Below are 62,339 nucleotides of genomic sequence, written 5' to 3'. Positions count from 1 at the left end.
TAGCTTCTTGACCAGGTGAGGACACAGCGAGAAAACTATCTATGACCCAGAATGTGAGCCATCACCAGACACCAAATCTGCCAGCGACTTGAGCCTGGAATCCACAGCTTCTTGAATTGTGAGATATATATATTTCTATTGTTTACAAGCTGCCCAGTAAATACAAGGTATTTTTGTTATAGCAGCCCAAACATGCTAAGAGAGTCACTTTTCCATACTTTCCCTATGAGCCTAATAAACAGACATCATCAATAACAGTTCATGCATAGCCCAGGGGTATGGATTTCATCTGACTAAGGCTGACGTGTTACTTGCACGTGTTAAGTGATTGACTCAGTGGGACATGAGAAAAGACATGACGGCTGATTCCATCAGAAAGGGGTTTATTATCATGGAATAGGAAGATTACAAATGGAGAGAAAAGCCACATGAGCAGGCTCTAGCAACACAAAGTTCTCATCCTTCAAACCCCTTAGTGTTTTCTGTTGGCAGAAAGGCTATTGCCATGGCAACAGCAATCTGGAGAATCAGAAAGCTGTGTCCACCAGAATGTGTTGCCAGACCAGGACCCATGCCAGCAAACTGAGCACCTGTGGTCATGCATGTCCCCTCCCCTCAGTCTGTTCTGACAACCACTCCTCAGGAATGCATCTGATGGGCAGAGTCTAAGTCACATCTCCGATCGATAGTGCCCAGGCACGTGGTTTAGCCTTTTCAGAACCTCCCACACAGAAAGACCTGAGGGAACACAGAGGATGAAAAGTACTAAGGAAGCTGCTTCACAATAATTGCTTGAGTCAGGAATACAATTATGTATGTATGTTAAATAATTTCCTTTTCTCTACTTTCCTTTCCTTTAAAATATATAAAGAAATGGCCGGGATATTCTTTTTTGTCACCTTTGTAATTCAGACAATAGTTTAAATGTGTTAGAAAATTAATAAAGAAGACATCAAGCAAGGTTGTAGTGACAGGGCCTGAAGGAGGAGTCTCATGCCTACATCCATCTCCAAGTCCCACAGGAAGATCTCTGGTTATAACCACCCTCCTAACGCCCTCTGTCCTTCTCTAAAGGAACTTCCTCTTCTTTTACACTTGTCTTCACCCTGGGTACATTGTCCAGATCGCAATTGTCTCCATTTCCCAAATAAACCATTTGGTCGAGAAATATCTAGCTGACTTTTTGTTTAAGGCCAACATCTTTGGTGGCCTGTACAAGGGTCCAGAGAAGACCCCTGAGAACACCAGGGATGGTGAGCAAACAGGTGTGGCACCCACAGAGCCTTTGAGTTTGCTGTTTTTCTCACTGGCCCAGGAGTTCCAAGGCTAAGTTTTCTCCTGGATTTGAACTTCTACTCTCTTTGTGTTTTGAAGCTCTAGTGACCTTATCCAATGTGTCAGAGGCTTTGTTCTTTTCTGCTAAAGGCCCTGTTTGTCTGCGAGTCCTGGATTTGACACAACGCCTGATTCCTTCAGGTTCAGGCTGTTTTGTAAGACTGGCTAGCCTGTGGCTGGACTCCTTGGAACCAGACTATTTCTATGAAATTGGCTAACCTTCGATTCAATTCTAGACTGGACTGTCTCACTGAAACACAGTTGTTCAGCTTTCGTCCTTTTTCTTCCATGAGCAGGTTGTCTACCAGAGCTGCACGGTTCAGTGTCTGGCCTGATGACGTCATGACTGGGTTGTTTCTCTGACACTGCTGCTTTTGCCTTCAGCTCAGCGCCATTGAAAACAAAATGTTCTACATAAGAATGACTGATTTAGCTTGCAAACTATTTGGGCTCTATAAGCTTTTAAGGTATTTGGGCTATTTAACCCACTGAAGCTGGTTAAGTTGTTTGAACTGTTTAGGCTCTTGGGACTTTGCATGGGGAAAAAAACCTCTAAAACTGGGATCTCAGTTATCTATATATATATATGTGCCCCCGTCCTGTTACACACAGAGACCCTCAACAAATTTGTGTTTAGAAAATGTGGTTGTTCTTCATGCTTATTTCTTACTAAGTGGACTGATTTACATAAATTAATACACAATACCCATGGCCATTATGAGGAAATTTTCAGATCTCCAATCTTACTTATCTTAAAACCAAACTGGTTATATACCACATAGCAGTGAAATCATATGGTTCTCTATTTTTTCTGTCTGACTTATTTCGCTTAGCATAGTAATCTCAAGATCCATCCATGTTGTCGCAAACGGCACTATTTCATCTTTATTATGGCAGAGTAGTATTCCATTGTGTATATATACCCCATCTTCTTTATCCAATCATCTATCGAAGGACACATTCGTTGTTTCTATGTCTTGACCACCATAAATAAAGCTGCAATGAACATCAGAGCACTTATATCTTTATGGGTAAATGTTTTCAGATTTTTTGGGTAGATACCCAAAAAAGGAATTGCTGGGTCACATGGTAATTCTATTCTTAATAATTTGAGCAACCTCCATGCTGCCTTCCATAGTGCCTGCACCAATCTGCATTCCCAACAACAGTGTATGTGTATGTAAAAACAACTAAGGAACCAGACAAATAAATGAAGAAACAAAAACTCATAGACATAGACAATAGTGTAGTGGTTACCAGAAGGTAAGTGGGAAGAGGGATGGTAGATGAGGGTAGAAGGGATCAAACATATCGTGAGGAAAGAACAACTGAGTCTGGATAGTAAACACACAATGTGATATACAGATGATGCAATACAGAATTGTAGACCTGAAGCCTATGTAACTTTATTAACATTGTCACCCCAAAAACTTTAAAAGGAAGAAAGAAAGGAAGGAAGAAAGAAAGAAAGGAAGGAAGGAAGGAAGGAAGGAAGGAAGGAAGGAAGGAAGGAAGGAAGGAAGGAAAGAAAGAAAGAAAGAAAGAAAGAAAGAAAGAAAGAAAGAAAGAAAGAAAGAAAGAAAGAAAGAAAGAAAGAAAAATGCCAGGAAATTGAAAAAAAAAATTGTCCCAATTTTAAGCACTTCACACACCGTCATTATTCTAACCAGTCTTTCCAATGCCCTTCTAATCCCAAATGACAGTGCTCTGAGGAATTACAGGGGCTCTTCCCAACCTTCCCTATTAATTGGCTTAGAAAAACTTTCTCCACATTGAGAAACAGTTTCTCTCTGTACTTACTGATACCGAAGCTACAGACTTGGTGCTCAACCCCAGTGCTATACAGCAGCCCCTGCCTCAGTGTACGAAAACAGTTCCAATAGCGGGGGTCTCAAATGGACCTCAACTGGTTCCCTTCTCTGAAACTGTTCTATTTGTTTAGGCTCCTTAAGAATTACTCACTTTTGTTTCTCTGTCCCTATTTGTTGATTAAGCTAAGGCTTCTTAGAACAGTATCATGCTGGAATTTCTTTCTACCAAAACGGGGGGATATTCTAGAATTTGACAGTAGCCATCAAAATAGCCAATCAGGTAAATTAAATGAACAACTACCGTATTTTATTTGCTCCATTTCTGATGACACTGTAGTTGAATCTGGAAGCATGGCTCATTTGTCCCTATTACATCACCTGTCATTCTCTTTCTGGGAAAAATTTTTAGCTGATATTGGCAGAATCCACAAGGTACCTCCTATCAAGATTCAAGAATTTTCCTAAAACCCATTGCCAGAATCAATATTCCATGAGAGGTCTTTCCAGTTATAAAGCCCACACTACAGACCAATTGAATAGAATTGAGAACCAGAATTAACCCACATAAATATGGACAGATAATTTTTGACAAAGAAGCCAAAAAATACAATGGAAAAAGACAGCCTCTTCAATAAATGGTGCTGGGAGAATTGAAAAACCAATGCAAAAAATGAAACTACACTGCTTTCTGTCATCGTGTACCAAAATTAACTCAAAATGGATCAAAGACCCAAACAAAAGACCTGCAACAAAAAACTGCATAGAAGAAAACATAGGTACTAAACTTATGGACCTTGGGTTCAAAGAGCATTTTATGAATTTGATTTCAAAGGCAAGGGAAGTACGAGTTAAAATAAATGAATGGGACTATATCAAACTAAAAGGCTTCTGCACAGCAAAAGAAACCATCGACAAAATAAAGAGTCAACCAACTGAATGGCAGAAGATTTTGCAAACAATGCTCCGATAAAGGGCTAATATTCAAAATATAAACGGAACTCATACAGCCCAAAAACAACAAAACAAACGATCCAATTAAAAAATGGGCAGATGAACTGAATAGACATTTCTCCAAAGAAGACATACAAATGTCCAATACACATATGAAAAAATGTTCAACATCACTAATCATCAGAGAAATGCAAATAAAAACCACAATGAGATATCACCTCACCCCAGTCAGAATGGCTATCACCAACAAGACAAAGAGTAACAAGTGTTGGAGATGCTGTGGAGAAAAAGGAACCCTTATACAATCTTGGTGGGAAAGCACGTTAGTGCAACTGCTATGGAAGGCAGTGTGGAGGTTCCTCAAAAAATTACAAATAGAATTACCATATGACCCAGCAATCCCTCTCCTGGGTATCTACCCATTATCCTTAATACTTTGAGTTATATGATCATCATCCCTCCTGAATGAAACCAGTCTCCCTCTGTTACAGCCAACTACAATCCCCTTGCATATAACTTCCCCCATACATCCACCCACATACCCTCTTTGGCTCTGATACACTTGTCAGGCCACTGCAAACTTTGCACTCCTACAAGGGTGCTCTCCTCTCCATGCCTGGGCTCCACACCTACAATGAGTGCCCAAGCCTAGGTGAATGTTTTCAACTTGGTCCAATAGTGCCATCACTGACACATGGGGACACCAGTACTCACCCCACTCTTGCTCCATGGTGGGTTCCCCCTCTATCACACATGGATGCCTTTTCCATACTGGGTGGCTCTAATACCCTGTGCATGACTCCCACCCTCACCTTCCTATGTGGTTTTCTCATCACCCTGCTTAGGCCCAAGGCTGTATTCCAACCACTGAGAACTATGCTCTCTTAAAAACTACAAAAGCTATGGTGATGGATAAGTATGCGGGTTAAGGGAACACAGTAGTATGAGGGTTATACATAAGCACTTAGTCTAGGGAAGCCTACAGCTTCTGAAGAGAATAGCTTGGGTTAGGAAGGAAGCGAGGCACAAGTAGTAACCCAAGGAGCTTGGGGAACATGTAGAATAGGCATGGGAAAGACCTGTAGAGAGGAAATGTGGCTGACACATTCCAGATGTGAAGGAGAAAAATCCATGATAGTGGCTGGCCTACATGCAAGTGGAGGATCAGAGACCTTGGAAATAGAAAGGGACAGAACACTAACCTAGAGATGACAGCTTAGCAGTGACAGATACTCAGTCACTGGGCACTTCCTTACAAATCTTTGCACTCAAAAAATTTTTAAATTGTTTATTCTTATACCTCATTGCATCTTTGGATATCAATAGTGTTAATTTACCATACCAAAGGTTTCAAAAATTCAACCCAAAAGCTAGTCTCCTTGTCCTCAACAGTGTGCACAGGAACCAATGCAAAGAGCTGGCAAAATTCCCTGCAAATACTAGGCTTGTGTCACACTCGAAACATTCTGTTTTAGATGAAGAAATAGCAAGAGAAGCTTGTTCTGAAATCTGACCAGAGCAAGAACACTGTACTCAAAGGTCAGTTGAAAGATTCCATGACTGCCGAGGAGAAACACATTCCTTGCAGGCAAATGTGTGCTGCCCTGTGGGGCTGGGGCACCTGGTAGACATGACTGCCCCGTGGTATTGAGACCAGTCAGCCCTGCAGCTGGGCGCAACCTGCCCCAACCCTGCTTATTTGCATGTTACTGGGGTGCAACCCACAGCCCTGGACACATTAATAGTGTGGTCACACCCTGTGCAGGAATCAGTCCGGGCAGGACGTAGCGTGGACATGAGGGTCCCGACTCAGCTCCTCAGCCTCCTGCTGCTGTGGCTCCCAGGTAAGGAAGGGAAACTGGGATTTACTCTGCCCGTGTGGTCAGTGCCACGTAGACTGCAGGGTAGTTATAAGGCTGCTAACATCATTAAGAGTACGGATGTTTGCTTTCATGTTTCCCTTCTCAGGAGCCAGATGTGATATCCAGATGACCCAGTCTCCATCCTCTGTGTCGGCGTCACTGGGAGACACAGTCACCATCACTTGCCGGGCCAGTCAGGGCATTAGCAGTTACTTAGCCTGGTATCAGCAGAAACCAGGGGCAGCTCCTAAGCTCCTGATCTATAACGCAAACAGTTTGCAAACCGGTGTCCCTTCGAGGTTCAGTGGCCAAGGATCTGGCAGAGATTTCACTCTCACCATCAGCAGCCTGCAGCCTGAAGATGTGGCAACTTATTACTGTCAACAGCATAGCAGTTACCCTCCCACAGTGTTAGCAGCCTGAACATAAACCACGAAGCAGACAGCTGGGAGCAGGTTATCTGAGCTCTCCTCTTGGGCCTCCATCGGCTGAGAGCATTTCTCAGAAGCATCCAGTCTTTGATGGTGACTGAAGGCTTTGGTAGAAATTGCCAGGGAGGCTCCTCTGTACCCTAACTCTCTGTCTCTCCTCAGCCTCGGTGGCACATACAACGCCTCTCCTGATTTCATAAAGACCTGAGATCATCACACATGAGATGTCTGGGCTACTGTATCAGTCAGAGTTCATAAAAGAGAAGCCACTCTATGTATTCCAAGCAGGACTTGCTCTAATGTGGGGAATTAATTTGTAACATACATTGTTTCAAAGGCCAAGAGAATTAATAACAGGAAGCAGACAGTGGAAATGTGGGATTTCCAGGTGCTTCCTCCGAAATCAGAGAACACAAGCTGTTGTAGACAGAGGCTGTCTAACCATGTGCTCCCTAGACCTGTGGGGGAGGCCCAGGAGTGGGGGTGCTGATGCTCTCAGCTCCCCAGTGATTCTCCAGTTCTCCTCTCTGCCTGCAGGACCTGATGGATAGTACTGAATCCTCCTCGTCTGACTTCCCAGTGTCAGGGAGGGCCTGTCACTGAGCAACTCTATGGGAAATCATAGAGGGCAAAGGGGTTCTGATAAATGTACTTCCACAAGGGAGAATTATGATGGGGAACAGATAGCAGACATCCTGCATGGTCATTCTTTTTACATCTCTCAGAATTTTACCAGTTACAATTCACTAAGATGTACTTTCATCCTTCGTCATCCATTCTGGATTCAGAACAAGAAATCTCTGTTAAATGTTTGAGAAAACAGAAAAAAAATGAGGGAAATGTTTTGCGTCTACTAAAATAATTTGACAAAGAATAAAAGCCTTTTTTGATTAAAAAATGAAAAGTTTAATATGGGTGGAATATTCTATTTCTCCTATATGAAAATATCTCGCTGTTCAAAATTTTCTTTGGAGCCAGAGCAACACTGACATCCCTGGAGCTTATTACAAATGCAAAACAGCAGGTTCTACTTTACATCCACTTTTGAGGGTCTTCATTTTAACAAGATATCAGGTGATATATATATATATATATATATATATATATATATATATATATATATATATAATGTTTAAGATCCTCTGTTTTAGATAACTTTTATCTCAGTGAAATGGCTCTTTTTTTTCCATTTCCATTTAAGAGTCTCTATTTAAATCCATGTGTTGAAAACACATCCAACTTTATTTTAAATTAACACAAAATTAACTTACTTGAAGATTGTAAGTATTGAAAAAATATAATTATTTGTAAATGGCAGGATGAAATATGTTAAAAATCAAATAGAGTAATGGCTTTTAGGAACTTGAAGAATTACAAAGACCTAAGAATAAATCAAAATTTTATGTAATTGTGTTAGAAACAATTGGACTTATACTTGCTTGTGCCATTTATTTTGGGGATATTGTTCTCCCCGCATTTTGCCCTGAGAATGATGTTCTTTGAGTTCACACCTTCAGTCTTAGTCCCAAAGGAAACAATTCATAGCAGAGACCAATTTATGTACCAGCAGAAGAACCACACAGCTGAGCACTGTCTGGATCATGCAACATGGTCAACATAAACCTTATTGAATATCGAAATGAATTTTTAGTATTTTAGCCACTAAGTTTTTGGGTGGTTCCTTACAAACCATTATTGTGTAAAATCTGACTAACACAATATTCATATATCTACACATATAGATAGACAGATTTCACTAAAACTTATGACATAAAATAATACTAAGGAATCCATTCATAAGTATACACAAAAACATAAAAGAAATGTTTTAATATTTGAAAAAAAGAATAAAAAAATACATCTGTAATGCAGGGAGTCATGCAGGGTCTCTGGTCCCGCTCCCCACATAAGAACGCAGGACACAGTGAGGCCAAAAAGGAACACCCACGGAGCCATAGATGGGGAGTCAAACCACTATATTCTTGCTGGCGGCATCCGCCTCTCTGCAATCCGCTCTTGCTAGGTCAGCCACCGTCTTCTTACTAGCCCCCATTTTCTGCTAGCGTAGCCATAGCAGTTATATTAGTGGCCAATGGCTCACTGGTTACAGCTGATGGCCAACTTGTCACAGGTGATGGCCATCTGATCAACATCATTTATGAGAACATCTAACGTTATCCAAATATAGCAGTACTTCCAGTAATAATAATGATAATTTTATACGTCATACAGACAATAAAAATGATTACATCCAAATTTCATAAATACAGTTATATATAGGAAGATGTGAGTACATATGCATGTATGCATGTGGGTATTATTTTTTTGATGAACAATGTAATTATTTTATGAACTAAATGGGTTAATCTGACTCCCGTTATTCCCCATCAAAATCTCGTGTCCAAGACCAGATATAGTACCTTATCTAGCTTGAGGCATTTTTACATAATTCTTGTTTTCTAAATCACCCACCAAATGCTGTGCTCACTTGAGAATGTTTTCTAAGTGGAGGTTCAAAGGGTATAAATGCAGATATTTTTCCTACTGCAAAAAATTAAATTCTTAGAGCCTATGGAAGTCCCATTATCTCTATATCCACCGTCATACTATGAGTTCCTGTATGGGATATTACTTATGTGGATTTTTTGTAAATAAAATTTATTGGGGCTACAATTATTAGTAAAGTTACATAGGTTTCAAGTGGACAATTCCACAATACATTGTCTATATATTATGTCGTGTGTGTTTTTAATTTAATGGTGAAATCTACTTGAGAACCTCATTACATAGGTCATAGGTCTTGTGATTTATAGAGAAAATAACAACTAAATTAAACTGCTAATAAACAAACACTGAATAGACTAAATGGCTAAGAAACATCTTCATGGTTTACACCACTGATCTTCAAATAGTGTATAATGGACACTATCAGCCTGATCTTAGAGGAAGTATACCATTATCTCATGGAGGGGCAATTATAAAACTTGGTCAGATTTATTTAATAGCATATATTAAAATCTCTCTAGCATTTGGTTATCAAGAGTTGCAATGTCTCTAAAATATTGACTGAGTAGTTACTTGGGCCTTTTTGGCAAATCAGAGAACAAAATTACAGTTTAGAAATGCATATTCAATATGTTCAAATTTTTAGACATTATTTAGGTAATCATTTCTCATGTTTTATAGATAATTGATGCTGAAGAAACTTAGAGAAAATGGGAACAATTTAACAGACTGTTATTTAACCAAAACTGACCAAGAGTGAAACAAGTCAACGTATGCCATAAAAACTTATAACATAGAGCCACATTCCATGAACCATTAGGGTACAGATTACTCCATTTCTTCATTTTGAAGGTAAAGAAGAGACATAGAAACATAGAAAAATTTTTACCAGTAATGAAATATTCACTAGTCACATGCCTGGGAATGAAAAAGACAATCAAACAAACAAACAAACAAAAAACGGCCCGAAAGCTCTAAAGTGCAGATTAATTCAGGTGTTTATGAATTAGTTCTGGAATTGTGAACAAATTTGTGCCTGTGGTTTGTCAAAGAAATACACTGGACCAATGTCATATCACTTATACACACAAGATGGCTTTGGAAGAAGGGGAATCATAACAGTATGTAAAATTCGAGGATTATATCTGATGATCACTTTGGAAAGAGAGATAGCTAATGCAATGAGATAGACTCCTGATTCTAACAAATACCACACTTTAGAAAAAACAAGGGTGAATGTCTGGAGACACAGTTAAAAGTATTTTGGGTAGCACTATGATTGGACTTTTCAAAATGTGCCAACATTGAAAACAATGGCCTTCCATGTGAATGTTAATTTAAGGGCCATTGCTGAGCAGAAGGTTATTAATAATTAGGTGTCAGTCATTTACTGTTAAGGTCTGATTGTTTGTCCCCCCCAAAGTTTCATATGTTCAAATCTTAAAAACCAATGTGATTGTATTACAAGGTAGGACGTTTTCTGGTGATTAGGTCCTGAGGGTGGAACACTGGTGAATGGGATCAGTGCCTTATAAAGAGACCCACAGAGCTCTCTGGCTGCTACTACCATGTGAGGACACAGTGAGAAAACTATCTATGACCCAGAATGTGAGCCATCACCACACACCAAATCTGCCAGCAACTTGAGCTTGGAATCCACAGCCTCTAGAATTGTGAGAAATGGATTTCTGTTCTTTACAAGATGCCCAGGATAAGATATTTTTGTTATAGCAGTCCAAACATGCTAGGAAGTCACGTTTCTAAGCTTTCCAAGTGAGCCTATGAAGAAACATCATGACCTAAGGAATGGCAGTTTATGCATAATCCAGGGGTATGGATTTCATCTGACTAAGGCTGACAAGTTACGTGCATGTGTTCTGTGATGAAATACTTGGATATGAGAACAGACATGATGGCTGATTTCAGCAGAAAGGTGTTTATTATCATGGAATAGGAATATTAAAAATGGAAAGTCCACATGAATAGGCTCTGGCGACTCAAAGTTCTAATCCCTCAAATCCCCTAGTGTTTTCTGTGAGCAGAAAGATATTACCATGGCAACAGCAATCTGGAGAATCAGAAAGCTGTGCTCACCAGAATGTGTTGCCAGGCCAGGACCCACACCAGCAAAATGAGTACCTGTGGTCATGCAGGTCCCCTCCCCTCAGTCTGTTCTGATAACCACTCCTCAGGAATGCATCTGAAGGGCAGAGTCTAAGTCACGTCTCCAATCAAGAGTGCCCAGGCATGTGGTTTAGCCTTTTCAGAACCTCCCACATAGAAAGACCTGAGGGAACACAGAGGATGAAAAATACTAAGGAAGCTGCTTCACAATAATTGCTTGAGTCAGGAATACATGTATGTATGTTAAATAATTTCCTTTTCTCTACTTTCTTTTTCCTTAAAATATGTAAAGAAACAGCTAGTCCTTTCTGCTACAAAGATGTTGAGATGGAGGAGAGATTTCTATGAAGTTCTGATGTCAAGAGTAGAAAGATTTTTTTTCAAATTATGGGTTGTGTGATGTGGTATAATTTGAGTTCATCTTAAAAGATGTGGCTGGACACAGGGACATGGACAACAACGTTCTGAGCAACTGCATAGGAACGTAGAGCATCTCATGAGACGGCCAGTGAGAGAGGAGACATATGAGAGTCTATGGATCTTCTATATAAGAAGAAAAATGATTAAAACAGGCACCTCCTTCCTCTCCCCCCCAAAACTCCCACAGATTTCACAATGTAAAACACAAATTAAAAATTACAAAGTTAGGTACTCAATGTTGAAGGCGGTTTATAATCAAGATGCTTCCCACATGGACTGCCTTCTAAGAAGAGCAGCTCTAGAGCCTTGTACATTTAACCATGGAGATGATAATACCCAGCTTCAGAATAAAACATTTTCAGTCATATTGATAGATGTGTAAGTGGAGCACAAAAGAGTCAGGAGGCTTTGGTTAGAAATAAACAGCAAAGATTTAGTCAAGGATCTTAGGGATTTGCAAACTGAAAAGACAACGAGGCAATACCTGCTGTGTTCTGAAAAAGAAAGAAAAGCTAAGAGTTCTCAGAGTAAAAACTACATTATTAAGGTAAACAATGAATTTTGCATTGTTAGCCCACAGATTGGCTCAGGATGACAATCTTCCAGAAGTCCAAGGGTCTGGATAATGAATGCCAGGTTATGTTTCTGGATAATGAAACATTCTTTTAAAATATGACAAGTGGTTGTCTGTAAGAGGTATATACGAGTCCATCTCCAGTACATGAACATTCTTTTTTAAGTCCTTCAGGGGTTTAGCTATAAAATTTCGGTATATTCAGATATGGGCACACAAGTGAAATTTAAAAAGTTTAAATTTTCAGGCAACTTAAAGCAAGAATAGAATAGTTTCCTCATAATTCAGCCTGCTTGGTTTTAATAATTTAGCAGCTTTACCATAATGACTCCATTTTATCTTTTCATTCTTTTCCTCAGATGATATAAAGATATATGATCAAATTTTACATACATGACTCATTTTTCAATGAAGAAATGTCTTTGTACACAAGGAATAGCATTAGAATATATGGTGACCATAGAACTTATCTCCCAAGCTGGGTCATTTGTGAGAATAAAAAGGTGATGCCATTAATGACAACACTGGAAATCTATCAGACAAAATAAAGGTAGAGTAACTCTCAGATATGACAACACAATGAGAGAAAAAGAGAGAAATGACAAAAAATTAATATTGAAAACGAGAAAAACTTAACATTTAAAATAATAAATGTCTAAAATAAAGAATAGAAGTGGCCATGGACCTTCTCTACTTGACATGGCCCAAATAAGCATTGCATACATTTGCTCTAAAGGCATTTGCTCTTTCCTCCCTGCCCATCACTCATAATCTATTCTAAGAAACATAGCAAGATGAAAGCAGTATCTTACACCTATGTCTAGGGCATGGTATTTCCTATAAATCACAGAGATGTATATATGTTTATATTAAATCTTAAGTCTTGGAGAGTCATCTGACTTCCTGTCTTTCCTTATTCTTAGAAGGGAGACCTCCCCTATTTTTATTACAAACTCTTGGGCCCTGAGGACAAAAAAGAAGCACAAATATAGAGGTAGTTTTATCATACAAACCCTGGGAAAATGTTCCTCTCAGATTGAATCTGAAGTTTGCGCCTGTTGTGAACACCTAGGAGGAACTGAGACCTACACGGGCACTGGCTCTATATCTGCAAGTCCAGACCTGCCCAACCGCTCACTAATTTGCATACTTTTCCTCAGAGTCCATTTCTGCTCTTCAGAATCCTCATGAAAAAGTCTTCTCACTGAATCTGGGTGAAAAAGAGCCTCAGGCACGGCCTGGATTGAACATGGGTGTCCTGACTCAACTCTTCTGCCTTCTGCTCCTTTGGCTCCCAGGTGAGGAGAGGAACACAAGGAATATCTCTCATATAATGGAAGTTCCCGCTTCCCAACTGTGAGGTCTTCCCAGGGTCTCAGTCGCCTCTGACTCATGTTCCTTTCAGAGACCCAAGTGCTCTCAGGCTAGGGAACCTGGCAGTTAGAATCACCTTGGAGGAAAATGGAATGAGATCTAGTTACCCATGGTGACTTTGTATTTTGCTTCCTTTTCAGCTGCCAGCGGGAACACTGTGTTGACTCAGGCTCCAGTCCTCCTCCCTGTGTCTCTAAGAGAGAGTGCATCCATCACTTGCAGGGCTAATCAGAACATTAATGATTACCTAAGCTGGTACCAACAAAAACCAGACCAGGCTCCTAAGCTTCTCATCTGTGATACTGATAACTGTTTTTCTGGTGTATCAGATTGGTTCACTGGAATTTAGTCAGGGACAGAAATTATTCTCACAATCAGCAAGGTAGAGGCTGATGATGCCACCAGTTATTACTGCCAGCAGGGTTATTCAGTTCCTCTCACAGTGTTACAGCACTGAACATAAACCATTGTCATGCGGGGCTGCATGCAGAGTCTCTGGTCCCGCTCCCCACATAAGAACGCAGGATATTGCTAGGCCAAAAAGGAACACCCACGGAGCCATAGATAAGGGAGTCATACTACTATATTCTCGCTGGCGGCACTATAGTCTCACTGGAGGCTAGATCCACACTGTCTGCAACCTGCCATCCTAACTGCAATCAGCGCTTGCCAGCCACCATCTTCTTGCTAGTCCCCATTTTTTTCTGCTAGCGTAGCCACAGCAGTTATATTAGTGGCCAATGGCTCACTAGTTACATCTGACGGCCAACTAGCCACAGCTGACGGCCATCCAATTACAGTTGATGGCCATTTACTACCTGAGCCAGCACCTTTCCACGTGAGGCTGAGAGCCTGGAAACTGCATTCCTGGCTCTGTCCCCACAACCATCCTGTCAGGCAGGACATGTGGTGAGGATAGATGGTTCCAGCAGCCACAGTCTCAGCGTGGTCTGTTCATCCATGCAGGGTCTATTAGGGGGAAAGATCTGCAAGGTTCCTGGGTAAAGGACTGCCTGAGACTTGAGTTCTTCAAAAGCTTCCCTTGTTGATGACAGAAAACTTCAAATCTTGTATGGGGAATATAATCAATAATGTTGTATGGATTATGTAGGGTGCAGGATGGGTACTGGACTTGTAAGGGGCATCACTATATAGATTGCAAATGCCTGACCACTGTGCTGTACACCTGAAGCTGATGAAGAATAATATTGAATGTCAACAACAATCATATATATATATGTATATATATATGTATGGTCACAGAATGTGGAGTACAGCATAGGGCATACAATCAATGGTATAGTAACACCTCTATATGATGTCAGAGGGGTAGCAGACTGGGAGGGGGGTCATCCCTGTGTAAGAGGTATAAATGTCTAATCATTATGTTGTTTTGTACTCCTGAAAATAATTTTTGAAAAATCTTAAATAAACCCAAACCTTAATTAATTCTAAAACTCCCCATTAACATCAAAGGACAGATCTTCCAGACAGAAAATCACAAGGAAATAGCAGCCTTAAATGACACACCAGACCACATGGATTTAATTGATACTTTTAGAGCATTTAACCCCAAAGTATCAGAATGTACATTCTTTCAAGTGCACATCGAACATTTTCAAAGTACGCCACATGTTAAGCCAAAAACAAGTGTCAATAAATTTAAGAAGATTCAAATCATATCAAAAGTCCTCTCTGATTACAATGGTATGAAACTAGAAATCAATTACAAAAAACAAATGAAAAACATATAAACACATGGAGGCTAAATAATAACATGCTACTAAATAATGAGTGGGTCAACAAGAAAAACAAAAAAGAAATCAAAAGATACCTGAGACAAATGAAATGAAAACACAATGTCCCCAAATCAATGGGACACAGCAAAAGCAGTCCTAAAGGGGAAATTCATAGCAATGCAAGCCTACCTGAAGAAACAAGAAAAACCACAAATCATCAATCCAATTCTATACTTAAAGGAACAATTCAAAGAACAACAAACAAAGCCCAAAGTGAGTAGAGGGAGGAAAGAATAAAAATCAAAGTGGAAATATTTAAATAGAGTCTTAAAAAAGTACAAACGATTGGCAAAATAAGAGCTGGTTCTTTGTTAAGGTAAACAAAATTGTTAAACCTTTAACCAGACTCATTATGAATAAAAGAGAGAGAACCAAAATGAATAAAATCACAAATGAATAGGCAAAGTGACAATTACACCACAGAAATACAAAACATTTTAAGAAAATGGTAGGAACAAGTGTATTCCAACATATTGAACAATCTGGAAGAAACGTATGAATGTCTAGAAACACTCTATCATTCAAGACTGAATTAAAGAAAAAATAGAAAATCTGAATAGACCAAAAAATACCAACAAACTTGAATTTAAAAAACTTCCAAAAAATAAAAATCCTGGACTGGAAGACTTCACAAGAAAATTTTACCAAATATTCAAAGAAGAATTAATACCTATCCATCTCCAACTATTACAAAAAAATTCAAGTAGAGGGAAGTTTCCCAAGATCAGTTTACGAAGCTAGGATTACCCTGATTCCAAAGCCAGACAAAGATATTACAAAAAAATAAAATTACAGGGCAACAATCCTGATAAATATAGATGCAAATATCCTCAACAAAATATTAGCAAATGGAATTCAGCGATATATTTAAAAGATCATACAACATGATCAAGTGAGATTCATTTCTGGGATACAAGGTTGGTTCAAAATCTGCAAACCAATTAATGTGATACAACACATAACCAAAATGAAACATAAAAACCCTATGATCATATCAGTAGATACACAAAGAGCATTTAATAAAATCCAGCATCCACATATGATAAAAACTCAGCAAAGTGGGAATAGAGGGAAAATATCTCAACTAAACAAAAGTCGTATATTACAAACCCACAGCTAACATCATACTCAACAGTAGGATTTTCCTTAAGATAAGGAGCAAGACATGTTTATTTTTATTCAACATTGTATAGAAGGTCCTGACTACAGTAATCAGACATGAAAAAGAAATAAAAGGCTTCCAAATGGGAAAGGAAGAAGTAAAACTTACGTTATTTGCAGATGACATGGTATTATATATAGAACAACTTGAACTTTCTACCAAAAAACTATTAGAACTGATAAACAAATTCAGTAAACTCTATTAGAACTGATAAACAAATTCAGTAAACTAGCAGGATACAAAATTAATATTCAGAAATCAGTTGCATTTTTATACGCCAATAACAAACCAGACACTTGATAGTTGCCCCTACACAAACACTATCTCAGAAAATGTGTCACCACATACTTAGGAATCACCTTAGTCACTACTCTTTTAGGCCATCAACTTATATATATCTCCAGTTCTCTTGTTTCCTCCTTCACTAACAGAGCTAAGATGTCACAGCGCCTCCTGGGGGTAAGAGGTAAAACAGCTTCAACACCCAGAGGTAGCTAGAGCACACCTTCATTGTTCCTACCCAGAATGAAAATATATGTATTTATAGAGTTACCAAAATCACAGCATCATGAACTCTGCTAGGCATAGAGCATTTTAAATGAGTCAAACAGAAACTCTGAACTCACAGAGTTTTAATTTTAATCAAAGGGACAGATAATAAGCAAATAACATGTCTGCGGCCACTCCCACCAGCTCTGCAGTATCTTAATCGAGATTCCAATTTAGGGTCATTCTCTTTAGTTGGAGGAGAAAAAAAAAACATTAAAAAAAACCCCAGCAATTTATGATGAAGTAATCAGGTCTAGCATCAACAGCCAGAACGTTCATGCTGTTGAAGTAAGGCCACAAGTCAAGAGAGGGGGTAGAATACGGAAAAGCCCAATTTAATAACAAGGTATTCCCTGTTTATTTTACTCTAAAATTGAGATCTATGTGTTTGGAAAATTATGTACTCATGACACACCTTTGAGGAAACATGATATTAATTATCCTGTGTGTCTGCAGTAAATCACTTGGCCCTATAATGACAATAAAAATGTTAGTAAAATGCTTTTTAATACCTTCAATACACTCTCGAGAACTGCTTTTTGTACTTTTATAAAATTTCAAAACAGCCTCACACTTACAGAAATGTTGTAGGCACAGCACATAGTACTTCCCCGCTACCCCTTAATCATTTGAGAGTAAGCTGATGACCTGGTAGCCCTAACCTCTAAGACTTTATTATGTATGTATTCCCTCAAAAAAAATACATTCTCATACATAACCCAATACAGCCGTGAAATAAGAAAATCAGCATCAATATATTAAACCATCTAGTCCTCAGGTACACTTCAACTTTTGACAAATGTCCCACCACTATCTTTGATAACAAAAGGATCCAATCCAGATTCCCATGTCGCCTTCATTTGTCTCTATCCCTTTAGTCTCCTTCAGCCTGGAACAGTTCATCATTCTTTCCTTGAACTTAATGACCTTATCACTTTTGAAGAGGAATGCCACTTATTTTGTAGGATGTCCCTCAATTTGGATTTATTTGATTTTCCCTCATGGGATTCAGACAATGCATCTTTGGCAGGGATATCTGAACGTGATTGTCTGCTCTCCTCACTGCATCCTATTAGGTGGTCCAATATTCCAATTCGCCCCATTACTGATGATCACTTCAATTCCAGGATCAAGGTGGTGTCAACAAGATTTCTGCTGCACAGCTGTTCTTTTGCCCTTTGAAATTAATCAGATTTTTTTTGAAAAGTCCTTAATGCTTTACGAGTATCCTATTATTCATCAAAACATCAGTATAAAATCATGGGTTCATATTTCCTTCAATGAGTTACCATCATTATTCATTTTGAAACTCAAAATTCCCCACATTTGGCAAATGATAGTCCCATTCCAAATGGCTTTTCTTCACCTCATCATTCCTTTTTTTAATGCTTTATTTCATTTTATTTTGTATTAGTTTCAGGTATACAAAACAATGCAATAGTTAGACGTTTCACCCCTCACAAAGTGATAACCTCCACTACCAATATATTGCTCCTCTGACATCATATACATCTATTACAATTCCATTTACTCTATTCCTTATGCTGTACTCCATGACTATGCTATACTCCCATGACTATATATATATATTAAATTACAGTCTTAAATGTAAGATCTGAAACCATTAAACTCATAGAAGAAAATACAGGGAGTAAATTTGTAGACATTACTCTGAGTAATATTTTTATTGATATATCCCCTTGGGCAAGGGAAGCAAAAGAAAAAAATGAACATATGGGATTACATCAAACTAGAAACACGTTTCACAGCAAAGGAAACCATCAATAAAGCAAAAAGGCATTTTATTGAATGGAAGAAGATAATTGTCAATGATACGTCTGATAAGGGGTTAACATCCAAAATTTACCAAACACTCATTCAGTTCAACCAAAAACACAAGCAATGCAATTAAAAAATGAGCAGAGGTCATGAAGACACATTTCTCTAAAGACAACATTCAGATGGCCAACAGACATACGAAAAAATGCTCAACCTCACTAATCATTACAGAAATGCAAATAAAACCCACAATGAGATACCAGTCAGAATGGTTATCACCAATAAATCAACAAACAAAAACTGCTGGCGAGGTTGTGGAGAAAAGGGATCACTCCTGCACTGCTGGTGGATTGCCGATTGGTGCAGCCACTATGGAAATCAGTATGGATGTGTCTCAAAAAACTGTAAATGGAACTACCTTACGACCCAGCAATTCCTTTCTTAAGTATTTATGCAGAGAAATCCAAAGTGCTAATTTGAAAAAATATATGCACCCCTATGTTTATTGCAGTGCTATTTACAATAGCCAAGACTTGGAAACAACCAAAATGCCCATCAGTAGACGACTGTTTTAAGAAACTGGTACAAACAATGGAATATTACTCAGCTATAAAGAAGAATGAAATCTAACAGTTTGCAATGATATAGATGGACCTAGAGAACATTAAGCCAAGTGAAATAAGTCATTCTTGAGCACGTCTTAATTTCTGGCCCAAGTTGTCCAGAGTTATTTTGTATTTTCTCTTTTCTAGGGATGTGATAATGCATTTCTCGAAGATCTACTGCTTAGTTTTAGTGGAAAATAGTATTTAGAAACCAAGATCTGGGCTCTGTGGGTGCTTCTTGGAACTTGGATGTCATTGGTACTAGGGTAGGGGAAATCTATCTATCTATCTATCCAGCATCTATTTATATATCAACACACACTTACATATCTAATCTATATGTAGCCCTCATATCTCCAATTTCAATCCCAAACCAGTTTATCATAGGAGTTTTGTTTTCTGTATCTGGAACTACCTTCTCCAACAGTGAGAATTTTTTCTCTACTGAACCTAAAATACTTTGACTTATATGATCATCAACTCTCCTGAACGAAACCAATCTCCTGCTGTAACAGCCAACTACATCCCCTTGCACATAACTTCCTCCATACATCCACCCACGTACCCTGTTCTGGCTCTGATACCCTTGTCAGGCCACTGCCAGCTTTGCACTCCTGCATGGGTGCCCTCCCCACCATGCGTGGGCTCTGACACCTACACTGAGAGCCCCTGCCTAGGTGAATGTCATTTTCTTATACCTCTGCTTGATTAACACATGTACCGATCAATAGTGCCTCTACTGTCTTGTGGGGACACCAGTGTCCGCCCCACTCTAGCTCCATGCTGGGTTCTTCCTCTACCACACATGGATGCCATTTCCATACTGTGTGGACTCTAATATGTTGTGCAAGCCTTCCAGCCTCACCTTCCTGTGTTTTTTTCTCATCACCCTGCTTGTCCCGAAGACCCTGCATCCAGCCACTGGGAACAATATTCTCTTAGAAATTAGAAGAGATTTGGTGATGGAGGAATATCCTGGTTTAGGGAACACAGCAGTATCAGGGTTATACATAAGCACTTAGTCCAGTGAAGCCTTCAGCTTCTGAAGAGAATGGCTTGGGTTAAGAAGGAAGCGAGGCACAAGGAGTAACCCAATGAGCTCAGGGACATGTAACATAAGCATGGGAAAGGCCTGCAGAGAGGAAAGGTGGCTACAACATGCTGTTTGTGGAGGAGAGAAATCCCTGACTGGGGCTGGCCTAGATGCAAGTGGTGTGTCAGAACACTCGGAAATGGAAAAGACAGATCACTAAGCTAGAGGTGACAGGTTAGCAATAACAGATATTCAGTCACTGGGCACTTCCTTACAAATCACGACATTCACATTTTTTTCAGTTGTTATTCTTAAACCTCATTGCATGTGTGGCTGCCAACAGTGTTAATTTACCATACCAAAGGTTTTAAGAATTCAACCCAAAAGAAGTCCCCCTGTCCTCAACAGAGTGCTCATGTGCCAATGTAAAGAACTGGCAAAATTATTTCCCCGTACTAGGTTAATGTTATACTTGACAGACCCCTGTTTTAGATGGAGAAATAGCAAGAGAAGCTTGTCCTGAAATGTGAACAGAGCAAGAACACTATACTCATAGGACAGCAGAATGATTCTGTGACTGCCGAGGAGAAACACATTCCTTGCAGGCAAATGTGTGCTGCCCTGGGGGCTGGGGCACCTGGTAGACATGACTGCCCCGTGGTATTGAGACCAGTCAGCCCTGCAGCTGGGCCCAACCTGCCCCAACCCTGCTGATTTGCATGTTACTGGGGTGCAACCCACAGCCCTGGACACATTAATAGTGTGGTCACACCCTGTGCAGGAAGCAGTCCGGGCAGGACGTAGCGTGGACATGAGGGTCCCGACTCAGCTCCTCAGCCTCCTGCTGCTGTGGCTCCCAGGTAAGGAAGGGAAACCGGGGATTTACTCTGCCCGTGTGGTCAGTGCCACTTGGACTGCAGGGCATTTATAAAACTGGTAACAGCATTAAGAGTACGGATGTTTGCTTTCATGTTTCCCTTCTCAGGAGCCAGATGTGATATCCAGATGACCCAGTCTCCATCCTCTGTGTCGGCATCACTGGGAGGCACAGTCACCATTACTTGCCGGGCCAGTCAGGGCATTAGCAGTTGGTTAGCCTGGTATCAGCAGAAACCAGGGGCAGCTCCTAAGCTCCTGATCTATAACGCAAACAGTTTGCAAACCGGTGTCCCTTCGAGGTTCAGTGGCCAAGGATCTGGGACAGATTACACTCTCACCATCAGCAGCCTGCAGCCTGAAGATGTGGCAACTTATTACTGTCAACAGTATCAGAGTTACCCTCTCACAGTGTTAGGAGCCTGAACATAAACCACGAAGCAGACAGCTGAGAGCAGGCCTCCCCATCTGCTCCTCTTGGGCCTCCATCAGTTCAGAGCATTTTTCAGAAGCAGCCACTCTTTGATGGTGACTGGAGGTTTTGGTAGAAGAATCCAGTGTGGCTCCTCTGCACCATAACTCTCTTTGTCTCTCCTCAGCCTCTGTAGCACATACAATGCCTCTCCTGATTTCAAAAAGAACTGAGATCATTCACAGATGAGCTGTCCATGCTACGGTATCAGTCAGAGTTCATAAAGTGAAAGAGAAGCCACGGTGGGTATTCCAAACAGGAATTGCTTAATATAGGGAATTAATTTTTAAAGTACATTGTTTCAATGGCTTTGGGAATTAATAACAGCGGAAGTAGATGTTGGGAACAGGGGATTTCCTGGTGCTCCCCCAGAAACCAGAGAACATATGCCTTGGGAGACAGAGGCCGTCTAACTATGTCGTCACCAGACCTGTTGGGAATCCCAGGAGTGGGGCTGCTGATGCTCTCAGCTCACCAGTGATTCTCCAGTCCTCCACTCTGCCTGCAGGACCTGATGGATAGTACTGAATCCTCCTCGTGTGACTTCCCAATCTTAGTGAGAGCCCCTCACTGAGCAAGTCTACGGGAAATCATAGAGGGCAAACGGGTTCAAATTAACATCAAATTAACTTACTTTAAGAGTATAAGTATAGAAAAAGTATAATTATTTGTAAATGGCAGGGTGAAATATATTAAATATTGAACAGAGTCATCATTTTTAGAGACTTGAAGAATTACAAAGACCTAAGAATAAATCAAAATGATATCTAATTGTATTAGAAATAATTGAACTTACACTTACTTGTGCAGTTTATTTGGGGGATTTTGTTCTTTCCTTCAATTTGCCCTGAGATTGATGTGCCTTGGGTTTGTACGTTCAGTTTTGCCTCAAAGGAAACCATCCATAGTGGAGACCAATCCATGTGCCTGCAGAGGAACCTCACAGTTGAGCACTGTCTGGATCGTCCAGCATTGTTAACATAAACATTCATGAATACAGAAATGAATTCTTGGTATTATAGGCTATGAAATATTTGAGTGGTTCCTTACAAACCATTATTGCATAAAAACTGACTAATACAATATTTATACATCTGCATATAAAGATAGATTTCACCAAAACTTATGGCACAAAACAATACTTAGGAATCCATTTATAAAAAGATGAGAAACCATAAAAGAAAGGTGTTAATATTTGAATAAAAAGAATAAAATTTACATCATTTATGTAAACCTCACATTATCCCTATATGGCAGTACTTACATTAATAACAATAATTTTATAGATCAGAAATTTATTGAAAATTCTTACACCATAGTTTCATTGCTAAAATTATACATCTGAATGTGTGTGTGTGTATATATATATATACACATATATATATATGATACCTACATGTGGATACATGTTTTTGATAACTAATGTAATCACTTTATGAGTTCACGGGTTAGTATAACTCCATCTACTCCCCATCAAAACCAGGTATCCAGGACCTGATATAGTACTTGTCTGGCTTGAGGCATTTTCTTTATAATCTTTGTTTCTAAATCATCCCCCAACTGCTGTGCTTATTGGAAAATGTGTTTTCTAAGTGGAGGTCCAAAGAGTATAAATGAAGATATTTTTCCTACTGCAAAAAAAATAAATTCTTAGAGCCTATGGAAGTTTCATCATCGCTAGGTCCACAATCATGCTATGAGGTCCAGATATGAGATGTTACTTACCTGATTTTGTTTTTAATTTTATGGTGAAATCTACTCGAGCTCTCATGACATAGGTCATACATATTTTGATTTATAGAGAAAATAACTAAATGAAACCTCTAATAATCAAGCACAAAATACACAGAATGGCTGAAAAATTAATTCATGAATAATACCACTTGTCTTCAAATAGTGTAGAAGGGACACCATCAGCCTAGAGTAAGTATATTAGAATCTCACAGAGGGGCAAGTATGAAGTTTGGTAAGATTTATTTAATAGTATATTTTAAAATCTCTCTGGCATCTGTTTATTAATAGTTGCAAATCTCTAAAATACTGACTGAGTGGCTACTCTGGCTGTTTGACAAATCAAAAGAGAAAATTACACTTTAGAAATGCATACTCAATATGTTAAAATGTTTAGACTCTCTTTAGGCAATCATTTCTCATATTTTATGGCTAATTGATACTGAAACATCTTGGAAAAAATGGGAACAATGTAACAGGTGTTATTTAACCAAAACTGACCAAGACTGAAACAAGTCAACCTGTGTCCTGATGAATTCAACACAAAGCCACACCGCATCAACCGTTAGGGTACAGATTATTCCATGTCTTTATTTTCCAGGTAGAAACTTAGAAAGTTAGAAAAATGTTAACCAAGGATAAAATATTCACTAGTCAGGTGCCTGGGAATGAAAAGAAAACAAATAAACTGAGAGCTATAAATTGCAGATTAATTGAGGTGTTTCCTTATGTTTATGAATTATTTGTGGAAGTGGGAACAAATGTATGCCTGAGATTTGCCAGAAAATGACACTATATTGATGTCACATCACTTATACCCAAGAGAGCTGTGGAAGAACAGGAGTCTAAACAGTAGGTAAAATTCAAAGGTTATAGCTGATGATCACTTTGAAATGAAAAATAGCGAATTCAATGATATAGACTCCTGGATTTAAGAAATTACCAGACTTTAGAAGAAACAAGGCTGAAAGTTTGGAGACATGGTTATTTAGGGAAACACTATGATCGGACCTTTGAAAATGGGCCAAGATTGAGGACAATGGCTTCCCAAGTGAAAGTTAAGCTAAGGGTCATTGCTGAGCAGAAGGTTCTCAGTAATTAGATGACACATCGATATCAGTCCGTTACTGCTATGGTCTGATTATTTGTCCCCCCAAAAATTTATATGTTGATGTCCTAAACCCGATTATGATTATATTGCAAGGAAAGATGTTTTGTTGGTGACTAGGTCATGAGGTTGGAGCACTAGGGATTGGGATCAATGCCTTATAAAAAGATCCCACAGAACTCCCTGAATACTTCTACCACCTGAGGACACAGTGAGAAAACTATCTATGACCAGAATGTGAGCCATCACCAGACACCAAATCTGCCAGCAACTTGAGCTTGGAATCCACAGCCTCTAGAATTGTGAGAAATATATTTCTGTTGTGCACATGTTGCCCAGGATAAGGTATTTTTGCGATAGCAGCCTAAACATGCTAAGAAGTCACTTTTCCATGCTTTCCCTACGAGCCTAATGAACAAATATCATGACATATGCAGTGGTGGTTCATGCATAGCCCAGGGGTATGGATTTCATCTAACTAAGGATGACGTGTTAATTTTTGCTCCAAAAGACGCATTAGAGTTGATGGTCCAGCTAGGTCTTATTTTCAGGGTACGTGGTAACTAAGGCTGACGTGTTACTTGCACGTGTTAAGTGATTGAGTCAGTTGGACATGAAACAAGACATGATGGCTGGTTTCAGCAGAAAGGTGTTTATTATCATGGATTAAGAAGATTACAAATGGAGAGAAAGGCCAAATGAACAGGCTCTGGCAACTCAAAGTTTTAATCCTTCAAATCCCCTAGTGTTTTAAGAAAAGCTATTGCCATGAAAACAGCAATCTGGAGAATCGGAAAGCTGTGTCCACCGGAATATGTTGTCTGGCCAGGACCCACACCAGCAAACTGAGCACCTGTGGTCATGCAGGTCCCCTCCCCTCAGTCTGTTCTGACAACCACTCCTCAGGAATGCATCTGAAGGGCAGAGTCTAAGTCATGTCTCTGATCAAGAGTGCAAGGCAGGTGGTTTAGCCTTTTCAGAACCTCCCACACAGAAAGACCTGAGGAAACACAGAGGATGAAAAGTACTAAGGAAGCTGCTTCACAATAATTGCATGAATCATGAATTCATATACTTATGTTAAATAATTTCCTTTTCTCTACTTTCTTTTAAAATATATAAAGAAATGGCTGAAAAATTTTTTTGTCACTCTTATAATTTAGACAATAGTTTAAATGTGTTAGAAAATTAGTAAAGAAGACATCAAGCAAGATTGTATTGAAAGGGCCTGAGTCTCATGTCTCTGTCTGTGTCCAAAGCCCACAGGTAGGACTCTGGTTATAACCACCCTCCTAATGCCCTCTGTCCTTCTCTAAAGGAATTTTCTCTTTTTTTGCAAGTGTCTCACCCTGGGTGCATGTTCCAGATCACAATTGTCTCTTTTCCCAAACGAACCACATGTTCGAGAAATATCTAGCTGACTTTTTGTTTAAGGTCAACATATTTGGTGGCCTGTACAAGGGTCCAGAGAAGACCCCTGAGAACACCAGGGATGGTGAGCAAACAGGTGTGGCACCCACAGAGCCTTTAGAGCTTGCTGTTTTTCTCACTGGCCCAGGAGTTCTAAGGCTCAGGTTTCTCTTGGATTTGAACTTCTACTCTCTTTGTGTTTTGAAGCTCTCGTGACTTTTCCAATCTGTCAGAGGCTTTGACTTTTCCGCTAAAGGCCCTGTTTGTCTGTGAGTACTCAATTTGACAAAACAGCCTGATTCCTTCAATTTCAGGTTGTTTTGGAAAACTGGCTAACCTGTGGCTTGACTCCTTGGAACCGGACTATTTCTATGAAATTGGCTAACCATCAGTTCGATTCTAGAGTGGTCTGTCTCACTGAAACACAGACAGTCGTTCATCTTTCAGCCTGTTCCTCCCATGAGCAGGTTGTCTACCAGAGCTGCACTGTTCAGTGTCTGGCCTGATGACGTCATGACTGGGTTGTTTCTCTGACACTGCTGCTTCTGCCTTCAGCTCAGCCCCATGGAGATCAAAATGTTCTAGATTAGAATGACTGAATTTAGATTGCAAACTCTTTGGGCTCTTTAAACTTTTAAGGTATTTGGGCTATTTGACCCCCTTAAACTGGTTGTTTGGGCTGTTTAGGCTCTTTGGGACTTTGCATGGGAAAAAAAATCCTCTAAAAATGGGATCTCAGTATTCTATATATTTCAGGTGCCCCCCACCCTGATACAAACAGAGACCCTCAATAAATTCATGTTTAGAAAACATTGTTATTCTTCATACTCATTTCTTACTAAGTGGACTGATTTAACTAAAAATTATTCACAATACCAAGGGCCATTATGAGGAATTTGAGATCCCCAATCTTATTTACTTTAAAATCAAACTGGTTATGTACCACATATCAGTGAAATTATATGGTTCTCTATTTTTGCTGTCTGACTTATTTTGCTTAGCATAATAATCTCGAGATCCATCTATGTTGTTGCAAATGGCAGTATTTCATTTTTATTATGGCAGAATAGTATTCTATTGTGTGTATATATACCACTCTTCTTTATCCAATCATCTATCAAAGGACACTTTGATTGATTCTATGTCTTGACCGCCGTAAATAAAGCTGCAATGAACATTGGAGCACATATGTCTTTATGGATAAATGTTTTCAGATTTTTGGGGTAGATACTCAAAAAAGCAATTGCTGGGTCACATGGGAATTCTATTCTTAATTATTTGAGTAACCTCCAAATGTGGCTGCACTAATCAGCATTTCCACCAACAGTGTATGTGGTATATAAAAATGAAAACCAGAAAGGAACAAGACAAAAAATGAAAACTCATAGACACAGACAATAGTTTAGTGGTTATGAGAGGCTGTGGGGACAGAGCCAGGAGTGCAGTTTCCAGGCTCTCGGCCTCACATGGAAAGGTGCTGGCTGGGGTAGTAAATGGCCATCAACTGTGATCAGATGGCCATCAGCTGTGGCTAGGTGGCCGTCAGCTGTAACCAGTGAGCCATTGGCCACTAATATAACTCCCATGGCTTTACTAGCAGAAAATGGGGGCTAGCAAGAAGATGGTGGCTGGCAAACGCAAATTGCAGTTAGCAAGGCGGAGTGCAAGTTGCAGATTGCAGAGAAGTGCACAGCAGGTTGCAGACAGTGTGGCTCCTGCTTCCTGTGTCGCCAACCCAGCTGCTAGCAAGACTAGTGGTATGACTCCCCTACCTATGGCTCCGTGGGTGTTCCTTTTTGGCCTCACCATGTCCTGCGTTCTTATGTGGGGAGCGGGACCAGAGACCCCGCCTGTTACCCTGCCTGACAGAGGCTAAGGAGGAAGAGGGATGGTAGATAAGAGTAAAAGCGATCAAATATACGGTGATGGCAGAACTGACTCTCACACAATGTGAGATATAAATGATGTATTACAAGTCTTGTACACCTGAAACCTACGTAACTTTATTACATTGTTATCCAAATAAACTTTAATTACAAAAAAAGGAAAGAAAGGATTAAGAAAAGTGCCAGGAAATTGGAAAAGAAATTGTCACAATTTTAAGCACTTCACACACCCTCAGCATTCTAAGCAGTCTTTCCATTGCCCTTCTAATTCCAAATGCCAGCGCTCTGAAGAACAACAGAAGCTCTTCCCAATCTTCCTTATTAATTAGCTGAGAAAAACTTTTCTCCAAATTGTGAAAGATTTTTCTCTGTCCTTATTGATACTGAAGCTACATCTTGGTGCTCAACCCCAGTGCTATACAGCAGCCCCTACCTCAGAGTACTAAAACAGTTCCAATAATGGGGCCTCAAATGGACCTCGACTAGTTCCTCTCTCTGAAACTGTTCTTTTTCTGTACACTCTTTAAGAATTACTCACCCTTTTCTCCATACTTTCTCCATCTCTCTTCATTTATTAACCTGAAACTTATTAGAAAAGTACCATGCTGGGGTTTCATTCTCCCAAAAGGGGAAAATATTCTAGAATTTGACAGCAGCCATCAAAATAGCCAATCAGGTAAATTAAATGAACTACTACCTAAACAATTTTCCTAGAATTTAATGCCTCAGGGTCTTACTGAGAGCACTTTTTGTTTCTCACAAATCCTGAAGGCTAATCTAGATGGTATACATTTTCCTAGGAGTTCCACTGTGTCGCAATATGTGGATGACTTGCTTCTTGCTCTTCTCACAGGAAAGCAGCATCCACCTGTTAAAAGTTTTGGCCTTAAAAAAGTTTTGGGTATTTTATTTGCCCCATTTCTGATGACACTATAGTTGAATCTGGGAGCATGGTTCATTTGCCCCTATTGCATCACCTGTCATTCGCTTTCTGGACAATCTTAGCTGGTGTTGGCAAAACTCACAATGCACCTTGTATCAAGATTTAAATATATTCCTAAAACCCATTGCCAGAATCAATATCTCATGAGAAGTCTTTCTGGTATAAAGCCCACAATACAGACCAATGGAATAGAATTGAGAACACAGCAATAAACCCACATAAATATGGACAGATAATTTTCGACAAAGAAGCCAAAAACATACAATGAAGAAAAGATAGGCTATTCAATAAATGGTGCTGGGAGAATTGAAAAGCCATGTGCAAAAAAAATGAACCTAGACTGCTATCTGTCATCATGTACCAAAATTAACTCAAAATGAATCTAAGACCTAAACATAACCTGAAACAATAAAGTGTATACAAGAAAACATAGGTACTAAACTTATGGACCTTGGGTTCAAAGAGCATTTTATCAATATGACCCAAAGGGCAAGGGAAGCAAAAGCTAAAATAAATGAATGGGATTATATTAAACGAAAAGCTTCTGCACAGCAAAAGAAACCATCGACAAAATAAAAAGGCAACCAACCAAACGGCAGAAAATTTTTGCAAACAACACCTCCAATAAGGAGTTAATAACACCTCCAATAAGGAACTCATATAACTCAAGAACAACCAGAAAACAAACAAACCAATTAAAAAATGGGCAGAGGACCTGACTAGACATTTCTCCAAGACATACAAATGGCCAATAGACATATGAAAAATTGTTCAACATCACTAATCATCAGAGAAATGCAAATCAAATCCACAATGAGATATCACCTCACACGAGTCAGAATGGCTATCAACAACAGGACAAATAATAACAAGTGTTGGAGAGGCTGTGGAGAAAACGGAACTCTCATCCACTGTTGGTGGGAATGCAGACTGGTGCAGCCGTTAAGGAAGGCAGTGTGGAGGTTCCTCCATATGATTTCACTGATATGTGCTATATAAAACTGAAAATATCAAAAGAACAAGACAAACAAATGAAGAAATAAAAATTGATAGACACAGACAATAGTTTAGTGGTTACCAGAGGGTAAGGAGGGAGGGGATTGGTAGATGAAAGTAAAGGGATCAAATATATGGTGATGGAAGGAGAACTGACCGTGGGTGGTGAACACACGTGATATATAAACGATGCATTGCAGAATTGTACACCTGAAATCTATGTAAATTTACTAATAATCGTCACCCCAATAAACTGTAATAAAAAATTTAAAAAGCCCACAGTAGATCCTAAGACTGAGGGCTTCATTCCCTTGCACTAGACCCTGTAACACTTTCGCTTTTCCTGTGAGAAAACCCAAGGGATAGGAGTTGAGATTGTCCAGGACCTCTGAGCAATATACAACATTGTTATCTTTCAGAATCCTGTTATCCCTAACCCTCACATACTACTAGCATCCATTCCAACTGAAAGTAAATTTCCTACTGTAATTGATTTATGCAATACATTCTTTAGTATTCCAGCTAATGAAGCTAGTCAACACCTTTTTGCCTTAATGTGGGAAGGAGAACAATTTTCCTGGAATTTCTCCTGAGAGCACTTTTTGTTTCTCACAAATTCTGAAGGCTAATCTAGATGGTATACATTTTTCTAGGAGTTCCACTGTGTTGCAATATGTGGATGACTTGCTTCTTGCTCTTCCAGCATCCAGGATGCTTGCTCTTACAGCATCCACCTGTTAAATATTTTGGCCTTAAAAAACACAAAGTCTCCAAAAAAGTTGTGGTTTACCCAAAACCATGACTGACATTTAGGATATCTGATGTCTGAATGAGGGCCTCACCTAAATCCAGAAATCTTGATGGTGTCCCAACTTTCCCAAAACCCAAAACTAAGCATTAGCTGAGAAGTTTTCTCATGGATTACTGTCAGAATTGGAAACCAAGTCTCACTGTTATGGCAAAAACTGTATGTTTCACTAAAGCAAAACAACCCTGACCCAATTTTTTTGGGAAGAACAGGGACGCATAGCCTTTAAAAACTTAAAGGAGAGTTTAATAAACCCACCTATTTGGGGAATTTAACAGGGTCTTTCATTTTTCTTTTGTGTATATGAAAAGGAAAGAGACACCCCTCTGTGTTCTCACCCAAAATCATGTGGAAAACCACTCACCCGTAGGGTACTATAGTCAGTAACTAGACCCTGGAGTATTGGGAAATCCCCTTGTCTTAGAGCCATTACTGCCACTGCCCTTTTTCCTTTAAGCTATTGATTAGGTTTTTTGTGGGATTCCTTTGAACCATCTTTATACTCTACCCAGTTAAAAGCCTACTGAATTCTCATCACACCCAATGTTTTTCAGTCAATTGCCTCACTTTCTATGAAATTCTTTAGTTAACTGCACCTGATAACTCTTTCATGTTGTTATAACTTTAACCCAGTTATTTTTCATCCTTCTGATATCCATGAACCCTCCAAACTGCCTAACTCTGATGGATCACCTCCTGACCCCTCATGATTATCTGTAGGAAACTGCTCTGGGGAATGCTGATTTCTCATGGTTTTCTGATGGTTCTTATTTTTAAAAATGAAAATGATAAATGTGCTGGATATTCATTATCCACAGCCTTTGATGTAACTCATGTATCTTTACCTTTAGCTACTTCAGCCCAACATGGTGAATTATATGCTCCTATCTGGGTTTGTACCTAAACCAAGCAAACTACTGCCAGCATTTATACGGATAGTAGATAATCTTTTGGAGTAGGGCATGATTTTGGAATGTTGTAGAGCCAACATGGCTTCCTTGCTTCCAGAGGAAATAAAAAAATGGTTCACATGTTCAGGAGTTATTGGATGCTATACTTTATATGCTGCTTTAGCTATTATTAAGATCCCAGGGCATTCTAAACGTGACTCTCTGGAAGGTAAGAAAAATCACATGCTGACACATCTGCAGGAATGCAGCCCTTAAAGAAACCAGCAGCAGTCCAACCTCTGCCATGGTCCAAACAGATATTTGCCCAACTGATATCTAAGGGAAACTGACTACAGAAGCCCAACCAATGGCATCAGATAAAGATTGCTAATATAAGAGTTGCTGGTTTCCCAAAAAATCTGAAAGCATTTCTCTATAGAGACACGTGTACTCCAATGTTCATTGCAGCTTTGTTTACGGTGGCCAAGACATGGAAACAACCAAAATGTCCTTCGATAGATGAATGGATAAAGAAGTTGTGGTACTTTGGGTATCCGATGGACATGCGTCCTATTTGGGAGACCACCTCAGGGATACTGTGGATACCTGATCATGGCATTGTACACCAGAAGCTAAACATTAATGAATGCCAACTATAATTTTATATATATAATGTGATGGCTCAGTGTGAGGTCGGAGGGATAGTAGATGGGGGAGGGGGGTTCACAGTGTGAGGGATATAAATGATGAACGTCTAAGTATTACCTTGTCTTGTACACCTGAAACTAATAAATAAATAAATAAATAAATAAATAAATAAATAAATAAATAAATAAAAGAAGTTGTGGTACATACACACAATGGAATACTATTCGGCGTTAAGGAAAGATGATATAGGAGCATTTGTGACAACATGGATGGATCTTGAGCGTATAATGCTAAGTGAAATAAGTCAGACAGAAAAAGCAGAGAACCATATGATTTCACTGATATGTGGTATACAAACCAAAAACAACAAAAGAACAAGACAAACAAATGAGAAACAAAAACTCATAGACACAGACAGTAATTTAGTGGTTACCAGAGGGTAAGGGGGTCGGAGGTGGGTGATGACGGTAAGGGGGATCAAATATATGGTGATGGAAGGAGAACTGACTCTGGGTAGTGAACACACAATGGGATTTATAGATGATATAATACAGAATTGTACACCTGAAATCTATGTAAATTTACTAACAATTGTAACCCCAATAAATCTAATTAATAATAAAAAAAAAAGAGTTGCTGGTTTGATAAAAACAGAATGTTCTACCAGAGTGGGGAACTGGTCAAACAGTGGAAGGGGTTAAGTAAGTACAAATTGTTATAAAGCAGTCATGAGGATGTAGGGTATAGCATAAGGAATATAGTCAATAATATTTTAATAACTATGTATGGTATCACATTTGTACTAGATTTATTGGGGCCATAGACGGTAGGGTGGTTAGGGTCATGGTGGCAAAGGTGAAGGGGTTAAGAAATATAACTTGGTGGTTACAAAATAGTCATGGGGATGTAAGTGAAAGCACAGGGAGAATCATCAATAATATAGTAATAACTCTGTATAAAGCAAGTACTAACAGAACTACAGGAAGAAACTGACAAAAACACAATTATAGAAGGGGACTTAAATACCGTATCCATGTATGTTCTTTTGCCCTTTGAAATTAATAAGATTTTTTGAGAAAAGTCCTTAATACCTTATGAATATCCTATTCTTCATCAAAGAGTCAGTATAAAATCATGGTTTCATATTTCTTTCCACGAATTATTGATTTTGATACTCAAAATTCCCCACATTTGGCAAATTATAATTCCCTTCCAAATGACTTCTCTTCACCTCATCATTCTTTTCGCTTTTTTTTTAAAAAAATTTTATTGGGGAAGGGGAACAGGACTTTATTGGGGAACAGTGTGTACTTCCAAAACTTTTTTCCAAGTCAAGTTGTTGTCCTTTCAATCTTAGTTGTGGAGGGTGCTGTTCACCTTCAAGTTGTTGTCCTTTTAGTCTTAGTTGTGGAGGGCGCAGCTCAGCTCCAGGTTCATTTGCCATTGCTAGTTGCAGGGGGCGCAGCCCACCATCCCTTGCAGAAGTCAAACCAGCAACCTTGTGGTTCAGAGGACTCACTCCAACCAATTGAGCCAACCGGGAACTCAGCGGCAGCTCAGGTCAAGGTGCCATATTCAATCTTAGTTGCAGGGGGTGCTGCCCACCATCCCTTGAGGACTCGAGGAGTTGAACCGGCAACCTTGTGGTTGAGAGCCCACTGGCCCATGTGGGAATTGAACCAGCAGCCTTCGGAGTTAGGAGCACGGAGCTCCTACCGCCTGAGCCACCGGGCCGGCCCCACCTCATCATTCTTGAACACTTCTTAATTTCTGGCCCAAACTTTGCAGAGTTACTTTGTGTTTTCCCATTCTAAACCTGGAATGAGGCATTTCTTCAAGAACTATTGCTTTGTTTTAGTAAAAAATAGTATTTAGAAACCAAGATCTGGGCACTGTGGGCGCTTCTTGGAACATGGGTGTCATTGGTACTGGGGTAGAGAAAATCTATTTATCTGTCTATCCATCATCTGTTTATATCAACACACACTTTCATATAAGACCTATGTCTAACCATGGCATCTCCAATTTCTATCCCAAACCAGTTTATCCTAGAAATTTCCTCTTCTAGTCTATAAATCCTTTCTCCAACAGTGAGAATTTTGTCTCCAATTATCCTTAATACTTTGACTTATGTGATCATCAACCCTCCTAAATGAAATGAATCTCTTCCTGTTACAGCCAACTACAATCCCCTTGCACGTGACTTGTCCAATACATCCACCCACATACTTTCTCTTGGCTCTAATACCCTTGTCAGGACACTGCGAACTTTGCACTCCGGCATGGATGCCCTCCCCGCCATGCCTGGGCTACACACCTACACTGAGTGCCCCTGCCTAAATGAATGTCCACAACTTGCTAAAAACTTAACACACGTACTGGTAAATAGTGCCACCACCGCCACATGAGGACACCAGTCCTAACCCCCCTCCAGCTCCATGATGGATCCCCCTCTATCAAACACAGATGCCTTTTCCATACTGTGTGGGCTCTGATACCCTGTGCAGGGCCCCCACCCTCACCTTCCTCTGTGCTTTTCTCATCACCCTGCTTAGACCCAAGGCGTATTCCAACCACTGAGAACTATTTTCTCTTAGAAATCAGAAGGGCTTTGTTGATAGAAAACACAATAATATCAAGGTTATACATACGCACTTAGTCTAGGGAAGCCTTCAGCTTCTGAAGACAATAGCTTGGGTTAAGAAGGAAGCGAGGCACAGGGAGTAACCCAAGGAGCTCAGGGAACATGTAATATAGGCATGGAAAAGACCTGCAGAAAGAAAAGGTGCTGACACATTTCATTTGTGGAGGAGAAAAATCTCTGACTGTGGCTGCCCGACATGCAGGTGGTGAGTAAGAGCACTCAGAAATGGAAAGGAACAGACCACTAAGCTGGAGGTGACAGGTGAGCAATGAGACTTACTCAGTCACTGGGCACTTCCTTACACAGCATGACATTCACTTTTTTTTTTAAGTTCTTAACTCTTATACCTCATTGAATCTCTAGCTGGCAACGGTGTTTATTTACCATACAAAAGGTTTTTAAGAATTCAACGAGAAAGAAGTTTTCTGTCCTCAAAAGGGTGCACAAGTACCAATGCAAAGAGCTGTCAAAATTTCTTGCAAGTAATAGGGTTGTGTCATACTCCAAACATCCAGTTTTAGATGGGGAAATAGCAAGAGAAGCATGACCTGAAGCTTGAACAGAGCAAGAACACTATACTCAGGACAATAGAATGGTTCTGTGAGTGTGAAGGAAAAACGCATTCCTTGCAGGCAAATGTGTGCTGCCCTGTGGGGCTGGGGCACCTGGTAGACATGACTGCCCCGTGGTATTGAGACCAGTCAGCCCTGCAGCTGGGCCCAACCTGCCCCAACCCTGCTTATTTGCATGTTACTGGGGTGCAACCCACAGCCCTGGACACATTAATAGTGTGGTCACACCCTGTGCAGGAATCAGTCCGGGCAGGACGTAGCGTGGACATGAGGGTCCCGACTCAGCTCCTCAGCCTCCTGCTGCTGTGGCTCCCAGGTAAGGAAGGACAACTGGGGATTTACTCTGCCCGTGTGGTCAGTGCCACGTAGACTGCAGGGGAGTTATAAGGCTGCTAACATCATTAAGAGTACGGATGTTTGCTTTCATGTTTCCCTTCTCAGGAGCCAGATGTGATATCCAGATGACCCAGTCTCCATCCTCTGTGTCGGCGTCACTGGGAGACACAGTCACCATCACTTGCCGGGCCAGTCAGGGCATTAGCAGTTACTTAGCCTGGTATCAGCAGAAACCGGGGACAGCTCCTAAGCGCCTCATCTATGGGGCATCCAATTTAGAAACCGGTGTCCCTTCGAGGTTCAGTGGCCAAGGATCTGGCACAGATTTCACTCTCACCATCAGCAGCCTGCAGCCTGAAGATGTGGCAACTTATTACTGTCTACAGTATCAGAGTTACCCTCTCACAGTGTTAGGAGCCTGAACATAAACCACGAAGCAGACAGCTGAGAGCAGGCCGCCCCAGCTGCTCCTCTTGGGCCTCCATCAGCTGAGAGCACTTCTCAGCTGCACCCCTCTTTGATGATGACTGGAGGTTTGGGTAGAAGTGTCCAGGGAAGCTCCTCTGTACCCTAACTCTCTGTCTCTCCTCGACCTCAGTGGCACATACCACGCCTCTCCTGATTTCATAAAGAACTACAATCATCACGCATGAGCTCTGGGCTATGGTATCAGTCAGAGTTCATAACGTAAAAGAGAAGCTATTCTAGTTATTCCACGCAGGAATTGTTTAATGTAGGGAATCAATGTCTAAAGTACATGGTTTCAATTGCTTAGGCAATCTATAACAGGAAAAGCAGATAGTGGAAATGGAGTATTCACTGGTGTTCGTCCACAAACCAGAGTATATATGCCATTTGAGTCAGAGGCCGTCTAACCACGTGGTCCCCAGACCTGTGGGAGAAGCCCAGGAGTGGGGGTGCTGATGCTCTCAGCTCACCAGTGATTCTCCAGTCCTCCTCTCTGCCTGCAGGACCTGATGGATAGTACTGAATCCTCCTCGTCTGACTTCCGCATGTCAGGGAGGGTCCCTCACTGAGTAAGTCTATGGGAAATCATAGAGGGCAAAGGGGTTCTCAGAAATGTGCTTCCACAAAGGAGAGTGATGATGGGGAACTGATAGCAGACAGCCTGGATGGTCATTCTTTTTGCATCTCTCAGAATTGTGCCTGTTACAATTCACTCCGATGTGCTTTCAACCATCATCATCAAGTCTGGATTCATAACAAGAAATCTTTGCTAAATGATTGAAAAATACAAAAAAAATGAGGGAAATGTTTTGCAAATATAGAAATAATTTGACAAAGAATGAAAGCCTTTTTTATTATTATTAGGTTCAGGTGTACAAACAACGTAATGCAATGCAAGCCTTTTTTAATTAAAAAATATCAGAACTTAAATGTGGGTGGACCATCTGTCTCTTCTATATGAAAATCTCTTGCTTTTCTAAATCATCCTGGAGCCAGAGAATCACCGACATCCCTGGTTGCTTATATAAAGGAAGATGTGAGTACATATGCACATGTATATGTGATATGTACATGTAGATATATTTTTTCTAATGATTCATGTAATTATTTTATGAATTAAGTGGGTTAATCTGACTCCCGTTACTCCCCGTCAAAATTTTGTGACCAGAACCAAATATAGTACCTTATCTGGTGAGGCATTTTCTTTATAATCTTTGTTTTTAAATCACCCAACAACTGCTGTGCTCACTTGAAAATATGTTTTCTAAGTGGAGATCCAAAGGGTATAAATGGAGATATATTTTTCCTACTGCAAATAATTAAATTCTTACAATCTATGGAAGCCTCATTATCTCTATATCCACAATCATGCTTTGAGTTCCGGGTATGAGATATTACTTATGTGATTTTTTTTTAAATAAAGTTTATTGTGGTGACAATTGGTAGTAAAGTACATAGGTTTAAATGTACAATTCTGTAATACATCATCTGTATATCATGTCTGTGGTTTTTTTTTAATTTATGGTGAAATCTATTGAGACACTCATGTCATAGGTCATGGGTCCTGTGATTTATAGAGAAAATAACAACTAAATTAAACTGCTAGCAACAAGCACAGAATAGACTGAATAGCTAAAAAATTAATTCATGGATAATACCACTGGTCTTCAAATAGTGTCGAAGAGAAAATATCAGCCTAGTTTTAGAGGAACTATATCAGAATCTCATGGAACGGTAAGCATAAAAGTTGGTCAGATTTATTTAATAGTAGATTTTAAAGTCTCTCTAGCATTTGTTTATCAAGAGTTGTAATATCTCTTATGCAGCCATAAAGACGAATGAAATCTTACCATTTGCAACAATATGGATGGACCTAGAGAACATTATGTTAAGTAAAATAAGTCAGACAGAGAAAGACAAATACCATATGATCTCACTTATATGTGGAATCTAAAGAAAAGAGTAAATGAATGAAGTAATCAGAAACAGTCTCAGAGACATAGAGAAAAAACTGAGGGTTGCTGGATGGGAGGGTGGGGATGAGGGGGAAGATGAGGGGATTAGAAAGCACAGTCAGTAACCACAAGATTGGCAGGGGTATATGAAAGTCAATTTGGGGAATGTAATCAATAATGTTGTAAAGAATTTGTAGGGTATCCAATGGACACTTGTCTCATTAGAGAGACCACCTCAGGGATGATGTAGATGCCTGATCACTGCACTGTACACCTGAAGTTGAAGCTGAACAATAATGAATGTCAACTACAATTATATATATATACATATATATATATATATATGTATATATATATGCTTACAGGCATATATAATAATATATGCATATATATATATATGCTTACAAGAAACCGAGTACAGCATTAGGAATACAGACAGTAGAAACTTAATGGCTGTGTGCAATGTCAGAGGGGTAGTGGATGGAGGAAGGGGGTTGTCACTGTGTGAGGGATATAAATGATAAATGATAAATGTTTGTGCACCTGAAACTAATGAAAAAAATGTTAAAGGAAAAAAAGAATAAATTATTTTTCCTAAGTTTTCAAAAAAAAACAAACAGTTGCAATATCTCTAAAATATTGACTGAGTGGCTACTCTTGCATTTTTGGCAAATCAGAGGACAACATTACACTTTACAAATGCATACTCAATATGTCAAAATTTTTAGATTTTTTCCAGGTAATCATTTCACATATTTTATTGATAATTAATAATGAAGAAACTTGGAGAAAATGGAAACAGTTTAACACGTTGTTATTGAGCCAAAACTGAGCAAGAGTGAAACAAATCAACCCATGTCCTAATGACTTTTAACACAGAGGCACACTGCATGAACCATTAGGGTATAGATTCCTCCATGTCTTCGTTTTCCAGGTAAAGAAGAGACATGGAAACATAGAAAAACGTTTACCAAGTATGAAATATTCACAAGTCAGGTGCCTGAGAATGAAAAACAAACAAATAGAAAGCTTTAAATTGCAGATTGATTCAGGTGATTCGCTATGTTTATGACTTATTTTTGGAAATGGGAACAAATTTATGCCTGAGGTTTGTCAGAAAATTACACTACACTGATGTCACATAACTTTTATACCCAAGGGGCTTTGGGAGAAGGGGAGTCACCACGGTAGGTAAAATTCAAGGGTTATATCTGATGATCACGTTGGAAGGAGAGATAGCTAATTCAATGATACACACGCCTGGTTTTAACAAATTACCCAACTTTTACAAAAAACAAGGCTGAAAGGTTGGAGAAATAGTTATGAGTATTTGTGGGAGCGCTCTGATGGGACCTTTCTAAACGGGCCAAGATTGAGAACAATGGCTTCCCAAGTGAATGTCAATCTAAGGCCATTGCTGAGCAGAAAGTTCTTAATAATTACATGTCAGTCATTTACTGCTACAGTCTGATTATTTGTCCACCCCAAATTTCATATGGTAAAATCCTAAACAGCAATGTGATTATATTACAAGGTAGGACATTTTGTAGGTGATTAGATTGTGAGGGTGGAACACTAGTGAAGGGATCAGTGCCTTATTAAAGAGACCCACAGACCTCCCTGGCTGCTTCTACCACGTGAGGCACAACGAGAAAACTATCTATGAACCAGAATGTGAGCCATCACCAGACATCAAATCTTCCAGCAAATTGAATGAGAATCCACAGCCTCTAGAATTGTGAGAAATACATTTCTGTTGTTTACAAGCTGCCTAGTACATACAAGGTATTTTTGCTATAACAGCCCAAATGTGCTGAGAAAGTCACTTTTCCATACTTTCCCTATGAGCCTAATGAACAGACATCGTGACATCAGCAATGGCAGTTCATGCATAGCCCAGGGGTATGGATTTCATCTAACTAAGGCTGACATGCTACTTGCACATGTTAAGTGATTGACTCAGTGGGACATGCGAAAAGACATGATGGCTGAAACCAGCACAAAGGTGTTTATTATCATGGAATAGGAAGATTACAAATGGAGAGAAAGGCCACATGAATAGGCTCTGGCAACTCGAAGTTTTAATCCTTCAAATTCCCTTGTGTTTTTTGTGATCAGAAAACCTATTGCCATGGCAACAGCAATCTGGAGAATCAGAAAGCTGTGTCCATCAGAATGTGTTGTCTGGCCAGGACCCACACCAGCAAACTGAGCACCTGTGGTCATGCATGTCCCCTCCCCTCAATCTGTTCTGACAACCACTTTTTTTTTTTTGCACTTGTATTGGTCATTTCTTTGCCTAAAAAGAGACTAGCCAGGAAAGCCAGGCAATGCTTACATAAATAAGTTTGGTGGGGGTGGGGGTTGGACAATTTTAATTTAATATCATCCTCACGGGGATGGGCACATGGGGGCTGTTAGTCTCAAGCTGATTTTCAATGGCCATCAAACTGGAAGCATCAGAACACTACTTGTGGATGCTCATGCTATCTGAGGTTTCAGGCAGCTGCCACACACGGGCTTGACAGCGCTCTCTGGTAATTGCCCTTGCTACGTTCCTAGATGGAGTCAGCAAAATACAGGGGCTTGTTCTGAATACACTGGACCAGGTCTCCTTTGACCTCCTTCTTGATCATAAGGGCTGTAGCTCTTGCACCTTTCAAATACTTTCTGGAGGCCACACACCCTCTGCTCATTCATGATGCTGATCCACTTGGAAACATCAGTTCCTTTCCTCTTCGCTCCATCATCATAGAGATCCCAAGCATTCTTGGGTCTGTCAGTTCATAATCAATGACAGAGCCACCTTCCGTTCTTCTTCCCTTTGGCAAGGACAACCGTCAGCTTGTGAAAGTCACCAGATGGGTCAAAAACAGTCCAGATTAGTCTTGTACATTTCCTGTAGACTGTTAATTTCCTACAGCTCCTGGTTGTTCCTTGAGCAGATGATCTCCATGAGGGAGTCCTCATCAGTCCCCAGCCCCTTCATGGAGGAGGCTTTCAGCTCAGAAGCCTCATACTGAACAGGTGTTTTCAAAAGTCCCCAAATCACCATCTCCAGGTGGCCGGACAAGGCTGACTTCAGTGCTGATGCAATTTCCTTTTTGGTCCTTTTCTGGTAGGTGGAGGTGATATCCTGTCTATGTTCATTGCTGCGGCTGGTCATATGTTGATGATGGTGACCTCATCTTCACCTTTAGTCTTGATGGCCATTTCAGTGTTCAAAATATCCCACTCAGCATAAAAGTTGGTGTACACTTTGACTGATCTGCATGCACTTAGGGGTGTAGACTGGTCACTCTCTAAGCTGAGCTTGCACAGAATTTCATGAGCAATGGACATTTTGATCGAAGCTGGTCCTGGAGCTGAGAGCTGTGGACATCTCCAGATGTGAAGCCAGAATGTGTGACAACCACTCTTGAGGAATGCATTAATGGGCAGAGTGTTAATCACATCTCCTATCAACAGTGCCAAGGCATGTGGTTTAGCCTTTTCAGAACCTCCTATACAGAAAGACCTGAGGGAATACATAGGATGAAAAATACTAAGGAAGCTGCTTCACAATAATTGCTTGAGTCAGGAACACATGTATGTATGTTAAATAATTTTATTTTCTTTCTTTTTCTTTAAAATATATAAAGAGATTGCTGGGGTTATTTTTGTCACCCTTATAATTTAGACAATAGTTTAAATGTGTTAGAAAATTAATAAAGAAGTCATCAGTCGGGCCGGCCTGTTGGCTCAGGTGGTTGGAGCGCTGTGCTCCTAATGCTGAGGTCGCCGGTTTGATTTCCACATGTGACAGTGAGCTGCGCCCTCTACAGCTAAGATTGTGAACAACAGCTCTCCCTGGAGCTGGGTTGCAGTGAGAAGCAGCCAGAGGTTGGCATGATCTGCTGTGTGCTGCCATGAGCGGCTGGTGGCCAGTGTGAGTGGCCAGCAGCCATCGTGAGCTGCTGTGTGCTGCCGTGGGCTACCATGTACTGCCATGAGCTGCTGGCAGCATGGCAAGAGCTGCCATGAGCTGCTGTGAGTGGCTGACCGATGGTTGGCGATCGACTGCCTCAGCTGGGGGGAGCACAGGCTCTTAATACCTGCATGGGCCAGGGAGTTCTGTCCTACAACTAGACTGAGAAACAACAGCTTGAACTGGAGTTGCGGGGAGGCAGAAGAAAGGGGAAACAAACGAAAAAAAAAGAAGTTGTCAATCAAGATTGTATTGAGAGGCCTTAAAGGAGGAGTCATGCCTATGTCCATCTCCAAGTCCCACAGGAAGATCTCTAATTATAACAACTGTCCCTAATGTCCTCTGTCCTTCTCTAAAGGAACTTTTTATTCTTTCTTTTGCATGTATCTCTCCCTGGATGCACGTTCCAGATCGCAATTGTCTCTTTTTCCCAAATGAACAATTTGTTGGAGAAATATCTAGCTGACTTTTTGTTTAAGGCCAACATCTTTGGTGGCCTGTACAAGGGTCCAGAGAAGACCCCCGAGAACACCAGGCATGGTGAGCAAACAGGTGTGGCACCCACAGAGCTTTTGAGCTTGCTGTTTATCTCACTGGCCCAGGAGTTCTAAGGGTAAGTTTCCTCCTGGATTTGAACTCCCACTCTCTTTTTGTTTTGAAGCTCTTGTGACTTTATCCAATCTGTTCAGAGGCTTTGAACAGATTTTTCTGCTAAATTTTACTTTTCTGATAAACACCCTGTTTGTCTCTGAGTACTGGACTTGACTGTAAGATTGGCTAGCCTGTGACTGGACTCCCTTGGAACCGGACTATTCCTATGAAATTGGCTATCCTTCAGTTCATATCTAGACTGGACTGTCTCACTGAAACACCGTTGTTCATCTTTCGTCCTGCTCCTCCCATGAGCGGGTTGTATACCAGAGCTGCACTATTCAGTCTCTGGCCTGATGACGTCATGACTGGGTTGTTTCTCTGACACTGCTGCTTCTGCCTTCAGCTCAGCCCCCTTGATATAAACGTATTCTAGGTGAGAATGAGTGATTTAGTTCCAAACTGTTCTGGTCCTTTAAGCTTTTGAGCTATTTGAGCTATTTAACCCACGTAAGCTGGTTAAGTTGTCTGAGTAGTTTAGGCTTTTGGGTCTTTGCTCTGGGAAAAAAATCTCTAAAAATAGGATTTCAGTTATCTAAATATTTCAGGTTCTCCTCCCTCAGGTACACACAGGGACCCTGAACAAAATGTTTGTAGAAACTGCGGTTATTCCTCATGCTATTTTCTAACTAAATGCACTGATTTGACCAAAAGTCATTTACAATACCAATGGCCGTTATGAGGAACGTTTGAGATCCCCAATCTCACTTATCTTTAAACCAAATTGGGAGATCATGGCTCTGAAATGGGCAAAACTGAGTTGAGTTCCTATTTCTATTGGGATTTTTATACTTTCAAACATTGCCAAACAATGATTTAAAGAAAGGTAAGATTGTTTCTGAAGCCTCGGTTTCCTCACCTCAGGTGGCATCTTGCCCTCCACCCTTGGTTCCCTGGTCTCTGGCTCTGTCCTTGGTGCCATCCTCCTCTGAATCTATCAGTACCGACCCCTTTAAAGTTCAGGCTTCCAATGATCCAAACAAACCTCAAATTTTTTAGCAAAATCCTGAGACTCACTAGACACCTTCTCTGAGCAGTTACCATAGCATTTCCTAAGTCTGTTGGTTGGCACTAAATTTAAGTTAGAATAAAAGAAAAACCTGATGAACATTTTCGTGATTATTATAATTGACTTCAGATATTTTTTAACAAACATTTGTGTCTTCTATAAGATTTTAATTTCACTTAGGCAGCCTTTAACTCTATGGTTTACTAATAGGCTGAACAGAAACCTTTCCATTACAGTCCAAAGGATCAAAATGAAACAGGAAACTATGTCTACTCCAGATTTAGTTAATGTGAAAAATCAGTTTGTTCATACCCAAGAGGAGTCACTTCGAATTAAGACTGCTAAAATTTGTAACTTTCAAGTCTGGCTAAAGAAGGTCCACATACAAAACCAAAAACCCAGTTTCTATTATTATTGAAAAGTGCCAGGAGATTGGAAAAAAAATTGTCACAATATTAAGCACTTCACACACCCTCAGGATTCTGACCAGTCTTTCCAATGTCCTAATTCCAAAAGGCAGTGTTCTGAAGAACAACAGTGGTTCTTCCCAACCTTCTTTATTAATTGGCTCAGAGAAACTTTTCTCCAAATTGGGAGAGATTTCTCTCTGTCCTTATTGATACCAAAGGTACAGTCTTGGTGCTCAACCCCAGTGCTATATAGCAGCCCCTGCCTCGGAGTACACAAAAACAGTTCCAATAGTGGGGGTCTCAAATGGACCTCAACTGGTTCCTGTCTCTGAAACTGTTCTTTTTCTGTATGCTCGTTTAGAATTACTCACCCTTTTCTCCATACTTCCTCTGTCCCTCTTCTTTTATTAACCTGAGACTTCTTAGAAAAGTATCATGGCTGGAGTTTCAGTCTCTCAAAAGGGGAGAATTCGACAGCATCCATCAAAATAGCCAATCAGGTAAATTAAAGGAACTTCTCGCATATTTTGTTTGCTCCATTTCTGATGACACTATATTTGAATCTGGGAGCATGGTTTATTTGTCCCTATTGGCTCACCTGTCATTCTCTTTCTGGGCATAATCTTCAGCTGATATTGGCATAATCCACAGTGTACCCCCATCAAGATTCAAATAATTCCTTAAGCCCCCTTACCATAATCAATATCGCATGAGAGGTCTCTCCAGGTATAAAGCTCACGTAGATCCCAAACCTCAGGGCCTCATACCCTTGCACTAGACCCTATAACACTCCCAAATTTCCTGTGAGAAAACCCAAGGGATGGGAGTTGAGATTGTCCGGGACTTCTGAGCAATAAACAGCTTGTTATCTTTCACAATCCTATTATTATTTGTAACCCTCACATGCTACTAGCATCCATCCCAACTGAAAGTAAATTTCCTACTGTAATTGATTTATACAATACATTCTTCAGTATTCCAGCTAAGGAAGCTAGTCAACACCTTTTTGCCTTCCTGTGGGAAGGAAAACAAGTTACCTGGACACTAACGCCTGAGAGTCTTACTGAGAGCACTTTTAGTTTCTCACAAATCCTGAAGGCTAATCTAGATGGTACACATTTTCCTAGGAGTTCTACTTTGCTGCAACATGTGGATGACTTGCTTCTTGCTCTTCTCACAGGAAGACAGCATCCGCCTGCCAAATGTTTTGGGCTTAAAAAACACAAAGTCTCCAAGAATAGTTGCGATTTACCCAAATCCAGAATTGACATTTAGGACATCTGATATTTGAACGAGGGCCTCACCAAAATCCAGAAATCTTGATGGTCTCCCAAGTTTCCCAAAACCCAAAACTAAGCATCAGCTGAGCTGTTATCTCAGTGGATTATTGTCAGAATTGGATACAATTCTCACTCTTATGGCAAAAACAGTGCATTCCACTAAAGCACAACAACCCCAACCCAATTGTGTGGGAAGAACAGGGCAGCATAGCCTTTAAAATCTTAAAGGACAGTTCAATAAACCCACCTGTTTGGTAGCATCCCATTTAATAGATTCTTTTATTTTTCCTTTGTGTATATGAAAAGGAAAAGTCACCCTCTCTGTTCTCAATCAAAAACATGTGGAAAACCATAACCCATAGAGTATTATAGACAGGAACTGGGTCCTGGGGCATCAGGGTACTCCCTTGTCTTACAGCCATTACTGCCCTGCTCTGCTTTTGCTTAAAGCCACTGAGGTTTTTGTGTGTGGAATTTCTTTTAACCATCTTTGTATTCTACCCAGTAAAAGCCCTACTGAATTCTCATCACACCCAACATTTTTTCAGTCAGTTGCCTCACATTGTAATAAATCCTTTTGTTAACTGTTCCTCGCGTTACTCTTTCATGTTGCTACAACCTTAACCCATTTATTTTTCATCCTTTCAATATCTATGAACCCCTCAAAACTGCCTAACATTCATGGATCAACTCCTGACCCCTCATGATTTTCTGTAAGGAACTCCTCTGGGGAATGCTGATTTCTCATGGTTTCGTGATGGTTCTTATTTTGAAAAATGAAAATGGCAAATATTGTGCTGAACATTCATTATCTACAGCCTTTGATGTAACTCATGTATCTTTACCTTTAGCTACTTCAGCCCAACAGGCTGAATTATATGCTCTCATCTGGGCTTGTACTTAAGCCAAACAAAATGCTGCCAACCTTTATACTGATAGTAGATAATCTTTTGGAGTAGCGTAGGATTTTTGAATGTTGTGGAGCCAACATGGCTTCCTTGGTTCCAAAGGATATAAAAAATAGTCCACATATTCAGGAGTTTTTGGATGATATGCTTTTACATGCTGCTTTAGCTATTAAGATCCCAGGGCATTTTAAACCTGACTCTCTGGAAAGTAGGGAAAATCACATGCTGACACTTCTGCAGGAATGCAGCCCTTAAAGAAACCAGCGGCAGTCCAACCTCGATCATGGTCCAAAGAGGTATTTGACCAAGTGGTATAAGGAAAAGTGGCTATAAAAGCCCAACCAAGGCCTCAGAAATGGATTGATAATAAAACAATTGGTGGTTTTAAAAAAAGAGAATACGCTACCCTAGTGGGGGGGCTGGTGAAATAGTTGAAGGGTTTAAGAAGTACAAACTGGTTGTTATAAAGTAGTCATGAGGATATAGCATAAAAAATATAGTCAGTAATTTTGTAATAACTATGTGTGGGGTCAGATTGGTACTAAATTTTTGGAGTCATAGATGGGAGAATGTTTGGGGGGCAGGGTGAGAAAGGTGAAGGGACTAAGAAGTATAAATAGGTAGTTACAAAATAGTCATGGAAATGTAAGGTAAAGCCAGGGAATATCGCCACTAATATGAAAATAACTATATAAAAGCAACTACTAACAGAACTAAAGAGAGAAACTGACAGAACTCCATTATAGTAGGGTGCTAAATACTCCATTCACAGCTGCTCTTTTGCCCTTTGAGATTAATAAGACTTTTTTGGAAAAGTCCTTAATACTTTATGAATGTCCTATACCTCATCCAAGTGCCAGTATAAAATCATGGGTTCTTATTTCCTTCAGCGAGTTACCATCATAATTTATTTTGATTCCTAATATCCCCTAGATTTGAAATGATAGTCCCATTCCAAATGGCTTCTCTACACCTGATCATTCTTGAGCAATTCTTAATTTCTGGCTCAAATATCCAAAGTTATTTTGTATTTTCTTTATTCTAGACATGTGATAATGCATTTTTCCTAGATCTATTGCTTTGTCCTAGTAAAGAGTAGTACTTAGAAAGCAACCTGGGCGCTGTGGGCGCTTCTAAGGATGTGGGTGTCATTGGTACCTGGTGAGGAAAAATCTATTTATTTATATAATTATCCATCATCTGTTTATATATTAACACATACTTTCATATCTAATCTGTATATAACCCTGATAACTCCAATTTCAATCCCAAAGCAGTTTTCCCTATGAAATTCCTTTTCCTTATCTGATACTCCTTTCTCCAACAGTGAGAATTTTGTCTCCAAGTATCCTTAATACTTTGACTAATGTGATCATCAACCCTTCTGTATGAAACCAATCTCCTGCTGCTACAGCCAACTACATCCCCTTGCACATAACTTCTCTCATGTATCAACCAACATACACTGTTCTGGCTCTGATACACTTGTCAGGACACTGCCAACTCTGCACACCTGCATGGGTGCCCTCCCCGCCATGCCTGGGCTCTGACACCTACACTTAGTGCCCCTGCCTAGGTGAATGTCCTCGTCTTGCACTGGCTGTAAAACATGCACTGGTCCAATAGTATAACCAGTGCTATGTGGGGACACCAGTCCTCACCCCTCTCTTGCTCCATGCTGTGTTCTCCCTCTTTCACACATGGATGCTTTTTCCATACTGCGTGGGCTCTGATACCCTGTGCAAGACTCCAACCCCCATCTTCCTGGGTGGTTTTCTCATGACTGTGCTTGGACCCAAAGCCCTGCATACAGCCACGGAGAGCTATGTTCTCTTAGAAACTGGAAAAGCTTTGGTGATGGATAAATATGCAGGTTTGGGGAACACAGTAGTTTCAGCGTTATACATACACACTTAGCATAGGGAAGCCTTCAGCTTCTGTAGAGAATAGTTTGGATTAAGAAGGAAACAAGGCACATGTAGTAACCAAGGAGCTCAGGGAACATGTAGCGTGGGGAAAGACCTGCAGAGAGGAAACGTGGCTGACACGTTTCATTTGTGGAGGAGAAAAATGCCTGACCATGGCTGTCCTAGATGCAAGTGGTGTGTCAGAGCCCTTGGAAATGTAAAGGGACAGACCACTAAGCTAGAGATGACAGGTTAGCAATTTCAGATACTCAGTCACTGGGCACTTCCCTACAAATCATGACACTCACATTTTTGGAAGTTGTTTAGTATTATACCTCATTTCATCTCTGGTTGCCAATAGTATTAATTTACCATACCAACAGTTTAAGAATATAACCCCAAAGGAAGTCTCCCTATCTTCAATAGGGTGCACAAGGACCAATGCAAAGAGTTGGCATAATTTCGTCCAAGTCCTAGGGTTATTTCATCCTCAAAAGACCCAGTTTTAAATGGAGAAATAGCAAGAGAAGCATGTCCTGAAATTTGAACAGAGCAAGAACTCTAAACTCATAGGATGGTAGAATAATTCTTTATTTTAAATTAAATTTTATTGGGGTGACAATTGTTAGTAAAGTTACATAGGTTTCAGGTGTACAATTCTGTATTACATCATCTATAAATCCCATTGTGTGTTCACCACCTAGAGTCAGTTTTCTTTTCATCACCATATATTTGATCCCCATTACCCTTAGTTACCACCGCTCATCCCAGCTAACCCTCTAATAACAACTAAATTATTGTCTGTGTCTATGAGTTTTTGTTTCTTCATTTGTTTGTCTTGTTCTTTTGTTGTTTTCAGTTTTATATCCCACATATCACTGATATGATATTGCTCTTGACTTTTTCTGTCTGACTTATTTCTCTAAGTATTACAATCTCAAGGTCCCTGCATGTTGTCACAAATGGTATTATTTCATCTTTGTATGGCAAAATACCATTCCAGTGTATATACACCAAATTTTTTTTTATGTAGTGATCTATAAAAGTACATTTTCTTGTGACTGCCAAGGAGAAACATATTTCTTGCAGGCAAATGTGTGCTGCCCTGTGGGGCTGGGGCACCTGGTAGACATGACTGTCCCATGTCATTGAGACCAGTCAGCCCTGCAGCTGGGCCCAACCTGCCCCAACCCTGCTTATTTGCATGTTACTGGGGTGCAACCCACAGCCCTGGACACATTAATAGTGTGGTCACAGCCTGTGCAGGGATCAGTCTGGGCAGGACGTAGCGTGGCCATGAGGGTCCAGACTCAGCTCCTCAGCCTCCTGCTGCTGTGGCTCCCAGGTAAGGAAGGGAAGCCGGGGATTTACTCTGCCCGTGTGGTCAGTGCCACTTAGACTGCAGGGTAGTTATAAGACTGCTAACATCATTAAGAGTACGGATGTTTGCTTTCATGTTTCCCTTCTCAGGAGCCAGATGTGATATCCAGATGACCCAGTCTCCATCCTCTGTGTCGGCATCACTGGGAGACACAGTCACCATCACTTGCCGGGCCAGTCAGGGCATTAGCAGTTGGTTAGCCTGGTATCAGCAGAAACCAGGGGCAGCTCCTAAGCTCCTGATCTATAACGCAAACAGTTTGCAAACCGGTGTCCCTTCGAGGTTCAGTGGCCAAGGATCTGGGACAGATTTCACTCTCACCATCAGCAGCCTGCAGCCTGAAGATGTGGCAACATATTACTGTGAACAGGGTAGTAGTTACCCTCCCACAGTGTTATGAGCCTGAACATAAACCACGAAGCAGACAGCTGAGAGCAGGCCACCCCAGCCGCTCCTCTTGGGTCTGCATCTGCTGAGAACATTTCTCAGAAGCACCCCCAGTCTTTGAGGATGACTGGAGGTTTTGGTAGAAGTGGACAGAAGTGGATTGAGAGACGTGGACTCCTCTGCACCCTAACTGTCTGTCTCTCCTCAGCCTCAGTGGTACATACAACACCTCTCCTGATTTCATAAAGAACTGAGATCATCACACATGAGTGTGTCTGGGCTACTGTATCAGTAAGAATTCATAAAAGCAAAGAGAAGCAGGAATTTCATAATATAGGGAATTAATGACTAAAATACATTGTTTTGAAAGTCTAGGGATCAAAATGGTGGCATGAGGTGAGCCTCTGGAAATCTGCCCTAGAATTTACAACGAACGGAATAATTAAACTCCACAAAGGAGACAGGCACAGCAGACAGGCAAGACGAACAGGCCGATTAGTGAATTCACCTAAAAGTGGGCTAATGACGCGAGTAGGGAAGGAAGGAAGGGAGAAGTGCAGAGACAGAGCCGCGCGGGCGCAGGACGCAGACCTAGCTCAGTGCTCCCAGCTCACTGCATCCCGAAACTACCGCAGGTTAGGAGAGGGAAGAACTCGGACTGCTAGGGCTCCACTTATGGCCCACAGGGCTGAGTGGACAGCAAATAACACAGCTGAACCCAACGTTCACAGCAGAGACCTCGGAGCAAAGACTGAGGGAAGCAGGCTGAAAACGGTGGTTTGAGCCCTCACTGCCCAGCTGAGAACGGAAGGCTTAGGCACTGAGACTAGCCACCCCTCACTACCATCTAAAAGTTGCCCCGCCCCCACCTGCTCAGTGCTAGAAGTGGAACAGTAGCAGTGTCAGATCAAAAGGACAGAATATTTGCAATTCTGAGTACTGTGGTCCACAGACACAGATTCGCAGCCCACCTAGTTCCAGCAAAGGGGAGAGAGCGGTGGAAGCAGGACCACTGTGGTGGTGGTCACCGCCATTGCTCTGGGCCACCTCTCACAACTCACCCCACCCGTGTCCCCACCTATGTGGGTGGATCCCTACAGGAGTGAACACAACTGCTGAAATACAAGAGCTCTGAATCTGGTGCAGGAAGAGCTTTGGAACTTCAAAAGCTCTCCGCATCCCCACACAGTCGCAGGGCTCTATGACCTAGGCGAACTGTTAACAGAGGAGAAGCTTTCCTTCCAGGAAATCCCCTCCATTGTGTGAGAAGCGGGAATTTGCAGAGAAAACATAACACTACTGTGGGGACACAATCATAGAAAGCAGTTTCCAGGCTCTTGGCCTCACATAGAAAGGTGCTGGCTCAGGTAGTAAATGGCCACCAACTGTGATCAGATGGCCATCAGCTGTGGCTAGGTGGCCGTCAGCTGTAACCAGTGAGCCATTGGCCACTTATATGACGGCTGTGGCTACTCTAGCAGAAAAAATTGGGGCTAGCAAGAAGATGGTGGCTGAGCCTACAAGTGGAAGAGTGAGGGTTGCAGATAGTGTGGATCCAGCCTCCAGTGAGACTATAGTGGTGTGACTTTCCTATCTGTGGCTCCGTAGGTGTTCCTTTTTGGCCTCACCATGTCCTGCGTTCTTATGTGGGGAGCGGGGCCAGAGACCCTGCAGGCCGCCCCGCACCACAACTACAGTGTGAGAGAGAAAAAAAGGGTGCAGTCAGAGAGCCAATAAAACATTCTACCAACACCTACTAGAAAACAAAAGAGAGACCTCTTCCTACAAACCTGTTGCAGAACCCACTTCCATAGATGTCTAGGAAGAGAAATAATAAATCAGTAATTGCCATGAATAACCAAGGCAACAAGACAGCTCAGAAAGAAAGTAAAAGACTCCAGAAAAATGAACTTAAAGATATGGAAATATGTCAATTAAATGACAGAGAATTCAACATTGCAGTTCTGAAAATACTCAATGAGATGCAAGAAAACACAGAAAGGCAGTTTAATGAATTCAGAACACAATTAAAGAAGAACATGAACATTTTACCAAAGAGATTGAAATTTTTAAAAAGAACCAAATAGAATTTCTGGAGATTAAGAAATCAATAGAAGAAATGAAGAATGAAATAGCCAGCTTAGGTAGTAGAGTTGACCAGATGGAGGAAAGAATCAGTGACTTCCAAGATAGAAACCTGGAAATGACACAGATGGAACAAGAAAAAGACTCGAGACTTAAAAGAAAAGAAAGAACTCTACAAGAACTTTCTGACTCCATCAGAAAGAACAATATAAGAACAATGGGCATACCAGAAGGAGAAGAAAGAGAGAAGGAAACAGAGAGTATATTCAAACAAATAGTCGATGAGAACTTCTCTTACTTATGGAAAGAACTGGATCCTCAAATCCAAGAAGCAAATAGAATACCTTACTACCTCAACCCCAACAGGCCTTCAACAAGGCACACTGTATTGAAGCTGTCAAAATACAATGACAAAGAAAGAATCCTCAAGGAAGCCAGGGAAAAGAAGACGGTATCCTACAAAGGAAAGCCCATTAAATTATCATCAGATTTTTCAGCAGAAACTCTACAAGCCAGGAGGGAGTGAAACCAAATATCCAAACTATTGAAAGAGAGAAATTATAAGCCAAGAATAATATATCCAGCAAAGATATCCTTTAGATATGAAGGAGGACTAAAGACCTTCCCAGACATACAGAAGCTGAGGGAATTTTCTAACAAATGACCTGCACTACAAGAAATATTACAGGAAGCTATTCGACCACCAGCAACAGGGACAATTTGTGGCAACCAAAACATAAAAAGGGGTAGAGTAAAGGCCTGAACCGAATATGAGAATCGAAAAAGTAAGCATGCTGAAGAAAATGGAATATTCTGAATATTAAACTTTCTTTTACATAAACTTAATGGTAATCACACAAACAAAATTCCAAACTGAAATATATACTGTAATAAAAAAAGAAACAGATGGAAACATCGTAGAATACCACCACACAGAAATAATAGACAACAATAAAAAGGCAAATAAATAAGGGAGACACAGTCTTACCAGAAAACTAAAGATAGAATGATAGGAAATCCTCACATATCAATTATCACCCTAAATGTAAATGGACTGAACTCACCAATAAAAAGGCACAGAGTAGCAGTTGGATCAAAAAACTAAACCCAACCATGTGCTGTCTCCAAGAGATGCATCTCAGCTACAAGGACAAGCATAGATTCAAAGTGAAAGGGTGGAATTTGACACTCCAAGCAAATGGTATCCAGAGAATATCAGGTGTAGCCATACTGATATCAGATGAAAAGGACTTCAGGGTGAAAAAGACATCAAGAGACAAAGATGGACATTTCATAATGGTAAAATGGCCTAACATGTCTATCTTGGAAAATGTTCCATGTGCGCTTGAGAAGAACATGTATTCTGCAGCATTGGGGTGAAATGCTCTGAAAATATCGATTAAATCTAAGTGGTCCAATGTGTCATTTAAGGCCATTGTTTTCATATTGATTTTCTGTCTGGAAGGTCTGTTCCTTGTTGTCAGACATGTGTTGAAGTCCCCTACTATTGTAGTGTTACTGTTGATCTCTGTCCTTATGTCATTCAATATCTCTGCTTCACAGGTGCTCTTTTGTCCATTGACATTAATAAGATTCATCCTTGATGAATATTGTATTCTTCATCAAATTGTCAGTGTAAAATCATGGATTTATATTTCCTTCAATGAGTTGCCGTAATTATTGATTTTGATATTCAAAATTCCCCACATTTGGCAAATGATACTCCCATTCCAAATGGCTTCTCTTCACTTCATGATTCTTGAGCACTTCTTAATTTCTGGCCCAAATTGTCCAGTTATTTTGCATTTTCTGTATACTAGACCTGGAATGAGGCTTGTCCCCAACAACTACTGCTTTCTTTCAGTGGAAAATAGTATTTAGAAACTAAGATCTGGGCACTCTGGGTGCTTCTTGGGGCATAGGTGTGATTGCTACTAGGCTAGGGGAAATCTATTTATTTTTCTACTGTGTTTCCCCGAAAATAAGACCTAACAGGAAAATAAGCCCTAGCATGATTTTTAATAAGACATCCTCTGAAAATAAGCCCTAAACTGTGTTTCCCTGAAAATAAGACTGGGTCTTATATTAAGTTTTGCACCAAAAGATGCATTCAGACTTATGTTCAGGGGATGTCTTATTAAAAATCATGCAAATGCTCATTTTCCGGGTAGGTCGTATTCTCAGGGAAACACGGTACCTATTCATCATCATCTATTTATGTATTAACACACACTTTCTTATCTAAGCTACATATAACTCTAATTTCAACCCCAAACCAGTTTATCCTAGGAATTTCCTTTCTTTATCTATAACTCCTTTCTCCAAAAATGAGAATTTTGTCTCTAATTACTCTTTATAGTTTAACTTATATAATCATCAATCCTCTTGAATGAAACCAATCTCCTGCTGTTACTACCAACTACAATCCCCTAGCATATAACTTCCCCCATACACCCACCCACATACAGTGTCCTGGTTCTGATACCCTTGACAGGCCATTGCCAGCTTTGCACCAAGGCGTGGGCACCATTCCCACCCTCCCTGAGCTCTGGCACCTATGCCAAGTGGCACTGCCTAGGTGAATGTCCTCTTCTTGCTCTGGTCTTAACACATGTACTGGTCCAATAGTACCACCGCTGCCATGTGGGGACACCAGTCCTCACCCCACCCCACCTCACCTCACCCCGTTCCATGCTGGATTCCCCCTCTATCACACATGGATGTTTTTTCCATACTGTGTGGGCTCTAATACGCTGTGCAAGACTTCCACCCTCACTACCTGTGTGGTTTTCTAATCACTATGCTTGTACCCAAGGCCCTGCATCCAGCCACTGAATTTTCTTAAAAACTGGAAAAAATTTGGTGATGGAGGAATATGCAGGTCTAGGGAACACAGTAGTTTCATGGTTATACAAACGCAGTTACTCTAGGGACGCTTCAGCTTCTGAAGACAATAGTTGGGTTAAGAAGGAAGCTCGGCACAAGTAGTAACCCAATGAGCTCAGGGAACATGTTGTGTGGGCACAGGAAAGGCCTGCAGAGAGGAAAATTGGCTGACACATTCCAGACGTAGAGGAGAAAATTCCCTGACAGTGCCTGGCCTAGATGCAAGTGGTGTGTCAGAGACCTTGGTAATGGAAAAGGACAGGTCACTAAGCGAGAGATGACAGCTTAGCAACGACAGATACTCAATCACTGTGGACTTCCTTACAAATCATGACACTGGCATTTTTTTCAATTGTTTATTCTTACACCTCATTGCATCTCTGGCTGCCAATAGTGTTACTTTACCATACCAAAGATTTTAAGAATTCCACCCAAAAGGAAGTCTCTCTGTCCTCAACAGTGTGCACAGGTACCAATGCAAAGAGTTGGCCAAATTTCTTGCAAGTACTAGGGTTGTGTCATACTTACAGACCAGATTTAGATGGAGAAATAGCAAGAGAAGCATGTCATGAAATTTGAATAGAGCAACATCCTATACTCATAGGACGGCAGAATGATTCCGTGACTGCTGAGGAGAAACACATTCCTTGCAGGCAAATGTGTGCTGCCCTGGGGGCTGGGGCACCTGGTAGACAGGACTGCCCCGTGGTATTGAGACCAGTCAGCCCTGCAGCTGGGCCCAACCTGCCCCAACCCTGCTTATTTGCATGTTACTGGGGTGCAACCCACAGCCCTGGACACATTAATAGTGTGGTCACACCCTGTGCAGGAATCAGTCCGGGCAGGACGTAGCGTGGACATGAGGGTCCCGACTCAGCTCCTCAGCCTCCTGCTGCTGTGGCTCCCAGGTAAGGAAGGGAAGCCGGGGATTTACTCTGCCCGTGTGGTCAGTGCCACTTAGACTGCAGGATAGTTATAAGACTGCTAACATCATTAAGAGCATGGATGTTTGCTTTCATGTTTCCCTTCTCAGGAGCCAGATGTGATATCCAGATGACCCAGTCTCCATCCTCTGTGTCGGCATCACTGGGAGACACAGTCACCATCACTTGCCGGGCCAGTCAGGGCATTAGCAGTTGGTTAACCTGGTTTCAGCAGAAACCAGGGGCAGCTCCTAAGCTCCTGATCTATAAGGCGTCCACTTTGCAAACCGGTGTCCCTTCGAGGTTCAGTGGCCAAGGATCTGGGACAGATTTCACTCTCACCATCAGCAGCCTGCAGCCTGAAGATGTGGCAAATTATTACTGTCAACAGGGTAGTAGTTGGCCTCTCACAGTGTTATGAGCCTGAACATAAACCACGAAGCAGACAGCTGAGAGCAGGGCGCCCCAGCTGTTCCTCTTGGGCCTCCATCGGCTGAGAGCATTTCTCAGAAGCAGCCACTCTTTGATGGTGACTGGAGGTTTTGGTAGAAGTATCCAGAGCGGCTCCTCTGCACCCTAACTCTCTTTTTCTCTCCTCAGCCTCAGTGGCACATACAATGCCTCTCCTGATTTCATAAAGAACAGAGATCATCACACATGAGCTGTCTGCACTATGGTATCAGTCATAGTTCATCAAGTGAAAGAGAAGCCACTGTATGTATTCGAAGCAGAAATTGCTTAATATAGAGAATTAATTTCTAAAGTACATTGTTTCAAAGGCCAAGTGAATTAATAACGGGAAGCAGACAGTGGAAATATGGAATTCCCTGGTGCTCCCCTGGAAATCAGAGAACATAAGCTGTTGTAGACAGAGGCTGTCTAACCATGTGGTCCCAGACCTGTGGGAGAAGCCCTCGATTGGAGGCTTGATGCTCTCAGCTCACCAGTGATTCTCCAGTCCTCCTCTCTGCCTGCGAAACCTGATGGATAGTACTGAATCCTCCTCATCTGACTTCCAAATCTTAGTGAGAGCCCCTCACTGAGCAACTCTATGAGAAATCATAGAGGGCAAACAGTTCTGCTAAATTTCCTTTCACAAGTGAGAGTGATGATGGGGAACTGACAGCAGACAGCCTGGATGGTCATTCTTTTTACATCTTTCAGAATTTTGCCAGTTACAATTCACTTGAATGTGCTTTCAACCTTCATCATCAAGTTGGATTCAAAACAAAAAATCTTTGTTAAATGTTTGAGAAAATAGGGAGAAATGAGGGAAATGTTCTGCATCTACAAAAATAATTTGAGAAAGAATGAAAGACTTTTTTAATTAAAAAATGAAAACTTAAATATGGGTGGAGAATTCTGTGTCTCCTATATGAAAATATCTCACTGTTCAAAATTTTCCTTGGAGCCAGAGCTACACTGACATCCCTGGAGCTTATTACAAACACAAAACAGCAGATTCCACTTTACATCCACTTTTGAGAGATTCATTTTGACAAGTGATAAGGCAGTATATATAAGGTCTAAGATTCTCTGTTCTAGAGAACATTTACCTCAGTTAAATGGGTCTTTTCTTTTCCATTTCCATTTAAGAGTCTCTATTTAAATCCATGTGTTGAAAACACATTCAACTTTATTTTCAAATTAACACAAAATTAACTTACTTTAAGATTGCAAGTATTGAAAAAATATAATTATTTGTAAATGGCAGGATGAAATATGTTAAAAATCAAAGACAGTAATGGTTTTTAGAAACCTGAAGTATCACAAAGACCTAAGGATAAATCAAAAGTTTATGTAATTGTGTTAGAAACAATTGGACTTAAACTTGCTTGTGACATTTGTTTTGGGGATTTTGTTCATCCCGCATTTTGCCCTGAGAATGATGTTCCTTGAGTTCACACCTTCAGTCTTGGTCCCAAAGGAAACAATTCATAGCAGAGACCAATTCATGTACCAGTAGAAGAACCACACCACTGACCAGTGTCTGGATCATGCAACATGGTCAACATAAGCATTATTGAATATCAAACTGAATTTTTAGGTTTTTACCCACTAAGTTTTTGAGTGGTCCTTACAAACAATTATTGTGTAAAATCTGACTAATACAGTATTTATATATCCACACATACAGATAGACAGATTTCACTAAACTTATGGCACAAAACAATACTTAGGATCCATTCATAAGGAGACACAAAAACATAAAAAAATGTTTTAATATTTGAATAAAAAGAATAAAATTTACATCATTTATGAAAACATCTAATGTTATCCATATATAGCAGTACTACCAGTAACAATCATGATAATTTTGTACATCAAACAAACTTAATAAAAATGGTTACATCCAAATTTCATAAACACAATCATATATAGGAAGACGTGAGTACATATGCATATTATTTTTTGATGAGTAATATAATTATTTTATGAATTAAATGGGTTATTATTTTTTATGAGTAATGTAATTATTTTATGAATTAAATAGATTAATCAGACTCTCGTTATTCCCCATCAAAATCGTGTGTCCAAGAACAAATATAGTACCTTATCTAGCTTGAGACCTTTTCTTTATAATCTTTGTTTATAAATAACCCACCAAATCCTGTGCTAACTTGAAAATATGTTGTCTAAGTGGAGGTCCAAAGGGTATAAATGGAGATATTTTTCACACTGCAAAAAAATTAGATTCTTAGAGCCTACAGAAATTCCATTATCTCTATGTCCATCATCATGCTATAAGTTCCAGGAATGAGATGTTAATCATGTGGATTTTTTGAAAAATAGTTTATTGGGGTGACAATTGTAAAGTTACACAGTAAAGTTACGCAGGTTTCAAGTGTACAATTCTGTAATACATCATCTATATATTATGTTGTGTGTGTGTTGTTTTTTTTAATTTTATGGTGAAATCTACTTGAGACCCTCATAACATATGTCATAGGTCTTGTGATTTATAGAGAAAATAACAACTAAATTAAACTGCTAATAAACAAGCACAGAATAGACTGAATGGCTAATAAATATATTCATGGATTATACCACTGTTCTTCAAATGCTGTATAATGGACACTATCAGCCGAATCTTAGAGGAAGTATGTCATTATCTCATGGAGGGGCAATTCTGAAGTTTGGTCAGATTTATTTAGTAGCATATTTAAAATCTCTCTAGCATTTGGTTATCAAGAGTTGCAATGTCTCTAAAATATTGACTGAGTGGTTACTCGGGCCTTTTTGGCAAATCAGAGGACAAAATTACACTTTAGAAATGCATACATGATATGTTCAAATTTTTAGACATTATTTATGTAATCATTTCTCATATTTTATAGACAATTGATGCTGAAGAAACTTGGAGAAAATAGGAACAATTTAACAAGTTGTTATTTAGCAAGACTGACCAAGAGTGAAACAAGTCAATGTATGTCCTAATGCCTTTTAACACAGAGCCACACTGCATGAATCATTAGGGTATAGATTCCTCCATATCTTCATTTTCCATGTAAAGAAGAGATGTAGAAACACAGAAAAAATTTTACCAAGAATGAAATATTCATTCCTCACGTGCCTGGGAATGAAAATGACAAGCAAACAAAAAAACAAACAAACAAACAAATGACCATGAAAACTCTAAAATGCAGATTAATTCAGGTGTTTCCTTATGTTTATGAATTATTTCTGGAATTGTGACCAAATCTATGCCTGTGGTTTGTGGGAGAAATACACTAGACTAATGTCACATCACTTTTATACCCAAGGGGGCTTTGGGAGAAGGGGAGTCACAACGGTAGGTAAAATTCGAGGATTATATCTGATGATCACTTTGGAAAGAGAGATAGCTAATTCAATGATATCGACTCCTGGTTCTAACAAATACCAGACTTTAGAAAAAAACAAAAGTGAAAGGCTGGAGACACAGTTAAAAGTATTTTGGGTAGCACTATGATTGGACTTTTCAAAATGGGCCAACATTGAAAACAATGGCCTCCCAAGTGAATGTTAATCTAAGGGCCATTGCTGAGAGGAAGGTTCTCAATAATTAGCTGTCAGGAAGTTACTGCTATGGTATGATTGTTGGTCCCCCCGCAAAATTCATATATTGAAATCTTAAAAACCAATGTGATTGTATTACAAGGTAGGGTGTTTTCTGGTGTTTGGGTCCTGAGGACAGAACACTGTTGAATTGGATAAGTGCCTTATGAAGAGACCCCACAGAGCTCCCTGGCTACTTCTACAACGTAAAGACACAGCAAGAGAACTATCTATGACCCAGAATGTGAGCTATCACCATATACCAAATCTGCCAGCAACTTGTGCTTGGAATCCACAGCCTCCAGAATTCTGAGAAATAAATTTCTATTGTTTACAAGCTGCCCAGTATAAATCATTTTTGTTATAGCAGCCCAAAGATGCTAAGAAAGTCACTTTTCCAAGCTTTCCCAGTGAGCCGATGAAGAAACCTCATGATATCATCAGTGGCAGTTCGTTCATAGCCCAGGGGAATGGATTTTACCTAACTAAGGCTGACATGCTACTTGCACATGGTCTGTGATTGAGCCAGTTGGATATGAGAATGGACATGATGGCTGATTCCAGCAGAAAGGTGTTTATCATCATGGAATAGGAAGATTCAAAATGGAGAGAAAGACCACATGAATAGAGTCCGGCAATTCAAAGTTTCAATCCCTCAACTCCCCTAGCATTTTCTGTGAATGGAGAAGACATTACAATGGCAACAGCAATCTGGAGAATCAGAAACCTGTGTCCACCAGAATGTGTTGCCAGGCCAAGATCCACCCCATCAAACTGAGCACCTGTGGTCATGCAGGTCCCCTCTCCTCACTCTGTTCTGACAACCACTCCTCAGGAATGCACCTGATGGGCAGACTCTTAATCACAGCTCCGATCAATAGTGCCCAGGCATGTGGTTTAGCCTTTTCAGAACCTCCCACACAGAAAGGAACACAGAGGATGAAAAATACGAAGGAAGCTGCTTCACAATAATTGCTTGAGTCAGGAATACATGTATGTATGTTAAATAATTTCCTTTTTTTAACTTTCTTTTTTGGTACAATATATAAAGAAACAGCTGGGGGTTTTTGTCACTCATAATTGGGACGGTAGTTTAAATGTGTAAAAAAATTAATAATGAAGTCATCAATCAAGATTGTATTGACAGGGCTTGAAAGAGGAGTGTCATGCCTACATCCCTCTCCCAGTCCTACAAGAAGATCTCTGGTTATAAACACCCTCCTGACATTCCCTGTCCTTCTCTGAAGGAACTTCCTCTTCTTTTACACATGTCTAGCCCTGTGTGCATAGCTCAGATCGCAATTGTCTCTTTTCCAAAATGGACCATTTGTTGGAAAATATCCAGTTGGCTTTTTGTTTCTTGTCAACACATTTGGTGGCCTGTACAAGGGTTGAGAGAAGAACCCCGAGAACACCAGGGTTGGTGAGCAAATAGGTATGGCACCTGCAGGGCCTTTGAGCTTGCTGTTTTTCTCACAGACCCAGGAGTTCTAAGGATAAATTTTCTCCTGGATTTGAACTTCCACTCTCCGTGTTTTGAAGCTTTCGTGACTGTATCCAATGTGTCAGAGGCTTTGTACTTTCCTGCTAAATGTCCTGTTTGTCGCGAGTACTGGATTTGACACAACAGCCTGACACAACTTTTCTCCAAATTGGGGATGAATTTCTATGTGTCCTAATTGATGCCTAACCTATGCTTTTGGTGTTCAACCCCAACTTACAAAGCAGCTCCTGCCTCAGTGTACTAAAACAGCTACAATAGTGGGGTCTCAAATGAACCTCAAATGAGACCTGTGTCTGAAACTGTCCTTTTTGTTTAGGCTGTTTAAAAGTTATTCACCCTTTCTCCTTAATTCTTCTGTCCCTACTCATTTATTAAGCTGAGCCTTCTTAGAAAAGCATCATGCTGGAATTTCTTTCTCCCAAAAAGGGGAAAATCTCTCTAGAATTTGACAGTAGCCGTCAAAACAGCAAAGCAGGTAAATTAAATGAACTTCTAGCATATTTCATTTCCTCCATTTCTAATGACACTATAGTTGAATCTGGGAGCATAATTCATCTGTCCCTATTGAATCATCTGTCATTCTCTTTCTGGGCAAAATCTTCAGCTGATATTGGAAGAACCCACAGTGTACCTCTTATCAAGATTAAAATGTATTCCTTGAACTCCTTTGCCAGAATCAATATCCATAAGGAGTCTTTCAAGATATAAAGACCACAGTAGTTCCCAAAACTCAGGGCCTCATTCCCTTACACTGGACCCTGTAACACTCCCACTTTTCCTGTGAGAAAACGCAAGGGATGGGAGTTGAGATTGTCCAGGACCTCTGAGCAATAAACAGCATTGTTATCTTTCAGAATCCTATTATTCCTAACCCTCACATACTACTAGCGTCCATCCCAACTGAAAACAAATTTCCTACTCTAATTGATTTATGCAATACATTCTT

General features: G+C 40.3%; 1 pseudogene and 4 gene segments (V, D, J or C); 4 read left to right on the top strand and 1 right to left on the bottom strand.

The window, feature by feature from the left end:
- Positions 1-5,892: 5,892 nt before the first annotated feature.
- LOC308505760 (immunoglobulin kappa variable 1-12-like) lies at positions 5,893-6,382 on the top strand. The segment is given in 2 exons: positions 5,893-5,941; positions 6,066-6,382.
- Positions 6,383-21,125: 14,743 nt separating this feature from the next.
- LOC308505759 (immunoglobulin kappa variable 1-12-like) lies at positions 21,126-21,616 on the top strand. The segment is given in 2 exons: positions 21,126-21,174; positions 21,300-21,616.
- Positions 21,617-35,565: 13,949 nt separating this feature from the next.
- Positions 35,566-36,056, top strand: LOC308505758 (immunoglobulin kappa variable 1D-13-like). The segment is given in 2 exons: positions 35,566-35,614; positions 35,740-36,056.
- Positions 36,057-36,556: 500 nt separating this feature from the next.
- Positions 36,557-58,730, top strand: LOC308505913 (immunoglobulin kappa variable 1-12-like). The segment is given in 3 exons: positions 36,557-36,671; positions 55,758-55,836; positions 55,962-58,730.
- On the bottom strand, positions 40,616-41,399 carry LOC308505757 (annexin A2-like; annotated as a pseudogene). Its single transcript has one exon. The product of its transcript is annotated as an annexin A2-like (transcript).
- Positions 58,731-62,339: the final 3,609 nt, after the last annotated feature.

Source organism: Rhinolophus hipposideros (assembly GCF_964194185.1).
Source record: "Rhinolophus hipposideros genome assembly, chromosome: 12".
In the NCBI taxonomy this organism is placed as follows: domain Eukaryota; kingdom Metazoa; phylum Chordata; class Mammalia; order Chiroptera; family Rhinolophidae; genus Rhinolophus; species Rhinolophus hipposideros.
The sequence above is the reverse complement of the archived record's forward strand: the minus strand, read 5'-3'. Positions and strand labels throughout refer to the sequence as shown.